This window comes from Lemur catta, chromosome 26, assembly GCF_020740605.2.
Source record: "Lemur catta isolate mLemCat1 chromosome 26, mLemCat1.pri, whole genome shotgun sequence".
Lineage (NCBI taxonomy): Eukaryota > Metazoa > Chordata > Mammalia > Primates > Lemuridae > Lemur > Lemur catta.
The window spans coordinates 8,045,477-8,097,037 of NC_059153.1; the positions used below are offsets into that span (position 1 = coordinate 8,045,477).

The 51,561-nt window shown below is 39.7% G+C and overlaps 2 long non-coding RNA genes and 2 other non-coding genes across 6 annotated transcripts; all 4 read left to right on the forward strand.

Moving 5' to 3' along the window:
- The first annotated feature begins 3,714 nt into the window (after positions 1–3,714).
- On the forward strand, positions 3,715–17,207 carry LOC123627660. 3 transcript variants are annotated; one of them, XR_006731401.1, is made up of 4 exons: positions 3,715–3,810; positions 7,015–7,114; positions 7,216–7,274; positions 17,047–17,207. It is a non-coding gene; the product is annotated as an uncharacterized LOC123627660 (long non-coding RNA). The 3 variants fall into 3 exon arrangements; XR_006731403.1 differs by lacking the exon at positions 17,047–17,207 and adding an exon at positions 14,831–14,855; XR_006731402.1 differs by lacking the exon at positions 17,047–17,207 and adding an exon at positions 10,097–10,112.
- A 16,530-nt stretch (positions 17,208–33,737) lies between these two features.
- On the forward strand, positions 33,738–41,903 carry LOC123627654. Its single transcript, XR_006731397.1, has 3 exons — positions 33,738–33,776; positions 36,595–36,671; positions 41,890–41,903. It is a non-coding gene; the product is annotated as an uncharacterized LOC123627654 (long non-coding RNA).
- On the forward strand, positions 35,373–35,479 carry LOC123627784. The gene has a single exon (XR_006731493.1). It is a non-coding gene; the product is annotated as a U6 spliceosomal RNA (small nuclear RNA).
- A 3,281-nt stretch (positions 41,904–45,184) lies between the features above and the next one.
- LOC123627785 lies at positions 45,185–45,291 on the forward strand. The gene has a single exon (XR_006731494.1). It is a non-coding gene; the product is annotated as a U6 spliceosomal RNA (small nuclear RNA).
- The last annotated feature ends 6,270 nt before the right edge of the window (positions 45,292–51,561 follow it).

The following is a 51,561-nucleotide window of genomic DNA, read 5'->3' on the forward strand; positions in this document are numbered from 1 at the left end:
AATAAGGTAACTGTTTCTTAGAAGTTTGGTAGAAATCACCTGTCAAATTACCTGGGAATTTTGGGGATAGGAAGTCTTTATTATAATCATCATCATCATCACCATGATTATTATTATTTGAAACAGGGTCTCACTCTGTCACCTGGGCTAGAGTGAATGGCATCATCATAGCTCACAGCAACCTCAAACTCCTAGGCTCAAGTGATCCTCCTGCCTCAGCCTCCTGGGTAGCTGGGACTGCAGGCATATGTGCCACCATGCCCAGCTAATTTTTCTATTTTTTGTAGAGACATGGGTCTAATTCTTGCTCAGGCTAGTCTCAAATGTCTGACCTCAGCCCCCCAAAGTCCTAGGATTACAGGTGTGAGCCACTGTACCCAGCCTTACTTGTGTTTTAATGTTTACCCTAGAACTTTTGATGTGCTGTGCTTCCAGAACTGAAAGCAAGCAGGGCAATTTTATTTATGGTATAGCATTTTGCCCTCATCTGCCTTCTTAGAGAGGCCCCCAGAATCAGAAAGGAGTTAGGTGCTTAGCTCCTTCATTCCATTCAGTGCTATGAATGCCTAGTTCAGTGCCTCCCATGTAGAGGCATTCTGTATTTGCCAAGGTAACCGAGTAAGAAACTTATAAAAAACCCAACATTTAATGATGTACTTCTGCATGATTCCATATTTGAATAAGCAATTATACATGGTCACAAATATTTGTCAATTGGTTTATAGATTTTTAAAATGCATTAATGCATATAAAAGATATTTTAGCAGTTCCCATCAGACTGAGTAATTCAATGGTAAAGAGGGTCCTTAATTTTTCATATTCTCGGCACTTGATAAACGTTGGTAGAATAAACAAAGGACTTGGCAGTGAGGAAGTGCTGTAAATATCACATAGGAGAACTTTTGGTGAAGACGCTATTCTGTTGGCCTTTATCATTCTGTGCCACACGGTGTCGCTTCAGAGCAATGTTTAAAAAAAATGCCTTAACTTAGGCGACCTGGCTGTTAACCATAGGATTGGTTCTTGTCGAGCGTTAACAATTGTTTTTGCCAGAAATATGAGTTTAAAAATGCAGTGTGAACACCAGACTGTGTTCTCTAAAACTTGTGTCTTGGAGGCCACCCCAAACAAGTTCAGAAGCTCCGCAGATTGCCAAAGTCTTCAGTTATCATGGAAATAAAGAAAGCTATGTTCTTGTGAGAGCAAGGACACACCCCCTCTGCCAGCCACCAACAAACACACGGATTTCGCATTCTTTGGAGATGACCGTTACTATGTTTGTGTTCATTTTTGCGATGTTCTCCGTGTGTAGCTTTAACTCTTCTCTGAGAATGCTGAAAAGTGCTGGTTAAAAGAGGTATGCAGTTACCATGGAAACAGGACCTAGCTAAGGACATCACTTAGGACTTGTAGCCTTTCATGACATAGCACGGGTTCCTCTGGAGAGCCATACCTTGGGTACTGGTAAAGCACTGTACCAGCATCGCCACTTCAGAGGAGGGTTCTGTGTGTCAGACTACTTCCACGTCCATGAAGTCATCCGTCTGGATGATCCTAGTTAGTAGGGTCACAAATTCCATATAATTAATTCAAGGGCTCACCAGGTTGTTTATGCTGTGTTCCTGGATTTCTCTTTCTGGTGCATATAACTAGTATCTGTGCTGGCAGATGCCCTGCTTTACCCTCGGTAGTGTATGGATATGGTATGTCCAAATTCAAGCCTGTGCTTTGGGCTTTTGCTACAAATTTGCTATAAAGGAGGAAGAAGAAGAAAATAAAATGTCCCAGAAAGGGCAGAACAGTCAGCAAAGAAGGAAATGCAATGGTCACTTATCGGTGCCTAATTGAGGCTATCTGGAATCCCTTCTAAGTGGTTCCTTTGGGCCCTGACTTGGGGTATAGACACCACAGAAGATTCAGGCATGAGTGCTGTTTGCCTTGAGTCTGGAAGAGGAGGATGGAGCTGTACCTGGGTTCCTTCACTGATTTTTAAAAATCTTTTGCTCTTGAAACAATGTGACCCTATAGAAAATATCCATCCAAACCTTTCAAATAAATGAACACACCTAAATATAAGTACAGTGAGAAGAACAGGATACTAACTTGTATAAAGTACCTCTCACAGTTGAGAGTATTTCTTATGTTTTTAATTTTATTAATTTATATTTTTATTTCAAAGACGCTGGATATTGGCTCTTCCAGGTTCTGCAGAGTAGGAATGTGATCTCTAGTGAGATTTCTAGTTAATGATAATTCTATTATAGAATACAAATTAAGGTGTCTCATGAAGTTGATCATTCATATATGATCATTTATTTGCATATCTCTTATTACTAGTTTAGACCTTTTGGCTTTTGGATCTTCCTTCTCTCAATTAGTATTTATTACCTCTCTTGTTTTTCTTTTTCCTTTTAATAAAAATAATCTAACTTGATATTTAAACCTAGGTTATTAATTTTTCTTAAAAAAACACCTTTATTATATATATACCACAGAGCATGAACTATTTTAAGATTGACTGTTCTTTGATATAATTTTAACACAATTTTCCTATTCGTTTTGTCACCTTGAAGTTGGTAACTGGTATTTCCTGCTGTGGTGCAAGTTCTAAAAATTAGTATGTTTAGAGCTTTCCCCCAAAAGTAGTTCTAGTAGATCTTAAAATACCAAATTTATTAATTTCTGTTTATCTGTTTATATAGTTGGTATTTAGGTCTCTAAAGTTTGTGTTGCTTCTCTACCTCTATCCTCACCAGTAAGAGAATCAGAATAAGAGAACTGAAATCAATTCTTGTCTATTTTATCGAGATCTCCTTTGGGCATGTCCAGTATCTTATTTGTAGGAGCTGGGTATTCCTTCATTTATTCAGCAAATGTTTATTGAGTGTCTACTCCATGCCAGACACTTTTCTAGGTGGCAAGGATATTGTAGGGAAGAAAACAGGCAAGATGCCTGCCCTCATTGGAGTTGACCTCCCAGTGGGGAGACAGATAATGCACAAGAAAAGTAAAACATGTAGTATGTTCTATATGAGGAAAGCTAAGAAAAAATTAAGCAGGGAAAGGGGTTTAAAAAGTTGGGAGGCTGTGTTGAAATTTTAGATTGCGTGGCCAGAGAAGTCCTTAGTGCAGATGTATGGGGAAGTGCTATAGTCAGAAGGAACCTCAGGTGCAAAAAGGCCTTGAGGCGAGAATATGCCTGGCGTGTCCGGGGATCCACAGGGAGACCAGGGTAGCAGGAGCAGGGGGAAGAAAGGACACTTGCCTCTTTGCTGCCCACTGCCTGTTGGCCCCATTACACAACTCCTTGTGCTTAGTAACATCCAAATATTCATTGAGTGATTTAGTGAAATTGGATTCCAGAATTTTCAAAGGGAAAATCAGTAGTGAATAGGGTGGGTATGGGAAGAAAGAAGAAGTGAGATGATGTCATAGCTGAGGGTATAGAAAGGAAGAGAGCGGTTTAGATGGGGAAGAAAAGAATTGGGTGGGTTTTGAGACGGGGATGCTCGACAGTCCATTGGGAACTTGTTTGCCACTAGCGAGAGCTCAGGCGAGAGGGAGGGTGAGAAGCTGATAGTCGAAGGCGTGGAACTGAGGAGATCCTCCAGAGAGGTGGCCTTGGGCAGGGTCACAGTGTGGGCATTGGGGGGACCTCAGGCCTTGAGGATGGAGAAGCGGTTAGTTTTATGTAATGTGTTATGTTTGTTGTTCACTCCATCCTGAGAAGTTGTGCCAGAGAGCTTGAATGAGTCTGCCCTTCTCACAACCTTTGAAAACTTCACTAGAGAACTGAGAAGAAAATACAAGGTAATAGTCCTAATAGCACTAAAAGTGGAAAGCGAACTTGCCATGAATCTGAAGGACGTTCTGCTAAGTGACACAAGCCAGACAAACACTGCACAAGCTCACTTACCTGTGGAATCTAAAAAAGTTGATTTCATAGAAACAGAGTGGAAGGGCTGTTGCCAGGGGTTGGGGTAGAAGAAATGGGAGATGCTGGCCAAGGGGTACAGACTTTCAGTTACAAGATGAGTAAATTCTGGAGACCTAATGTACAGTGTGGTAACTGTGGTTAATGGTGATGTTACTGTATACTTGAGATTTGAGCTCTTCATTATTCTTACACACACACAGTTTGGTTAGGTGATGGATATGTTAATTAGCTTGCTTGTAGTAATCACTTCACAGAGTGCACATATATCATATGTATGCCTTGAACATATATAATTTTTATTTGTCAATTATACCTCCAGAAAGCTGAAAAAAAGAAAAAATTAGTTCATTAAAAGCTTAAAGTCACAAGTTCATGTCATTCATCAATGGTGTTATCCGAAGATGCTCCTGCATCTTTGGGGAGAAGTATTTGTCATAGATGTGACCACTGATTTTAATGTCTTTGTGAATTGTAGTTTGTATTTATATCTGTTCCATGTCCATTTGCTCCAATAGGACCAAAGGGACCTATGTGGAAATCAGAAGCATGGTTTGGTTTCAATGGTAGTGTTTTCACACAGCTGAACTACCGGAAAACAATGATTTGGTCATGCTAATAGATAAGGAAGAGAAAAGAGGGGACCAAGCGAGGGACTGGAGAGGAGTTGGGGACAAAGAAGGAGGTAGACTGTGGCTGGTTGGTCAGCTGAGTTGTGGCAGGTCTTGAGACACATGCATGTACAGGTTGTCGTAAAATCTTGTCTACGGGATGAACATTAGAGCCATTTTAGTCCCCTCCTTTTTCTGTCCTGTTATTTATAAATCTCTAATGACTTATTAGCACTTTCGAGAAAAGTATCTTATCCTAAACAAATTCATTTAACTAACTTGGAAGATCTTCAAAGTCCTGTCTTACTTTCTGTGATACCAAAGTAAGCCGATTTATTATGGGTATTTGTTCACAGTATTCAATATGCGTATTGGTAGCATGAATATAAATTTTCCCATTTTAGCTTGTTCTGTATTGCTAATGCCTGAAAGGTGTGTAGGGGGATGCCTTATCATAGTTCTTGAACACTGATGCTAGCTATGAATATTTACCATGTGCTGGCAGCGTCTTTTTAACACAAACCATGCACTCAACTTACATATTTATATTTAACCAAAATGTGATCATTTTGCTGTTGTGGTGGTGGTTTAGGTTAGGTACAGAAGGAGTCCACTTTATTCAAAAGATGCAAAGAAAGCACCGAATTGCATAATGAAACTTTTAAACCAGATGTACCTGTGCAGGTAAGTATTAGATTTCAAAACAAGGTGACAGATGTGTGATCACCCACCAACAGCATTTATCTCATGTACGTCACTTAGCCCTTCTAGGTTTGTGGTTCTTCATCTATATGAAGAGGGGGTGACTTAAATGCCCTCCTTAAGTCTCTTCGTGGTCTACCATTGTATGATCCTAAAACGCTATTCTTAAAGAATTTTTAATCCAATTGTAAAGACAGGGCAAGCACGGATATATATTTAAAAAATGCTGGATAAATGATGGTGTTAATATATCCATACAATGGACTGTTATTAAAAGAAATTAAATTCTAATGCATGGATGAACCCCAAAAACATTATGCTACAGGAAAGAAGCCAGACACAAAGGGACAAATATTGTATGATGCCACTTATGTGAGGTACCTAAGTAGTCAAATTCATAGAGACAGAAAGTACAATAGAGGCTGCCAGAGGTTGGGGGATGGGGGAGTTATTGTTTAATGGGGACAGAGTTTCTCTTTCGGATGATGGAAAAGTTCTGGAAATGGATATTGATGATGGTTGGAAAACACTGTGAATATAGGTAATGCCATTGAATTGTGCACTTAAAAGTGGTTAAAAGGGTAAATTTTATGTTATGTATATTTTACCCCAGTTCGGAAATGCTATACACGCAAACACACACACACACACACACACACACACACACACACACACACACACACACACCCTTATGACAATATAGCAAGAAGTACAAAGGTGCTGTGAAAGGGGATAGAGGGAACACCACACACACACACACACACACACACACACACACACACCCTTATGACCATGTACCAAGGTGCTGTGAAGGGGTAGAGGGACGGTTCCTATAGTGATCAGTTAATCCAGAGCCATTATAATGGAAGCGCTTCTTGAGTCAGGTTCTAGAAACGAAAATTTGAATGGTACAGGGAAGGTGAGTATAGAAATTGCTCCTTGTTGGGGAGAATGGTCTCTAAATAAAGAAGGGAAGAAAGGAATGAAGAGTCAGTTTATTCAACTGAAGGAGAAAGTTTCTTGGGGTAGAATAATACCATTATGGTTTTAATAGAAATTTGTAAGACTTTTCAAATTCTTATATACATGTAATGTCATTTGATAGTCGAAACAAGCCCCAGAAGGGCTTTGGATTTGTGGAATTCTCATTATCTTTGGTGGGGATACACTCCGTCATGTATTGGTTCAACAAAGGCACGCCGAGCAACGCTGGGTGCCAGGCCCTGTGCTCCACGTGAGAGCGCAGTAGGGACAAGCACCAGGAGCTCCTGTCTTCAGGGAACATGTAGTCTAATGGGGAACACAAACAATAAGCAAATAAGCAACGTACATGGAGCTCAGACACAGAATAGCAACTGTTAAGAGTTTTAGAGTGAAAACCTAGAGGTGGGAAAAGAATGTATTAGCCCTTACCTGACGACAGCTGTCAGGCCAGCGTAAGGCAAGAGGAAGGGGAGTGAGTGGAAGGTAGGAAGGGATGGTCGGCCTCCACTCCTCTTCCATGGAGTCGTCTGTCCTGTGCTCTGCTAAGAGTTGAAACACCAGCTGTCTTTGCGCTGCTGCTGAAAGACTGTGGTTAGGTTTCTGAGGCTGGGAATGAGTGAACAGGGAAGGGCAGGAAGAGACAGGAAATGCTCACATGTTTTCAAGACAGTTAATGTCTGGAGAGGAATCTGAATTAATCTTATAATTAGAGGATTAATTAAGAGTATCTTTTGTCACATCCAAGTAGTCCTAATGAAGTTTGTTGGTTTTTACATTTGTCAGACTCAATAAGCTAGAAAAGTTTCAGAATTTTGTTCTTCAAGGGTTGAGCAATCTTGAGAAGGATATTCAGCCCCTGGAACACCTTGAAAAGGACGCTCTGGTAAGTTCTCTTTGTTCGGAATGTTCTCTGTACTTTGAGAAGATCTTTTCCAGAGAAAAATAACTGCTAACTACTTAAACAAATCTTTTGTTCAATTTTAGGAGTTCGAGGGGAAACAGTCTGCTGATCTGAAATTGTTCTGTGATCTGCAAGTGCTGAGGTACTTTTGAAAGTGTTCTTTCTAGAAGCATTTTAGTTGAAGCATGAGGTAGTGCTTTAGCTAGAGTATGGGCTGTCGGTATTGGTACAACTCATGTAAGCAGCTGAGTAGCTACTTCTTTTCAAACTTGGCCACTTCTGAGGCCCCTCCCTGAGGACAGAGTGTGGCCAATGATACCAGTGGAGAATGGGAAATTTTGAAAAGCCCACCAGGATCATCCAAATTTCTGTGTTTTTGATTTCAATAGTTTATTTTTAAGCAGTATTTTAAAAAATTAAAATGATTAGATTTTGAGCAGAATGTTTCAGTTTCTGAGTAAACAGTTGATTTTTGTTATACATCAAATTGTGCTTTTGACAGGCTATATTCTGTATGTTTTGTTTATATTTGTATATATTTTCAACATATATATGCACAGATTTTTTTAAACAACAAATGGTTTTACCCACCACAGTTCCCTTCATTGTAATTAGTGTACGTCCTGAGGCTGCTGTGTCTGTCCCTCTGGAATATTGCCCTCTCTTCTGGGGAAACAGAGAGTGGAGACTGTTACGTCTCTATCTCTGCCCTCAGGGAAGATTCTAGTGTTCTCGCCCCACTTGAAGAATCAGAAGGAATCCGTCTATAAATTTTTCATGGCTCAATCTTTATCTTCCAGTTAAGAATAAGCTGCTTTTACAGAAATTCAGATGGTTTTAGGAAGGATATAATTCTGGTCATGCCATATATTTTAAAGCCAAAAAAAAAAACTCTTCAAATTTGACTTATCCATCCTACCATTTATTTCAGTTAACACAATTAATAATAATGACTGTATGGACCATTTTCAAAATCCTTTCTCTCTCTCCTTGTCTCTCTCTCTCTGGCATTATACATGATTAAAGGTGATGATACCCCCTTTTTTTTTGAGACAGAGTCTCACTCTGTTGCCCAGGCTAGAGTGCCGTGGTATCAGCCTAGCTCACAGCAACCTCAAACTCCTGGGCTCAAACAATCCTTCTGTCTCAGCCTCCCAAGTAGCTGGAACGACAGACATGCGCCGGCATGCCTGGCTAATTTTTTCTGTATATTTTTAGTAGTCAGGTTAATTTTTTTCTATTTTTAGTAGAGATGGGGTCTCGCTCTTCCTCAGGCTGGTCTCGAACTCCTGACCTCGAGCGATCCTCCCACCTTGGCCTCCCAGAGTGCTAGGATTATAGGCATGAGCCACTACACCTGGCCTGATGATACCCTTTTAAAACATCTTCATTGAAGGCCCATGGTTGGTTGTGCATGGTTCTCAAATTTGGAGTCAGGAACTCTTTACATATTTAACATTTATTGCAGGATCCCCAAGGAGCTTCTGCTTCTGTGGGCTATACCTGTGAATATTCTCCATATTAAAAATTGAGACTGAGATTTCAAAAATATATTTACATATTGATAGAAATAACATTTTTATGAAAAATAACGACTTTGTGTAATAAACATGTGAGAAGAGAAGCATTGCTTTTTGTTTTTCTGAATCTCTTTGATGTCTGGCTTATAGAAGATAGCTGGATTGTCGTATCTGCTTCTCAGCTTAATCTGTTGTGAGTCTTCTGGCGTCTCGGACGTTCCACTGTACATTTGTGAGACAGTAAAAATGAAAAAAGCAAATAATGTCTTAATGCCATTATCATTGTTACCAAAATAGCTTTTTTTTTTTTTTTTTTTTGAGACAGAGTCTCACTCTGTTGCCGGGACTAGAGTGCCACGGCATCAGCCTAGCTCACAGCAACCTCAAACTCCTGGGCTCAAGTGATCCACCTGCCCCAGCCTCCCATGTAGCTGGGACAGGCATGCACCACCATGCCCGGCTAATTTTTCTATATGTATTTTAGCTGTCCATATAATTTCTTTCTATTTTTAGTAGAGACGGGGGTCTTGCTCTTGCTCAGGCTGGTCTCGAACTCCTGAGCTCAAAGGATCTGCCCACCTTGGCCTCCCAGAGTGCTAGGATTACAGGCATGAGCCACCGCGCCTGGCCCCCAAAATAGTCTTGACTTCACAGAACCTTTGGTTCCTTAGGGGGTTCCCAGACTACACTTTGACAATGGCTGATAAAAAGCCATTAAACAATGGAGAAGATTATATCCCCTAGTCTTCTGTAACCTGTAGAATTCATTTATTTTGGCTGAACCTCAAATTTTAGGCAATTGTCTTTTCTAACGTTGTAAGATATTAATCATTATTTGTATTTATCTCCCTTTGATAAGAGGCCCCTGTGTGAATTTAGAATACCTCAGAGAAAACATCTCTTCTAAATATGCCTCCTTCAGGGTTTTGCCTTTGCTCTCTTCCCTGGCAAACACCGAAAAAAATTGCCCTTTGCTTTGCCAGTGAGGGATGGTGGTGGTTCTCTTAGCTCACCCTGAATACCTGTGAATGCCTGGCCCTGGGCTGCATGCTTGTGCGAGGGCCTTATGAGAGGTTAATTTGCTCAATCAAGGTCGAAGAGGTATTCAGTGTCTGTCCTTCTACCATGTTTTCATGTCAGTGATGATGGCCTTAACTGTTTTGAAAGAGAAATGAGAAGAACATCCCTCCACTAGATTATTTCGGCCCCTAGCACAGAGCTACAAGGAATTAGGAATTCAGTGCTCTGAATGGTGGCCATGAAATACCTCTACAAATGTTGTGGGTCAGTGATGTTGATATCCTGAATTGTTCCTCTTCCATTATCAAGTAATAAATGATCTGTGAAATAACTCTGTGATAAATGTATGTACATAGATGTATGTTCTTGTTTTAAAATGGCCTAATGTGAATATAATAAGAAGAGATGGACCACTTTCTTCCAGGCTTAATCCAATGCAGTTTTCATAAGGAAAACCGAAGACTGGTTTGATTATTGCATCCCTCAGGTAGGTATAAAGATTTGCATTGTTCAGTCAAGGTGAATTGGGGTGGAGGAAAACAAGTTCTGAAAGATACCATACTGCTTTTTCCATATTACATTTCTGCAGCTGAACTTGTTCCTCTCTCACAATCTCCCCCATCCTAGAAACTATCCTTTTGGGTCTGGGCATTTATAAATGAGTGCTTGCCCTGCATCAAGCACTGTGCTAAACAGGAGAAGCAGGTTGAGTATCCCTTATCTGAAGTGCTTGAGACTAGAATTGTTTTAGATTTTGGAATAGTTGCAGAATAAGTACCAATGGAGCATCACTAATTTGAAAATCTGAAATCCAAAATGCTTCAGTGAACGTTTCCTTTGAGTCAGCCTGCAGAACATTTCAGATTTGGGAGCATTTTTTTTGTTTGTTTGTTTGTTTTTTTTTGTTTTTTTTTTTTTTTTTATATATATATATTTTTTATTTCAGCTCATCATGGGGGTACATAAGTTTAGGTTATATACATTTTCCATGTCCCACCCATCCCCCCGAGTCAGAGTCCCAAGCGCGTCCGTTCTCATTCTCCCGACAGTGCACCTGGCACTCATCATGTAGTCATACCTCCATCCCCTCCCCCCCCCACCTCCCCGGGTCTGCACCTTCAAGCATGACCATTCCCCAGAGGGTGTGCAACGCACTCATCATGTAGGCATACACCCATCCCCTCCCCCCACCCCCCATCCCAGTCTGATATCCAATTGGTATCCTTCCCTGATGTACATTTAGGTGATGATCAGGGAAACCAGTTTTCTGGTGAGTACATGTGATGCTTGTTTTTCCATTCTTTGGATACTTCACTTAGTATAATGGGTTCCAGCTCTCTCCAGGAGAACCAAAGAGATGTCGTATCATTGTTATTTCTTATAGCTGAGTAGTACTCCATGGTATACATATACCACAGTTTACTAATCCATTCGTGGATTGATGGGCACTTGGGTTGTTTCCACATCCTTGCGATTGTAAATTGTGCTGCTATAAACATTCGGGTACAGGTGTTTTTGTTAAAGAATGACTTTTGTTCTTCTGGGTATATGCCCAATAATGGATTTCAGATTTTTGGATTAGCGATGCTCAACCTGTATAATGGTTGACACACAGAGACATGTTCTTGCCCCCATTAAAAAATAAATGTTTTGAAGGAAGACAGAAAAAAGATAAAATAATTGCAGGTTAGTAAGTGCCTTGAGGGATCCTAACGAGGTGCTTTGGCAGAGAGCGATGGTGTGAAGTGTCACCTTAAGAATAGGGTGGTTATCAAAGGTCTCTCTGAGGAAGTGACACTTAAGAGGAAGTCTCAAGGATAAGAAGGAACGAGACTTGGGGACAGTTTAAAGCAGTGGGATTGGTTGGGGGAGAAGTTGACGTCTTTGAGAAACAGAGAATGTGGGGGGGACAGTTACTTGAAGTTGGGAGCATAGTAGTCTCTCAATGAGGTATGGCCTCATTGACCATGTTGAGGCGTTTGAATTTTACACTAAGGATGAGGGAAAATGTACATGAGTTTTAAGCAAAGGCATTTTGGGTGAGGGCAATACAATCTGATTAATGTTTTACGAAAATTATTCTAGCTTCTGTGTTGAAAATTGGTTTGAGGAGTGAAGAATAGAAGAGGTGAACCCAGCTGGAAGGCTTTTGGAGTCCAAGATGGTGGCTCTAAGCAGGAGAGTAGCAGTAGAGAAGGTGAGAGATGGAGAGATTCCAGATATATTTTAGAGCTAGAATTAATAAATCACTGATAGATAGAAGTAATAAGTAAAGGAAGGAGACTTAAGGATGTCTCCTAGGTTTCTGTCTGTGGCAGTGAGATGGATGGTGTTGCCAGTTAGAGAGGGAAGACTCAGGGTGGGAGGAATGTGTGGATCAAGCAGAAACTGTAGCACATTTAACAGGTTAACTGTCAGGTGTCTGTGCACATCCACGTTTTGATGAGAACCTGGAGTAACTGGAAGATTTTCCAGGAAAATACAATTTAACAAAACGGACTCCCGAATAGATGAGAAACCTTAACAGACAAATGTTCGTAAAAGAGATAGAGAAAGTTGCCAAAGTTGTGCTTTCCTGAACCACCCAGCAGCTCAGAGGAGCTCTGCTCATCCTTAAAAGAAGGATAATTTGGGTGCTGTTGAAACCATTCCAGCACACAGAAGAATCCAACAAAAATTACACAAAGAAGTACAGAAAAATCTCACTTAAAATAAGCCAAAATTCTAAAAAAAAAAAAAAAAAAATTGGCAAACAGAATTTAGGAGCTTATGAAAGGAATAGGATGTCATAACCAAGTGAGATTTATTCCAGGAATGCAAAGATAGTTTGATATTAGGGAATCTGTTAATATGTTAATTAGTCATAGATCTAGGGAGAAAAATCATTATGATTATCTTTATAAATTTCAAAAAGCATTTGAGAAATATTTTACATCTGCTTTTGAATTTTTATAAAACCTAGTAAGATAGTAACTAGTTATTCTGTAATATGAGAAATCTCAGCCCCAAAGCTAGTGTTCTGCTTGATAGAGAAACTGTAAATGCATTATCAGTAAAATCAGGACCAGTGGATAAGGAGACTCAATAACATAAAGGTGTCAATTATCCCTAAATTAATAAAGGAATTCAATCCACCACTCTCAAAGGCCTGGCAGGGTTTGATTTTTTTTTGAAACTTGATAAGCTGATTATTCTAATGTATAAGGGCAAGCATGGGGCAAAAATTAAGACATGATTGACAAATTAGAAAAAAAAGCAATGGTGCAAGTCCACAACAACTGAAAAGGCAGTAATAATCTTTAAATCTGAAATAAACAAAATAGAAAGCAAGGAAAAATAATAATGATTATATCAAAGGCACGACTGGAATTTGTAATGAAATGTACAAATAACACATTCATAGAGATATTAAAAGTCATAAGCATAGATGAAGGACAGCAAGATGTCAATAAATTTGAAAACTTAGATGAAATGCATAACTTTCTAGATGAATATGCATTACCAGAAGTTACTTAAGAAGAGTAATCAATAAAGAAATAAAATTGGTAGTGTAAAAAAGCCCATCCTTGGCCGGGTGTGGTGGCTTATGCCTGTAATCCTAGTACTCTGGGAGGCTGAGGCAGGAGGATGGCTTGAGGTCAGGAGTTCAAGACCAGCCTGAGCAAGAGCGAGACCCCATCTCTACTTAAAATACAAAAATTAGCCTGGTGTCATGGCACAGGCCTGTAGTCCCAGCTACTCGGGGGGCTGAGGCAAGGGGATCACTTGAGTCCAGAAGTTTGGGTTTCAGTGAACCATGATGCCACTGCACTCTACCCAGGGCAGCAGACCAAGAGTCTGTCTCAAAAAAAAACAAAAAACAAAACAGAAAATCCTGTAGTGAATACCATTGCACGCATATCTTGAGTTATTTACATTATTGGAAAAAGATACTATTTTCTTTTGAGGAAGCAAGAATAATAAATCTCCAAATCAAAATAAGACTAAAAGAGGTTATGAAGAAAAGACTAATCTGGACTAAAAATATTGGAATAAATCCCAGTTCTAATGGAGAATTGGATCAACTGCGAATTAAGGTACATGTTACGTTTGGTCACACGTAACAGAAGTTGGACTCCAGCAGCTAAACCAGATAGGGGTTTTGTTTTTCCCCTGTGAGAAGCATCTCAGAGTGAGGTGTCCAGGCTGGTGGTGCGGCAGCAGGGACTGCAGTTCTCTGAGCTTTCTGTTTTGCCATCCTTTGTGGGACGGGATTGTGTAGTCACAGAATGGCTGCTCTACCTCTAGTTCTCTCTGCCACACCAGGCAGGAGGAAGGGATTGAGTAAAAGTAAAAGGAAAAATACATGTGCCAGCACCTCCCTCTTTTTAAATTGGAAGCACTTCTCTTGGAAGCCCAAACCCATAGATTTTTGTCTGTATTTTATTGGCCGGAACTGGGTCACATGGCTCGCCCTAGTTGCAAAGGAATGTAGGGAGGTGAGAATTTGACTGAGTGTGTCACCACACCCCCTAAAAGTGGGGTTCTCTTAATACCGAAGCAGGGGAGAATAGGTCTTGGGTAGGTAACTAGTAATGTCTGCCATGCCTGAATTAAGTTATATGTGCTGCACACAGAAAACATGGAGAAATAACTGAAATCACATGGAGATTCTGTGTGCTATTCTCCGTGGGCATGTGCCCTGGGGTTTGGATAGGATGGGAGCATCTGTTCCCTCAGTTGATATCAGCTCCTACCTACCTCTTGTTTATGAGCATCTAATTAGGCTGAATGCCAATCTGGTTATTAACAACAACAGTGTGGCACCTGAAGCCAGGCCAGCCACTTTATCTGATGCCCTAACCAAGAACTGTCTTTTCTCCAACACCCGAGGAAAAACCACTTGCTGTGTTAGACTGTCAAGAGAAGGCATATATATCTCCAACGTGGCACGTCTTTAAGAGTTTTGGGGGGGATAATGTTGATGCCAGGCAGTTTCCACCTGGGGCACTGACTTGAGCTCTCAGCGGCCTTAATGTAAGATGCGACTTCATGGAATTTCTGAGTTAGTGCCATAGCCAACAAAAAGAAATGACATTCCTATTGGCTCACTGGGTTCTGAGGGACCAAGAGATGAGCAGGTCAGCCTTGACTAATTCCCATTCTCCTTTTCCACCAGTCTGAACGCCCAAAGAGGAAGATAAAAAGCAAGTTTGCTGTTGGCTCAGCCACACAAGCCATCCTTTGGGGCTCTGTGCTCATTCAATTTGCTCCACTCCAAACAGAATCCCTGGGAACTGCAGAGTTGGAATAGAATATAGCATGTTGGTAGTTATAATTGTGTTATTATCCATTTGTTCATAAAAGTTAACCTTTAGTATTAAAATTTGGTCTGATAGTAAAAAGTTCAGGATATTTAGCAACTTGTAGTGGTCTCTCTTTCTTACGATTTTAAAAGTAAAATTGATTTTTTGAAAAATGTCTTCCTCTCTTGGAAGGAGAAATTTAATTTGAAAATGATGAAAATAGTTGAGGTGGAAATGGTGTTGATGTTTTGAAAATAAAGTTACTGGGAGGTCTCATTTGATCTGGAAACATTCTAGTTTCTCCAGCACTTTAACAAAATTGTCATCTTTAGCAGAGGAGAAATATTTGTCATGTGATAATTACTAAATAAATGCTCTAGTGAAGCTTGAGTGCAAGAAACTGCATATACAGTTGAGTGTTTAAATTTATTTTAGAAAAATGAAACCTACATAATTTAAGATCATCTACAAAGTCATCATGATCTTATCCCTTCGTGATCGGATAAGTGAAATTAAAGACTGTCGACTTCACAGTTTATTCATTATATGATCTTAGTTACATCATGTAGTTTAATTTATAGTTTAATTTGCCTGAAACAAATGTTTATAACTCCACTTTTGTCATCTGTTTTCTTTAGAATTTTTTTAATGAGCTGTGTTTTAGTACCTTATTGTAGGCTTTATTAAAGTGTAAGAGCACTTATTGTTTAAGGTAAAAAAATGAATGAGGTTAACTAACTTCATTCCACTTAGGTATATCCAGTTCAGGGCTCACAGTTTCTGGTGAGTGGGCGTTTTCAGGATCTCAGTGCCATTGCATTGACTGTCCTCACTGAAGTAAATCTGAAGAATGAATATATATGACTTCCAGTGACTAGTGAGCATACATTTGAGCACTTTCCTCTACAGACCTTTGAGTTGGCTTGTGTGGAGGATGCCAGGATGGGTAAGACATGATCTTAGCTGTTAGGAACTTGGTCTAGAGAGGACAAGACATCCAGGTAACTGTAAATCAAAGCTTTACGTGGCAAGTGCTGTAAACGAGCTGTAAACTCAGCATGGGTAAAGGAGTTGTGAGAAGGAAAGAGACATATTTTTGGGGAGATCAGAGATGGCTTCTTGGAAGAGAGGTGCCATTTGAAATAGAGCGTGAAGGATGAGGGGTTTTCTAGGATTATGGAAAAGGGACTAACATGAATATAGGAACAGGGGCAGAAAAATGCAGAATTTGTGTGAGGCCATAATATTATGGAGTATTTAGCAGGAATTAAATTTGGCTAGGCCCAAACTAAGATGCGTTCGCTAGCTTGATTAGAAGGATTTTACTCTGTAGGTGAGAACAAGCCACTGAAGACCTTTAGCTGGGAATAATAAAATGAACACAGTGGTTTGGGGAGATTAATCTGGTGGCAGCATGAAGGCAGAATTCAGTATTCTAGGGGAGATTATTGCCACAATAAAGGCTTCCATGAGAGTAGTGATACCAGGAATGAAAAAGAGGACAGCTCTGAGAGAGTGTGGCAGGTGTAAGATTCAAAGAGCTGATACAGAGGATAGGTTGATGTAAGTTTCAAAAACCATGAGTTTGAGATATTGGGAAACATCTCTTTGAAAATACCAGTGAGTCTCCATTGAACACTGTCGTACTCAGCGTATCCTTCCCAAGCACCTACTGTGTGCCGGGTGCTGTGCTTGGTGCTGAGGATTCAAGGTGATGTTGCCCCTGCCCCCAAGGGGTGGCAGTCTGAAGCAGGGGAGACTGATGTGAGTCCGGCGGTTACACAGACCAGTGTGAAAGCGGGCTGAGCAGTGCCATGCCCAGTGGCGTGTGAGCTGCCCTGGCCTGGGCAGTGGCAGGAAGCAGGAATTTTTGGGCAATGTGGAGAGAAGGAGGGGCTGACAGTCAGCCCTTGGGGGAGGAAGAGATGATCTGCTCCCTCGTTCCGCCTTGCTCCGACCCTGGAGACTGCCACACTTCTGGGCCTGTCCCCAGCTCTGGCCCAAGGCTCCCTTCCTTTTTGACTGGTGGGGAGCCCCGTACCCACCCCCGCAGACTCTTTTGCCCTGTGTGCCTCATTGGTCTTCGCAGGTGTTCCTCTGCACCCTGATCGTCTGTCCTCTGAGGACCCGTTTCGTCTTCAGGCGGTAGGTGAACTCTGGCTTCTGCACCTGCACAGCCGCGCAGACCGTGTGAGCCACCCTCCCTCTGTGCATCCCTCCAGCCCCTGGCTGCTTCCCATGACAAGGAGAGAGCAAGGCCACTTCTCTCCAAGGTTCAGGCTCCCACAGGCTGCTTTCAGGGGCATTTGTTGGAGACCATAGATAACTACAGGGTGACTCAGAAGGAAAGTATATTCTGAGTGTTTTACCCGTGGTGACAAAGGGACCAGAGGCACCCTTTGTCTCTGCCCCATAAACGTAGTGAGTGGCTGGCTGTTGCGTCTTCCTCCCCTGCGGGTCCTTAACTTCAGCTCACTTGGGTGCTCCTGCAGCTGTTCAACACAGCCCTTAGCGGCTCCTCCCATTCAGCAGCTGCTGTTTCTGTTCCCTGTATCCCCAGGTCTTAGCAGGGATTTCCACGTGGCTTGCTTGACCTTTTGTTTTTTTTGTTTGACTTCCCATTCACTCTAAAGCCCCTGCAATTTGCTAGCTGCCTCCCAAGGTCTGAACCCAGGGCCTTTTTGGTTTTTTCTTCAGTTGTTGCCCAGGCTCACCTCCTTTTAGCATTTGACTTTGTTTAAATGATCTCTTTTTCCTTGGCTTCTCCTCTTTCTCTGGCTGCTTGCCCAGCCCCCATTTCTGGTTAGTCATCTGGGAGGTGTCTGGCTTTCTCTTTACTTTCTTGTGTTCCTGTCTCTTCTTGGCACAGATGGCTTCCTGAGGCCAGCAGGTGCTAACACACACCTCAGGTGAGTGTGTCCACAACTGACTCCTGTCCTCTGCTTCCCCGCCCTGTCCCATTTCAGACCCTCCGCTGCAGAGCTGTGGCATCGCCGCCTGGTCCTGCAACTCAGAATTTTACATTTGACTCTCTTCCTGCCGATGTTTTGTGGCGTCTCCCAGTGAAATCTCCTTTAGGATCTAGCCTGCATCTTCCCTAATTCTGTGGGGGGAAATGCCACAACTGTGCCTCTTCCCCTGCCGTCTCCTAGCTCTTCTCCTTTTCCCAGTAACAATAATTTGGCTGCTTGTGGTTCTTGGTCCACACCAACATCTAGCCCACTCACCCTGCTGGATACCATGACAGCTCCCGCTTAGCGAAGCACTCCAGGCTGTACTCTTTCAGCCTCATCTTCTGCCCCGACCTTACTTACCCTGTACTTACTTACCCTGTACCGAAGCCTCCTCTTTACTATTAGAGTTTTCTAGAATGTGCCATGACACACTGTCACTTCTCCTCTCCCTGATATTCTTGCTTTTGTAGGAAACACTTTTCACCCAGTTCTCCCCCAAGTGAGCCCCTAAATGTGCCTCCACGCCCAGCTCCAGCTCCTCGTGCAAGGTCTTCCTCCCACCTCTGCCCACCCTGGGCCATGCTTAGGCAGCCGCCTCTCGAGGCTGGCATGGTGCCACGCTCATCTCTGAGGGTGTGCGTTTCCTGGTGTGGCGATGGCTGATTTACCAGTCTGCAGCCAGAGCCTGTTGCCCACATACTTCTCTAGCCTCGCTCACCTGTGTGCCTTGGCAGAAATGGTAGAGGAATGAATTCAAAGTCTTGGGAGGAGACAGAAGCAGGGGAACCTCTGGGTTTGTACAAGGTCTCAGAAACCAAAGGACAAGGGGAGTTTGAGAATGGCGCTGTTAACACTGTCAAGTGGCAACAGAGTCACAAAAGGTATGCACAGGTCCCAGGGGCTTGGTTGTTTTACAAAGGGGGAATGGGATGGTCAGTTTTATGTGTCAGTGTGGCCAGGCTATGATGCCCTGTTGTTTGGTCAAATGTCAGTCTAGATGCTTTGTTTTATGGATGTGATCAATGTTTCGGTCAGTAGACTTTGTTTTAAATTTCAGAATATTATGGGGATACAAGCATTTTGGTTACATGAATTACTTTTGTACAGTTTGAGTCAAAGTTATAAGTCTGTCCATCACCCAGATAATGTGCACTGAACACATTAGGTGTGACTTAGCCCATCTGTTCTTCCCCGCTCTCACCTGCTTGATTTCCATTGAATTTTACTGCATATATCACATGAGTGTTGATCATTTAGTTCCTGTTTAATAGTGGGTACTTGTGGTGTTTGTTTTTCCATTCTTTCAATACTTGCCTTAGGAGGATGGTCTCCAGTTCCATCCAGGTTGTTACAAAAGATATTAGTTCACCTAAGGCGCGAAACTATAAGAATTCTAGAAGAAGAGGTTGGAAAAACTCGTATAGATATCACCCTAGGTGAAGAATTTATAAAGAAGACCCCAAAGGCAATCACAGCAACAACAAAGATAAATAAATGGGATGTGATTAAATTAAAAAGCTTCTGCACAGCCAGGGAAACAATCAACAGCCAATAGACAACCTACAGAATGGGAGAAAATATTTGCATGCTATACATCTGATAAAGGACCAATAATTAGAATCTACAAAGAACTCAATGCTCACCAGCATTTATTTCTTGTATTTTTGATAATAGCCATCATAACTGGGGTGAGATGAAAGCTCCTTATGATTTTGATTTGCATTTCCCTGATTAGTAATGTTGAGCATTTTTTTATATACGTATTGGTCATTTCTGTGGTGTCTTTTGAGAGATGTCTATTTGGTTCATGTGCCCATTTTTAATTGGATTATTTGCTTTTTTGCTGTTGAGTTCCATGTATATTTTAAATATTAGATATTAATCCCTTATTGAATGGTTTGCCGTATTTTCTCCCATTCTGCTGGTTGTCTCTCTCTCTCTCCCCTTCTTTCTCTCTCTCTCTCTGTTTTTTTTATTTTTAAGACAGGGTCTCACTCTGTCACCCAGGCTGGAGTACAGTGGTGTTATCATAGCTCACTGCAGCTTCGAACTCCTGGGCCCAAGTGATCCTCCTTCCTCAGCGTCCGAAAGTGCTGGGACTACAGGCATGAGCCACTGGGCCAATCCAGTTGTCTCTTTACTCTGTTCACTGTTTCCTTTGCTGCGGCAAAGCTTTCTAGTGTGATATAATTCCATTTGTATATTTTTGCTTTTATTGCCTGTGCTTATGAGGTGTTCTCCATAAAACCTCTGCCCAGAAGCCTGCTCCATACCAACATCTTGAAGCATTTCCTCTGTGTTTTTTTTTTTTTTAAAAGTGGTTTCTTAGTTCAGGGTCTTACATTTAAATCTTTAGCCTAATTTGAGTTGATTTTTGTATATAGTGAGAGATAAGCTAGGGTGCTGGTTTCATTCTTATGCACATGGATATCCAGTTTTCCCAGCACCATTTGTTGAAGAGACCATCGTTTCCCCACTGAATATTAGAGGTACCTTTGTTGAAAATCAGTTGGCTGTAAACATGTGGATTTATTTCTGGGGTCTCTGTTGTGTTCCATTGGTCTGTGTGTCTTTCTATGCCAGTACCACGCTATTTTGGTTACTATAGCTTTGTAGTATATTTTAAAGTCAGGTAGTGTTTTGCCTCCAAAACTCTTTCTGTTTAAGTTTATTTTATAAGCTCTCATTCTGAAATGGCTTATTCAAAGTTTTTCTTTCTTTCTGTTTTATAGACATCATTACAGAGTTTACATTTGTTTATTTTGTATGATCATTTATTCAAATGATGTTTGCTGCTTGTGCTAGTTTGCATTGTATTTGTCATAGACCATGTTAAGGAACCTTGGATAGAGTTTTTTTTCAAAAGGTATTATCTTACTGATGTAAAGTTACCACTACAATGCCTGGCACATAATACTTAAAAAAATGTAGGCTGTGTCCAGAAAAAAACTTATGATCTGGGTTATAGACTTCCAGATGGAGGTTTGAAATCTACCTATAGTAGATCTCCATTTGCAGGTTTGAAACCCCCTCCATACCCTGTACAAGGAGCCTTAATGGCATACCCTAGTTGCAGAACATCTGTGGTAACCCTGAGGCAGCCCATGGCGAGCCTCCCCAGCTTGCACAGGTGTCTGAGCTGCAGCATCCAGACCCACACCGCGAAGGCCGTGGAGCTGGGCAACCGGATCCCGCTTCGCGCGGGTAAAACGGTTTTGTCCGTTAGCATTGGCGGGCATGCGCAGGGCCGGTGTTCCGAGGTGCGCATGCGCAGGGACGGTGTTCCGAGGTGCGCATGCGCACTTGTGTCTAACGGCTCAGGTTGACTCGGCTTGGCTTGGCTCGGCTCGGCTCGGCTCGGCTTGGCTCAGCTCTCTTCTGCCTGTCACTTCACTTTGTGTCGGAAACAAGCTTTCTTGGAGCTTGTGTCCGGACCGTGTTCTCTGAGTTGGATTGGGCTGGGGGGTGGGGGGGGAGAGGAGTAGGTGAGGTGTCTGGAAGCCCACAACCGGCACCATGAAGAAGTTCTTTACCTCCTCGAGGAAGGAGGGCGAGGGCAAGTCGCCCTCCAAGGGCAGCCTGTGGAAGGCTGTGGTGGCCCACAGGGGCGAGATTCCTGAGAAGGCCTACACGGAGACCTGCTATAACATCAATACCAAAGAGCTAAGCAACCTCCACCACGCTGTTTGCTTTGAGGAGGCATGTAAAGTTGAGACCGTCCTGAGGAAAGATCCAACATGGTTGAACAGCAGAGATGAGAAGCGCAGGTAATGGGAATCACCAGCTGGGACAGGGGGTTGTGGGATGGGTGCCGGGGCCGGGGCCAGGGCCGGGAGGGTGTGGGGGAAACGCTCTTTCCTGGACTTGGCCTCCCCGGCCCTCCTGTCCCCCACGGGGCTGGGCTCTCCTCCCTCCACAGGCCCCACACCGCCTGGGAGGTGGACTCCTTGGAGGGGTCCCTCCCACCAGGTCATCTTTATGAGTAGCAACAGAAAAACAGAAATTTAGCTGCTTTCTAATATACTCATCATTCCCCTTCTAGAGGTCTTTATTAACAATTTTAAAGTGATTTAACAAATGAAATTAAGTATATATAGCATTTTATTTTTAATGTACACGTTTTAGAACATGTTATATGCATTATTGAAAGGTGCTTAAGGAGAGAAATAATTCCCATACTATATTGACTTCTGGGCAAAAAATTTTCACAGAAAATCCAATATCCATGTCATATGGAGGTACAGCTGTGTATATGTGTTCTTTACCAAGGGAACTTGGAGGGAAACTTTGATGTGAGGAGATGATTCTGTGTTCTTGAAGAGGAAAACTCATTTTTTCTGAAAGTGTGAACTCTTTTTATATCAATTCTACATAAAGCAAATAAATATATGAAGGTTTTAAAATTTTTGAGTGACACATGGTGTCTGTCTTTTACTATTGTGATAATGTGAAGGACATTTTGGAATGGAGTGAGCAACCCTGGCCCTCTGGATGTGAAAAGATACCATGGATTCCATAGGTTAATGATTTACTAACAGCTGAAGAGATAGATAAATGAAGGGAACAGACTAGAAAATCCAGAAACACCCAAAAATATATACAAGTATTTAGAACTTGATGATGGTGACATTTTGTATTAGAAGACAAAGATGAATCATTGATAAATGAAATGTCTGTTACCTGTTTGGAGAACCCTAGATAGATTTTTATGTCACAAAAATAAGTTCTTGATGGGATAAAGATCACGAATTTTGAAAAGAGGAAATGAGAAATATATTAGAAGAGAACACTAATGCCTATTCATTCTGATACATTTCCATGTTGATGGAGACTTTCCTGAAAAGGAACTCATGAGCAAGTATTCTCAAGGTTGATTTAGTGGAAAAAAAATTTAAACCCCCTGTATATCAGAAAAAAAGTTAACAACTTAAAAGACAACATACTTGCACCATATTTGCCACACACATACACACACATATGTGTATATCAGATGAAAAAAATGTATGTTTATTTTACAGTGAATTCTTTCAAATCAGCAAGAGAAAACCTGAACTCTAATTTAAAATTGGGCACAGTACTTTATTACAGACCTACAAATGACTTGTCCACATAGGAGAAAATATTTAGTGTCCCTTCTAAGAGAAGGCTTTGGATTTAAGAGAGGAACAAGATACTGTTTCCTACCCACAAAGTGTGTCATTCCGTTGTACAAAAATATTCTTAGGAAATAATTAGGTATACATGCAATTTGTTTTTCTCCACACTGTTAAAAATAGCAGTGTATTACGAAGAACCCATATAATGGATTTTTTTTTTTACTTTTTCACTTAGAATTTACCATACATTTTCATATAAAAATGAATTCATTTAATTTTTATATAAAAGAGCTCTTTTATACTTCCAGGATGTTTTTATATATCACTTATGGGTATATATAAAAAGGAAAATGAAAGCAGAATAAAATACTTAAGGAATTGCTAAGCAATTTCTTCATATTTAGAGTCCTACTCTTTTCTGAATCATTCTCTGTGCCTCACAAGAACACTGGTAATAGAGCATTTCTTAAAACCAAACATCACCTCATATTTTGGCTTTGCAATTCTGTAGCGCTATCTTACTTTTGACTCTGACTTTAGAGAGATTGCTTAACTCATCTGATTGAACACCCAGGCCTCCTCACGACCATTCAGTTCTTAGCAGTTACAAGAGTGGTCCACTTATGTCGCCAAGATTTTCTTCCAAGTTACCAACACCTACACAATTTGCAAATTTTGATTCTGGTTTTGGTGTTTACTCATGTACAGACAATGAAGACCAAATTAGGATGTTATCTGTCCAGGTAACAGCATCAAGATGCTATCACTTTAAAAATGAAACAGTATCTTAGAGTTAATGAACTACAGTAAGTAAGTTCCCATTTACAATTTAAATAATTCCACACATACACCATCTCATTTTCACAAAAACTCTGTGAAGCTAGGATTACCCACATTTTAAGAGAAAAAAGTGAAGCTCATACCAGTTAAGTGGTAAGTAGTGAAGCCAGGAAAAGAATCCTAGTTTGCTGATTTTCAAATCTATCTTCTTTCTTCTACAAGACCGTAGAAGTACAGAACTAATACTAAGTTGGCAAACTATGGTCTGTGGGCAAATCCAGCCCATCATCTATTTTTTTTTTTTATGGCCCATGAGCTGATAATGATTTTTACATTTTTAGAAAGGGGGGAGACTATTTAATGACATGAAAATTATATGAAATTCAAATTTCAGTGTCTACAAATAAGGTGTTGTTGGAATGCAGTCACATTCATTTACATATTGTCTGTGGCTGCTTTCACCCTACAACAGCAGAGTTAAGTAGCTGCAACAGAGATTACAGTGGAACACAAAGCCTGAAATACTATGTGGCCCTTTATAGAAAAAGTTCGCTGATCCCTGGTATAAATGATGGGTGCCACAAAAGGACAGAAATAGAAGATCAGTGCAGGCTGGACTTAACTGGAAAAACTTCAAGATCTCATTTTGAGTGAATGTTGTATGCCACATATCCATTAAATTAAATCTCATAAAAACATCTATTTAACTGTGCTACTATAGAAGGCACAAAGAAATATAAACAAAGGCCCTTGCACTCCAGGAGCTGTAATGTTTTATTGGGGAAACACAAAAATATTTTCATAAAACTACCAGAGATAACTGTGACATAACTATGAAAAAATGCAATGCCAAGTAGTAATGTACAAAAATTGATGAGTGGAAATGACAAAAGTATTACAGGTGCTTAGGAAATATAATTTATGCCAATACTGGTGGTCTGAAGTATTTTTCCTTCAAAAGGGATTCATACAAATTAAAAGGTACCACATTTCTTCAAGGAACACTCAGCATCATAAAAAAATATTTATTTCTAAATTAATTTATATACTTAATGTAATCTCAAAAATACTATCAGGGTTTTTTTCACAGTACTAGTCAATTAGAAAGTTTATTTGTGAGAATAAACAAATAAGGAGCCAGGAAAATCCTAAAAAATAGTGATGGAGAAGCTACCTTTACCAAGTGTAGAGTAGCACATGAATAAAAAGGCCAATGGAAAAAGAAATTCCATAAATAGACCAAAATCTATTTGGAAATTCAGTATATGACAAAGATGTCATTTTAATCAGGGAGAAAAAGGACTATTCTTTTATTGAAGTGAAATTCACATAATGGGAAAAGGACTTTTAGTAAATGGTGTTACAACACTGGATAGCCTGTGGATAAAGATAAAATTTGATGTGTTCCTCACTTTGCATATCAAGATAAACTTCAAACAGATGTAAAAAAAAATCAAAAATACAGGTACTAGAAAAACAAACATGAATTCCTTTATGATCTCAAAAAAGGTGGGTGTCTCAAAACCCAGAAGTAATGTATGCTAGGTATAAGGGATAGTGATTGCGAATGGGTAAGGAATTTCTTTATGGCATGATCAAAAATCTTCTGTAATTAGTGGTGATAACTGTACAACCTGGTCAATATACTAAATACCACTGACTTTTACATTTTAAAAGGATGATTTCTCTGGTGTATGAATTATAACTTAATTTTTAAAAAATTAAACAAAAACCCAGATACTGAAATACTGGGATTTGATTCTTTTACTAACTAAATCTGTGACCTTGAGCAAATCACTTCACTTTGCCCTTTATTTCTCCACCTGTGTGACTAGTTCAATAAAGCCTTCCTAAGAGGCATGATATCCATAATAAATTTAAGATGGATGAAAGACTATCCAATCAGATATGAATAAACATGCAGCTTGAGAGGAAAAAAGCTGACATAAGAAATTGAAAGAAAAACTTCTACTTTTAAAGTATGAACCATTCTCACAGTTCTCAATATATGATAATCTACTATCTATTATACCTTAAAAAGCTTATGTGTCAGAAACCCTAAGTGCTTTTCATGTATTGTATTATTTTCACAGCCCTCTAAGGTAAGCAGAGGTATCCTCATTTTAGAGATAACGGAAATAGACGACGAGAGGTTAAATGACCTAACCAATGTAAATACTCAAGCTAGGCTGGAAACTCTGATCTATGTCCCTTCAAGCAACAAACTCTTTGATCCAAAGTATAATAAGAATGAGAACGGACTAAAAATATAAAGTTCTAGGTCTGAATGATGTTTCTGTCACTTAATCATTCTGTGATCTTAGGCAAGTCAATGAACATTTGAGTTTTCTCAGTTATTAACAGAAAATATTAACTCTGGCCCTAGTTTACCTCATGGAATACAAAAAGGCATGAAAAAGCACAGAAATATGAATCTTGTGCAGATAGAAATAATTTCTTACTTTCTATTTATTTTTTATTTTTTGTGGATTGGAATCTTCTGCCAACTTCTAGCCTCTTCAGATGTAAAGGGAATCTTTTCATCTCTGCTTGTAAATTTTCATTGTGTATCCATGTGATCATATACAGATGTTTTTATTATATATATGCAAGCAGTTATAGATGAATCCTTTTATTTTAGTTGTACCCTTAAGAACATGAACAAAGTAGCATATAAAAATGGTCATTCTTGTTGCAAAAGTAGTGCTTTACTTTCTAAGAGTTTAATTTCAAACTGTTGAACTCTTCAACTTAATTTATCCATTCTTTCAACCACCTATCATCAAACATAACCTGAATACCTGTTATGTAGCAAGCATATTCTACTGTCTCTAAGGGCCCAGCCAACCCTTAAAAACTACCCGTTCATCTGCCCATCCTGAGCAAGTTGAGAGATTTAAAATTGGAGGATTAGGACTTAATCTCAATCAAAGCTTTTCCTCCCTCCCTTCAAACAAAAGAATTTTGAAGGTAGAAAATTATAAAAGATCACATTTAATTGCCCTTTTAAAATTTGTAACAGTATTAAATGCTAATGTTAACACTGGACATATTTAATTTGCATATATTCTGTAAATCTAAATAGTGAAAAAAATGAGCCATGCCCATTCGTTTGAATCCTGACTTTCCTTTATGTTAAGAGTTTTTGAAAATCAAAGTAAGAACTACTTCTCCAGGGATTAGGGGGTTGGGGGGCTAAACTCACAACTAATGGAGTGGTGAGCATTGTAGAGGAGAAGGGCGTGCCTCTAGTCCTCGCTTGGGTGAGGCAAAGTCATAAAATGTAACCAAAATGTTTGTACCCTCATAATATCCTGAAGTAAAAAGGATGATAAGTGATCACACCTAAGCTACAACTGTCAGCAGCAAATAGAAGCCCAAAGGAAGAACAGTCCTGCACATATGAATTTCCAAGGTCAAACACTTCCATATGCTCTTAAGTATTCAGCAGTTGAAATAAGTGACCTTATCAAAGACAAAAAAAAAAAAGAACTACTTTGTTTTAAAAAAGTTTTGTTGTTCTTTCAGCCTTCTTTTTCCATAGTATTAAGAAGTAAAATTTATTTAAATGCCTACCATATGATTAGAACTGCCGTAGACCTGTTGTATATACCATATTTCCCTTAAAGTGAGACACCATGGATCGTGTGATGCCGCATTATTTTTTTATCAATAAGAGAAGGTTCAAAATGCTGCCCAATGTGTTTTAAATAAATCATGAATGACAAGTAGCATTCCAACATCAGAAATGTTGAAATGTGAGAAAATGACCATCTTAGAATCTTTGAACTACAGTGTTATCTCTGATTCTTAAAATAAACCACAAAGTTGGTACAGTTGTATCATTTTACTTAATTCAAGTGTTGTCTTTGTTAAATAGCAGTAATAGTAATAGTGATAATATCTAACAATCATTGGGTTGCCATTTGCACTAGGAACAGTTCTAAATAACTTTGTATAGTTTCTTATTTTAGCATCACGCTGGTGTCTTGTGAGATAGCTGCTATTTTGGTCCCCATTTTATTGATAGGCTTTCTGTGCTTCAATTTCCCTAAGTGACAGCTAGTAAGTGACAACCTTTAAAGTAGGATTCAAACCCAAGTTGAACTGAATCCAAAGGCCAAGCCGGTTCTATTCCAGTAGGCTGCTCTTTCATTAATGTAGTGAGTAGTAAGAGCTAAAAAGTATTATACTTTCTTCACAGGAACATCAGATATTTGTTTTGAAGCCCAAGGAATCACATGCTATTTATTGTTCACAATTATGTGAATCATTGTATGTTTTGAGATAATGCACTACAATTTTCTAAAATGTCCTCTCACTTTCATAGGACTGCTCTACATTTTGCCTGTGCCATGGGCCGGGAAGAAGTGGTGAGACTCCTCATCAAGAGAAAGTGCAAACTTAACTTGTCTGACAACAAAAACAGGACAGCTCTGATGAAGGTATAGAGCAGCCGGGTATTTTAGCACGTAATGGATTTGACTTAAATACATAGAATAAAACTGAATGTATCTCCCTTAAGTATGAATCAGTGATCTGTTGAGAGTTTATGTTGAATTCCTAGAATTTTCTCTCTATTTCTTGTTCTAATACTGACAGGCCGTCCAGTGCCAGGAGGAGGAGTGTGTAACCGTACTGCTGGAGGCTCTGGCTAAGGTAGATCTTCAGGATACCTATGGCAACACTGCTCTTCACTATGCTGTTTCTCACCAGAATGTATCAATAGCAAAACAACTGCTCGCACGTGGTGCATCTATTGATCGCCGAAACAAGGTATAGATCAACCAACTTTATTTTCAAAATATTTGAAATGCATTTGTTTTAACATTGACACTTGTAACTGTCAGTTTTCCATATTTGAGATCTCAAGCATTCCCTGAATGAATATATTTTAAAATAACTTAATTGTCTAAGGTTTTGTTTGAAATATTGATTCTTTTAAAGAAGCATTAGCCGGTACGGCTTTCCTTTATGCACTTATGGTCAGTGTGTGTGACAACGCTGAATTTGTTAAAGGTAAAACTTGTTTATTCAAGAGTTTTTTTGAACCCAAGGGTTTTTTTCTGGGTAGTGTAAAGCAAGGCAGGAAGGTGAAATTTGCCCTGGCAGTAGGCTTTATCTTAAAACTCAAACAAAACTAACTCATTTTACAATAAACGGAAGTCTTGCTGCTACTGACAAGTTCCTTAAAAAAGCGATTTGTGTAAAAGTGATTTATCTCTCAGTGGCAAGATTTAAGAGGGACAAATGGAAAGGGAAAAGGAGACCAGTCATATACAGCCTAGTCTGGAAATTAGGTGATTGAGGGGAAATACCAAGAAGAGGGGTGTGTGTGTGTATGTGTGTGTGTGCGCGTGCACGCACATGCGTGCGTGTGCATGTGCGTGTTTGTTTCCAGTTTCTATGTTTAGAGCAAGTGATGTTCAGTTTTGAGACTAAGAATTCTCTTTTTGGGAAAGAGAATTAGTGAGTTGTAAACTTGCCTAGAGATGAGTTTCAGGAGGTCACTGGGGAAGCCAGATTGGCAGTAAATCGGTGTTGATGCACGGGGGAAGCCTTCAGATGGGGGAAGAATGAATAATTAACTGAGTCATTATCCTATTCTTGGAGAAACAGCCACTTAGACAAGAGTCTACTGGAATGCCTTGATGGGGAGGTGGGAGATAAGGAGCTTATAACTAGCACAGTCCAGTTGCATTTTGAGTATTTTAGTCCCTACTCTACCCGTATGCAGGAAAATTAAATGCAGTCTCCTGCTCTTTCCTGTTTTTGGCCAAGTCCCCAGTGATAACTGGAATTGGCCATTTGACTGAGAAATAACACCAAAGTGATTACCTGCTGCACTAGTTCTCAGCTAGAACTGTACACCACAGTGACGTTTGGAAATTTTTAAAAAATCTATAGGGTCTCCCCTGAAGATTTTGCTTTAGTAAATCTAATAAGGCCTGGACATGTATTTTTAAAAATATTTCCTCACAGCTGGGCAGAGTGGCACGTGTCTGTTCTCCCAGCCACATGGGAGGCTGAGGTGGGAGGATCACATGAGTGCAGGAGTTCGAGTTCAGCACAGGCAACATAGTGAGACCCTCTCTCTAAGAAAAATATTTTTTTTTACCTGAAGATTCTGAAACACTTTTGGTTTGAAACACTGGATAGATAAATATAAAGTATAAATTTCCATATTTCAAAACTTAAGAATTATCTCTGGAATATTTGGAGTTTGGTAAGTGCTGTGTCCTTCCAATCTCTCCTTTCCAATAATATTAGCCTGACATTTGTCTGTCTGTCTATACCTCTGTGGTTGTAAAATTAAAAGGAATATTATTGGTAATATCTATCAACATCCAGAATAACAGCCTTTTCCTTCTAACTGCCAATCATTCACTGCCATTCAGAGGGTCTTTAGAAATTTGCTTATGGGGAGCCTTTCAGTAAGTAGAGGTGGACTCTTTCTGGTGTTCGTGTCTCTTTGCTAGTGTTCAGATGGTTAGGTTGTATTATGGATTATGTCAGTATGTCTGTTGTGTTCATAGAGCTTGAGTATAATCAGGATGGCAGTTTAAAAGACTGAAAACTATGAAGTTCATAAGAATACAGATAGGAATTCATTTAACAATTTGGTTTCAGCAGTCCTAAGAACTGAGTAACCATTTGGTTAACAATCTGGGAAAATCAAGTATCAATAGATTGTAAATGAATAGGTGTTTGAAAAATTCTTGAAGTGAGTATTATGAGCGATAGTAGCAATTTTTATTACATGTTGGGCCTGATGTTTTGGCAAAACCTATGATGGTAAAGAAAGGAAAGCCTTTACCTATAAGTACTTGCTTTATGTACAACCATTTGGAAATGTCCATAGCAAATGTTCAAAACACAAAGGCTGTAGTCTAAATGCAGCCTGTAGGTAGGTTGAGTTTGCCTCCATAAATTGAGTCAACATGTGAAAGTTAGGAGACTTGCAGAAACCTGGATTTCAGGCTATTCTTAATGAAGCAAATCTGGTGCCTCTGGAGCCCATATTCCCATTTGGTAACTGTACAGAGGTTGCCCCTTTACAGGAGGTGTATGTTCTCCAGTTTGCTCCTGTGCCCCCCAGGGACTTGCCTCTGTAAGTATTTGAGGGTAGAACTCCTGTTTTATAGTACATTTTGATAAAGATTTGAAGGTTTTCATGAGAGTTTATACTTGTTCACACTACATAGTGCATATTATATATTAGTCCTTTAGTAATGGGGTTGAATGTTAGAATTTAGAAGTTTTCTTAAAAATCTCTTTTCTTTATGTATATGATAAATATTCAGCCTCCCATTAGAATGCCTCTAAGCCTTTTGAGGTTAATTGTAGTCATAGCTGGATAGGTTATCATGTTGCAGACCCAGTTATATCTTTCTCCTGAGCATTGTCCCTTGACAATGCAAGTGATTTAGGGGCTTGCATTATGATAGAAAAAATAATCCATATAGATCAGTATTAGAACTTTTATTGATAAGCCATTGTATTTTTATTTGTGACTTACATTTTTCCTAAGATAAAACATCATTGTATGTAGCAATTAAAATGGAAACCACAATAAAAATAGATTAAAATAAAGTAGATATGCATTACGGTCCCAGATTGTCATCATAGTTGAGAAGAAAATTTCAGACCGAACTAAGATATTATTAAACAGGAATCATCTTGTCATAGGAGAAGCCACATGCACCATTTAATAGTAAGGAATCCAAGCTGCTTTGAAGCCTATCTCTTTTAATTCAGAGCCTATTTCTTTAGTGATCCATTTGGAGCAGGAGTGCCTGCTGTTGGCACCTGGGTTCCTCACACCATTGAGGGAGGAGAATCAAGCGAGTTTGTGTCACCTGGAGGAAACCTCCACCTTTATTGGAAAGCTGTCAAAAGTGTATCCCTGAAGGTCTAATTCCTCACATGTTAATGTTCCACAGAAAATTATTGCCAAATAGGGATTAGGCAAAGTTCAAGAGATTTCTTTGGTACTGGTCATATAATGCACAGTTTTGTTAATATTTCTCTAAAGTAGATGGATGGCCATGGAATCTTTCTGTTGGGGTATAGTCCTTAACTTCTGGTAAAGTAGATATTCTTTGGAATGTTGTTTAAGAAACACTGTTGTGGAGATAACAATTTAGATCCTTAATTCAATAAAAATACTTAAAGCACTTACTACTGTGTCTTAGGGTTTGGGGATGTGGAGGTAAAAGATACAGCCCCTGCCCTCAAGAAGCTCTTGGTGTAGATGGGAAACAATAAAATAATGCCAGTGTACTGTGATAAATGCTGTGACAGAAGCAAAGATCCTTGCAGCCCATGAATGTTTGCAGTGACTGTGCAGATGGTGGGAGTTAATGTGGAGAGGCAGAGGAGGGGTGTTTCCAAGGGAGGGAGCAGCACATTCGGAAGGCACACAGGGGTGAGCAGGAAAGGAATACCTTGGGTTTCCTTTCTCTACTATATGTTTAGGTTCACAGGATCTTATATAAGATTTGTAATTCAGTTGAGAAATACGTAATTTTGTGAATGATGAAGTGTTCTTGGTATGTTACAGAGTCACCTCACACCACTTTTACTTGCTGTAAGTCGAAAAGAAGAGGAAATGGTGAAGTTTTTACTAGCGTTTGGAGCAAACATAAATGCAGTTGATAAGTGGAAAAGGTACAGTGGTCAGTTCTTTTTTTTTTTTTCCCAATAAACATGAGTATTATTCTAGAGCGTTTAACAGTCACTGATGTCAGAAGTATTACCTTAAGGAAAAGATTAACTTATAATTATTGGGATATAGTGAGAAGCATCAATACAAATGATCTGTTAGGTAGAAAAGGAATTATTTGGACCAGGCAACATAAAGAACAGTATATAGTAGGATTCCTTTGCTTTTATAATAGTGAGTGATGTTTATTATTTATAATCTGATGTTTTTAGTGATGTGACATTATATTAGCCAAAGGGGGTTCCTGTTACTTTTTACAGTCTTCTGAAGAGTGGAGTTTAACTTTTAGTTCATTTTCTGCTTTAATACTGAATTTCTTAATGCTTTTATAGCATTTTTTAAACACTGCTTCTTATATACCTCTTTTAAAATGCTCTATAGGAAACATAAATTGGAGTTGAAAGTCATTTTTGTCGTTTGGATGACTCTGCTTTAAGTTGCTTTCTTTGAAGAATATTGATGTTAGGTTAATCCCTAAAAGACGTGATTGCTGTTACCAGATAGTATGGGTTCATCAAGTGTTTTTCTTTTTCATTTCTGGTGGTACTTTGATGCTTTTCTTTTTAATTGTTATGGGCAAGGGAAGAAAGCTTAAATTGGACAAACTTTTCTTTTAATGAAGGCAAACCATATGTGGGTGACAAAGAGAAAAGAGAGAGGCTTTAGAGTCATACAGACGGTTTAATTCCTGGCTTCCTCACTCGCTAGGCTTATGATCTTGGGAACATGATTTATCACCATATATGGTTTCTGATATGAAAATAATAATAATAATATATCCTTTCAGGGTGGTTGTGCATAATACAATATATTATATCAGACTGAGGAAGACATAGAGAATTCCTCATTTAATTTTATGCCTACTTTAGAGAAGTGATCTCAGCAAAGAATTAGCAACTTCTACTGTCATATCCCTGTGCATCAGACAAGAGGCTTCCTTTTTGTCACTTCGTTTTAGCCTTGGTGCTAATTTACAAAGATGAATGCTTGAGTATCCAAGACGCTTAAGTTTGTTAGTACATGTAAATGGTTAATTCTGTACTAACAGTCAAGGTATTAAATGGGTAAAGCCTAACAACCTAGCCTTTGATGTAACTTTACTAAAGCTCTGAAGGTTGAAGTTATCTCTCTGTTATTTTAGAAATGCTTTCATGCTGGCAGAAGAATCTCAGTCATCACGTATACTCAGTCTTCTTCAGGACCATGTTGATAGGATGGCTTTAGGATGGAATCCAGACGACACTTTTGCTAGTGGTTTTAATAGGTAAGTGTTTCCATGAAAAGACTAGTTAACACTAAATGGAGGTTTAACATAATTAGAAGTATTATATCTTATACATAAGGTGAGTGAGATTTCATAATCTGGTTCAGGTAGTTTTGCAATGGCAGAGAGTTAGTCCACTTCATCAGCCAGAATTCAAAAAAAAGACTAACTAGTTAGAAGGACCAAAGGGTACAGCATTCTTTTTCCCATGACTTTTAAGAGCTTTATCCTAAGGCATGCCAATGTCGTACTTTCCACTCCATGTGTAACCTGTATTCCTGGGGAGAAAAATCATTGCACCTGTTTGATATTGCTAATTTGTTATTTGGGTCTTGAAATGGCCAATTTAGAAGAAAATCTTCCACTATCCTTTGGGCATTATGTCCTCTACCCTCCTGCTTGAATTTTTCAAGAAACGAAGGGTTTCCCTAAGTACAAGGAAGACAGTTCTAATTACAGGTTAGAAGGAGGGGAAAACTAGGTGTGAAGGCTCACGCCTATAATCCCAGCACTTTGGGAGGCTTAGGCAGGATGATTACTTGAGGCTAGGTGTTCAAGAACAGCCTGGGTGGCATAGGTAGACCCCATCTCTTAAAAAAAAAAAAATAGGCATTGGGTGGTGGTGCCTGCCTGTATTCCTAGGTAGTCAAGGGGCTGAGGCAGGAGGATCACTTAATCCCAGGAGTTTGAAGCACCAGTAAGCTATGATTGTGCCACTGCATCCCACCTTGGGTGACAGAGTGAGAACATGTCTCTAAACAATTTGGTAAAATCTAAAAAAAGGAAGGGAATTAAAGGACCTTTCAATCATTCTGTCGGTTCTGGTGCTGCCTTATGCTATTGAGACTGGTCCTGCAGTCTGGGAAGGATTGACCTTTGCTACCAGGGTGCCCGCACTGACCCAGATCCCGCAGTCTTCATGGTGATACGTACTTAGATTTCAAAGTTATTTTTTTTAGATCACATTCAAATGCTTAATTGCTCAGCCATCATTCCCAAAACACCAGTACTCTGCTCTGGCAGTCGGGCCTCATAGCTTTAGCCACACACATAGTGAGCAAGTTGACCTTTCCTTCACACTCAGAACTGTCTGTGGAGTACTCATGTTAGGCTAGACTTAGCCTAGACCTTTGAGCAAGGTCTCAAAGGTAATGGTCAGTTACCCTTTGAGGCCTTTGTCTGTCTTTTCTACAGCAAGTAGTAGTTGGGATTGTTCTAAAGTTCAGAGAGGTTCAAATAATGTTACAGGAAGAGATGAGAATTTCCCTACTTCTTTGCTACCACATCTGTATCCTGAGGGCCCTTTCTATCCCATGTAGCACCTTTTCTTAGGTAGTAGAAGTTCCCATATTGTCCTTCCCCAGAGTAGTGGTCACCAACTCACAGTTGGCCTGGCAAGTGACCTGTTTACTGTTAGCAATGAAAACCTCCCAAGCCACTTGCGTGTGTGTGTCATGTTCTAAAATTATTTTCAGATTCTTCCTAGCAAGAAAGCCATTCAACAGAATTCTCTGAATCTAAAGTAGAATAGTTGAATTTAGCAGAGCCAAGCTTCATCCATGAGTCTTCAGTATCCACAAAGAAAAGTAGGGCTTTGTGTTTGCTCCGGCAGCATATACACTAAAATTGGAACCCTGCAGAGAAGATTAGCATGGTCCCTGCCCAAGGTAGACATGAACATCGGTGAAGCATTCCGTGTTTTATCCAGTCCCTGAAACATCATTGGCCCATTTGCTGACTAGCTCCAAGGTAACAGTGTGTGTCAAGGCAAAAACAGGTGACACCCAATATTAAAATTGTGTTGGGACTTTCAGTACAGAGATAGGCCCATAATATGATCTATGAAATGCAAATGGAGCTCAGTAGTGTGGAATGTTGTGTGCAAATATGTTGTTAGTAGTCAGAAATGAGAAAATGTCAACTTGCATTGCCTTTGTTCAACTTAAATAAAAATAGGGTTTTGCCTTCCACATCAGTTGGAGACGGGCATGGAGATTAAGCATCATTCCAGCAAAGATCTGCTGATTCAGAGTTTGAGCAGGTAGGGGAGGAACAGTAGTAGTCCAAGTTAGGTTATGACATCCATTAATTTTCTGCCCTTGCTGTGATTAAGTAGCTCAGTAACAGTGGACAATTATGTTATCCCATTTACTGAAGTAATATTTATAATAAATTTTGTTAAAATTATGAAACCGATGAGATTCCCTGAATTGCAAGCCACAAACAGTAGAACAAGTAATAAACAAGGGTGGGGCTTAGTAACATTTTTGAAAACTGTATCATTTGAGTATTAGTACCTATGGAAAAATACAATTGTGTTTTGTTTGGGATTCCAAAATCATTTCAGCCATAAAGTTCAAGGACAAATTATTCCATTGATTCCCTATCTTTCTGAGCCTTGTAAAACTGTTCTCTCATTAAATGTTGTTTTAGAACCCAGTGAACTAAGGCAGTAAAATCCTTAGTTTTAGAAGGCAATGAGCCTGAGAGAAGCAACTTGTCCAAGAACAAATAGCCATTGCTTACAGAGAGCTAGGACTTCTTCTGAGTTCAGGACACGGTGCATCATGTCAAGGGACCTCTGGTTAATTCACTGCTCTATACTCCCTTCATGAGTACTTCGCCTTACTTTTCTTCTTTAACTAGAAGCTTAATAAGAAGTTTGTTGAGCTTACAAACTTGAGGTATATGGGATAATTAAAGATCTGTTATTATAATAGCTCTGATATTGTCTGAAATACTCTTCAGAATTTAATTTATTCGGTAAATGATTTTCATGTCAGTATTAAAATAGTAATTTTATTCATTACATTTTTAGAAATAGAATTCCCCAAGAAATTTCACAAGATAAAGAAGAAAAGATTCTGGAAAATCCTTCTCAAATTAGCAATCCAGGTAAGCCTTCTGACAGTGACTGCCTCTTTGGTGGGCGTACAATAGATACATAAGTAGGAATAGTGAAGTTTTGAGTATAAAGGAGGAGTTTAAAAGGTCAATGTGTAAACTGCATGCATATTTCTTCTTGAATGTTTTTTAGTAGTCTAGAATGCGGAGTTACTTTAAGTTAGGCGTACGTCATTTATTATCTCAAACAATATTGTCTGGAAAGAAATCATTTATTTAATTTTGGTCCCTAAAATGCTGTTTGATATTTTTGGCTAAATAAGAAAGAAGATTTTTAAGTTAGTATATTCCGTTTCCAGTCACATTATAATGAATTGCACTTGGTATAAAAATGCATCTTCTATTTAATTTTTATAATAAATGGTTTGCATTTAGTGAACAGTAGTTACAGTTGACCTTGAACCATGGGAGGGTTAGGGACGTCAATCCCCTTTCATCCGAAAATCTGTGTATAACATTTTACTTTGCTAAAGTTTACTTACAGCCTACTGTGGACTGGAAGCCTTGTGATAACATAAATAGCCAATTAACACATGGGTTGTATGTCATATGTGTTCTATATTGTATTCTCACAATTAGGTAAGCTAGTGAAAAGCCACTGTTATGAAGAAAATCATAAGGAAGAAAAAATACATTTCCTATTCATGAACTGGAAGTGGATCATCATAAAGGTCTTTATCCTCTTTATCTTCACATTGACTAGGCTGATAAAGAGGAGGGGGAATAGGAGAGGTTGGTCCAGCTGTGTCTGGGTGACAGAGCAGAAGAAAATCTGCATCTAAGTGGACCCCTGCAGTTCAAACACCTGTTGTCAAAGGGAGACTATGTATTTGTATTACATAGTGATTTGTGTCACAGAAAAGTAACTATTTTTAAAACCGAGAACTCAAAAATACCTTTGTGATAGCATGAACAAATGACAATATTAACTGCAAATTGTGGCCAGTGTGCAGCAATACTAATAGGAGAATATTATTTTATGTATTTATTTTTGGAGACAAGGTCTCACTCACTCTGTTGCCCAGGCTAGAGTGCAGGGCCTAGAGTGCAGTCAGTGCAGTAGGATCATCATAGCTCACTGTAACCTCAGACTCCAGGGCTCAAATGATCCTCCTGCCTCAGCCTCCCGAGTAGCTGGAACTACAGGTGCATGGGACCAAGCCCAGCTTATTTTTAAATTTTTTTTGCAGAGATGGTTTCTTTCTTTTTTTGAGAGAGAGAGAGACTCACTTTGTTTCCCAGGCTAGAGTGCCATGGCATCAGCCTATCTCACAGCAATCTCAAACTGCTGGCCTCAAGCAATCTTCCTGCCTCAGCCTCCTGAGTAGCTGGGACTACAGGTGCTTGCCACTGCACCCAACTACTTTTTTCATTCTATTTTTAGTTTGCTGGCTAATTTTTTCTATTTTTAGTAGAGATGGGGTCTGACTCTTGCTCAGACTGGTCTGGAACTCTTGCCCTCAAGGATCCTCCTGCCTCAGCCTCCTATAGTGCTAGGATTACAAGCATCATGGGCCACCATACCAAGCCAGTGGATTATTTTATAAAGATACCTGTTGAATGAAGATGTCAGAAAAGCAATTCTTTGTTGAGAAGTACAGATTATGTTAGAAATCCGTATACCAACAAGGTCTCACTATTATTGAATTCATTCCCCATAGGTTAAAACCAAATGATATATATTTACTTCACTAGAACGAGATGTGTTCTCCTATCTGCTGGATAATTGTCATGATAACAGTGACTTTGTGTCCCTTAGCCAAATGATTTTCCTAAGAAATATTCCAGTAGCCCAACCGTGGGCTAAACCAATAATAATAAAAGTAGAGAAGTATTTCACAATAACAAAAATGCTACTGTGCTACCTAGGTGGGACACCTACATCCTTGTACAATCTGAGGTATATGAGGGCACCTTTAATGTAGTATATATTCATCAAAGAAATTCCATAATTTAGGTATTGTAAGTAGTAGGAGACAAAGGTCGAGTAGGCATAGTTTTTGTCTTTGAGGTGCTTGTGATAAGCTAGACCTGTTCCTGTTTAACTTCTGTGTTTCTTCAACGGGACTGTCAAACCATTTTTATTCATCGTATTCACTTGCCCACCTCACAAATAGCTATGAAATGTCTTTTGGGTGATAAGTATTGTTCCGATGTAACTAAACATGTACATTTTACAAATACAGTCAGGAACTTATTTTTATTGTTACTTATATTATTTACTACTTTATTCAGTGGTTACTGGGTGCCAGATGCCCTCTGGGAGCTTATTAATATAATCATCATTTACCTTGTGCTTATCGTGTTAAATGTGTGCCAGACACTTTAAGTCTATCATGCAGAATTAATTCTTTAGACATTGACTAGGATTGAAGGTAAGCAAGGCAGAGTGAGTAGAAGTTTACCAGGTAAAGAGGCAGAAAGATGGTGCTTGGCAGAAGGAACACCTAGCAGGATTGCACATGAGGTCCAAGAACAGCAAGTGCAAAAGCTGAGACTCATGGGTCAGATTTGCAAGGTTTTCCAGCAGTTCCATTTTCCTGGGAGTCACAGGATTAGAATTGAGTATGAGGGCATTGTGGTTATGGTGTAAAGCAGGGATGGTCAAGCTTTCTCTGTAAAGGGTTGAGGTAGTACACCTTTTAGGCCAGGTGGTCTCAGTCATATCTATTCAACCCTGCCATTGTAGTATGAAAGCAGTCATAGATAAGAGGTAAGCAAATAGACATGACTGTGCTCCGACGAAGCTTGGTTTAAATAACCGTGTGGCAGGGTAGATGTGGCCTGTGGCCTGTAGTTTGCTGACCCCCCATGTAGAAGGTAGATGGAAGGTTACCATCTAATGAGACTGGAGGACAAGAGAAGGAAGCTTTTACAATAGTCAAAGTTGTAGTTTCCTTGTCACACAAAGCTTGGATTAGTAGCAATCTAGTGGTTACCCATCCACAGCGAAGGAAATAGTTAGGAAGGTCAGTTTATTCATTTTAAGACGTTGTTCTTTTTCTTGCCTTTTCCTTTTTTTACTTATTATTTTTTTAAATTTAAGAAGTAATGATAATAGTTGGTGGGTTTTTCCCCCTGTGAGAGCCAGAAGTTAAGAGTCCATGCTGAATCTTGAAATAAAACCTTGGTGGTAGACATGTAAAGAGGAGTTAGAAGAGAAAGACAGTTCATATGATTTAGTGGTTACTGAATGTTCAAATTTAAGGGCAGAGAGAAATCTCAGCTGTCTGACTCACAGGTTTCCAGGTTATGCAGTCACGTTTAAATTGGACACGAGGAAAGAGTAGCAAACTGTCAGGTGTATAGAGAAGAGCAGCAGGTCAACAGGGAAGATTAACTGTTTTCTATCCATGTTGAGTTTAACGGGATATTCCTGTGGGATATTTTCAGTTGGTAATTGGATGATAGGCATTTCTACCAGGAGATGGGACCCTGAGGTTGGAGTCACAGACTTGGAATACTGTTACTGTAATTACCAAAGTCATAGATCTGAATGAGCTTCTCCTTGATAGGGAAGATGTAGAATGAGAAGGCGGCCAGTGCCAAAACCCTTGGCGCATCCACGTTTCCCAAAAGAAAAGGAGTCAGCAAAGAAGACTGAGCAGTGGGTAGAGAAATGTCGGAGAGGAATCAGAGCAAGTTATGTTGTAAAGATTTTTTAAAACATGAGAATTTCAAGTAGGAGACTATAAATTCTGACAAGTAAGATTACTAAAGCGAGTTGGAGTGAACTTTCTCATGTGTGGTGGTTCCCTTTTCAAAACAACAATTTTAAAATTGTAAGGTCTACTTTGTATGTGACTCGTACTTGTGGTGTCCAGATGTGGAAGGACACATCTTTAAGATGCTACCTAAAAGTTTTGTAACTGCAGCAGGTATCCACATAGGGTCAGGAAAATTGTCTAGACTGGTGAGTCCAATGTGCCAATATTACTCCAAAATTGTTAAAACCTGAAGATCACCTGTAAGGGGAAGTGGTGTCTCTCTTATCTGCTTGTTGTGGAAATGCTTGCTTTATACTCACGGCTTTGATGAGCTCTTGTGCACGCATTCTGAAACAAAACCTGGCAGCAACACTGGAAGCCACTGTGGAACACACATACCCTCCCTCTGACGTGGAATCATAACACAGCCATTTTGGGACTGGGTTTCAAATTTTGGTCAGCAATGGATTACAGACCTGCAAGTTGGAGAAACTGACATCGTTTAAATACTATACTGCAGAAAACTGAAAGAATATATGGAGGAAACTGTAAGGGGATATGCTGAATATACTGGTTCTCAGTACTTGGGGAATTCTGGGGACTTCAGTAGAAAAGTCAGTACCTGAAAGTCTTCACTAGTGCAGTTCTCCTTCCATTTGCCTTCTTCTGATATCTCTGCTTTTCCTGCTTTCTTTTTAATTTCATCTCCAACGAGAAAATAGTGTGAGAACATATTACTAACATGTGTATGTCTTACAAGTGTTTATTATTTCCTTTGAAGACAGTTGGCTACTTGTCCTAAAGTGTACCTGGTATTCTCTTAGATTCTAACGGCAAATGTCTGTACCACAATGACAGTGTCACTGATGGTGGGCTGCCAAGATTTTAGGTGTCTTCTGGGTTGTCAAATACTATGTGTTCTATCTGGCATAGTTTTCATGTGAAATGCTTTCCTGGTATTATATTTGTTCAGAAGTTGCTAATCTGTGATTTAACTAGAATACTTGGTGGCTTGGATCACAACACTTTTAACCTTCTATCTATATCTATATCTATATCTGTCTATCTATCTGTCTGTATGATAAACCCCCATTACCCTCGAAATAACTTGGAGGTCCTAGTGGTCCTTAATGGTCACAACCATCTGTCTTGGAGCAGTGCATAACTCTTCCTATGCTTCGGAGGCAACTGTATGCACTTTTTGACTTGTTCTTTCAAGAGCCTCCTTTAGTAGGTGAACAGTGTTTTTAGTTTCAGAAGAAATGAACAGAAATCTTAGAAACGAATAAGAGGAGCTTGTGATCAGCAATACAGTATCTTAGCATATCCAATGATTTTATGTGATCATAGCGCACTGCAGGGTTAAAGTGTCAGCCTCAAGCAATACGCTCACTTCAGCCTCCTAATTACCTTGGGATTATAGGCCAGCATGCTATCGTAGGCTTTTAATGTTCCATAATTTTATATGGTTGATTTAAAATATATTTTACTTTTTTCTTTAGTAGTGGATGAGATTGCTGGAGACCCCGTGTTCAGGTAGGATCTTACATATTTTTTAAAAATTATGTGTTCACTAAGGGAATACAAAGCAAAGAAACTAATATTTGATGAGTGTTCTACTATGAGCTAGATGCCATATCATGTACTTAACATTGATCATCTCATATAATCTCCACAAATACTTGCAAAGTACTTGTGCTATTCCTGTTTAGGAATTAGGCTACTGTGGTTCTGAAGTTGACTAATTGTCCCATGATCCCATAGCGAACAAGTAGCTGACCCATGATTTGACAATAAACCTGCCTGGCTCCCAAATCCCTACTTCTTCCCCTGAGCATATGATAAAGAACTGTGCAGCACTGGGATCCAGGTACAGGTCCAACTGAGATCGATGCAGAAAGTCAGATTTAGTTATTCGTTAACTCTCCTCAAAAGTGTTCCTTAGAAGCCTGGTTAGTCAACAGCTTGTCCTGATATGTTCAACAATTGCAGTGGTCATTGTTTTCACCATCAAAAGTTTGAGGGCAGATCTCACTTTGCCGTGGCCACAGGACCATAGGTTTAACATAAGCAAGACCAAGCAAGTCCTAGAAGGAGTTAATTTCCTGTAAGTGAAGGATGTCTACAGGTATGCCATGTTTTGTTAATTACAGTTAGCGTCTATTTAGAGGATTTTTCTGATTGATCTTTCTACTTACTGACTTCCCAGTAAGTAGACAGTAAGACTATCCTCAGCTACTGCACATGCCTAGTTCATGAAGATTTTTCTTTTTTCCTAGCATCTTTTTTCTTCTTCTGTGACTTTTCCCTAATCTTGTCTTGATTTTGTTTTCTTTCTTCTCTGCCTTTTTTGGTATTTCTTTTGTTGTGTTTTTTTTCCTTTCCATTCTGCCAGCTAAGTCTTGCACATTTTCCTATAGAGGAAATCCAAAGCACACAGAATTTCAGGATTTTAAGCAATCTTAAGAGACCAAGCAAAGTATTCTCTAGGAATTCCACCTGTGCTTAACATCCTGCCCTAGTAATTGCTCAGGTGGAGAACCTGAAAGTCAAAGAGATTAAAGTGACTCATTTGGAGATAGTGAGTGTTAGAACTCAGGTTTCTTAATCGAAAGCCCAGTACTCTTCCTTGTTTATCATCCTGTAGGTGAGTGTTTTAATAATAGACACTAGGTGTGGGTCTAGTGAAGCCAACGGAAAAGGATAAGAATGGAATTAGCTGATGAACTCAGTGTTAGTGGATATGAATGGAATTAGCAGGCGAACGCCAAGTTTGAAGAGAAACAACACTGGGTTGTATAGGAATAAGCGTTTTAGAAAAGAAATCAGAATATTGGAGTATCTGAGAAGTTTGATAAAGATGAATCATAGGAATGAAGGACACAGGGTGTCGGGAGTTACCTGGAAGAGTGTCTTAAAATAGAGGACTCAAAGGGAGTCCTGAAGAGCTTGCTGTTTTTTTGTTTAATTGGAGGAACTGACAGATTTGGAGGTTGCTATTGAAAGATGTTTGAAGAATTTTGGAAGAATCTGTAGAGCAGATCAGAATGTGGTATGATCTGCCACCACCTCAAGTTACAGAGGACTGGCTGAGAGCCCCTCGATTCCTAGGGTCTGGAAGTTCCTGAAAGACAGATGTGTGTCCCAGGTCCGGTGTCTCCGCCACCTCTTTTCCCAATTCACTGATGTCCTTCCCATGTACATGTAGGGAAGGCAGGAGTGGGAATGGCTGGGAGATCCCTCATGGAGCTTCAGTTGGGTAGTTTGTAACATGTCTCTGCTAGGAGAGTGTGACTGAGCGTCCCTTTCACTTGTTTTCTAGGAGCAGGGAAATAGAGATCTCCTGCTCTTGGTCACTTGGGCCCATCCTTTCAGGAATCTGTGCTTTCTTAGGCTGAATATTTAGAGGTTGGAGACTGCCATGGAGCCCTGCAGAAGAGGGAGGGATCTGGAAGTGGGAGCCCATAGGAAGGAAGACGTTTAGATAATACTATGGGAAATAGAAGTACAATTTCCAGGATTCTGTTTTTCCAGGAGTCTCTCTGCTTGGGTATCTGAGTGCCTGTGAATCCTTTGGGCATTATGTCCTCTACCCTCCTGCTTGAATTTTTCAAGAAAGGAAGGGTTTCCCTAAGTACAAGGAAGAGAGTTCTAATTACAGGTTAGAAGGAGGGGAAAACTAGGTGTGAAGGCTCACGCCTATAATCCCAGCACTTTGGGAGGCTTAGGCAGGATGATTACTTGAGGCTAGGTGTTCAAGAACAGCCTGGGTGGCACAGGTAGACCCCATCTCTTAAAAAAAAAAATAGGCATTGGGTGGTGGTGCCTGCCTGCATTCCTAGGTAGTCAAGGGGCTGAGGCAGGAGGATCACTTAATCCCAGGAGTTTGAAGCACCAGTAAGCTATGGTTGTGCCACTGCATCCCAGCTTGGGTGACAGAGTGAGACCATGTCTCTAAACAATTTGGTAAAATCTAAAAAACGGAAGGGAATTAAAGGACCTTTCAATCATTCTGTCGGTTCTGGTGCTGCCTTGTTGCTATTGAGACTGGTCCTGCAGTCTGGGAAGGATTGACCTTTGCTACCAGGGTGCCCTAACTGACCCAGATCCCGCAGTCCTCATGGTGATACGTACTTAGATTTCAAAGTTATTTTTTTTAGATCACATTCAAATGCTTAATTGCTCAGCCATCATTCCCAAAACACCAGTACTCTGCTCTGGCAGTCGGGCCTCATAGCTTTAGCCACACACATAGAGAGCAAGTTGACCTTTCCTTCACACTCAGAACTGTCTGTGGAGTACTCATGTTAGCCTAGACTTAGCCTAGACCTTTGAGCAAGGTCTCAAAGGTAATGGTCAGTTACCCTTTGAGGCCTTTGTCTGTCTTTTCTACAGCAAGTAGTAGTTGGGATTGTTCTAAAGTTCAGAGAGGTTCAAATAATGTTACAGGAAGAGATGAGAATTTCCCTACTTCTTTGCTACCACATCTGTATCCTGAGGGCCCTTTCTATCCCGTGTAGCACCTTTTCTTAGGTAGCAGACGTTCCCATATTGTCCTTCCCCAGAGTAGTGGTCACCAACTCACAGTTGGCCTGGCAAGTGACCTGTTTACTGTTAGCAATGAAAACCTCCCAAGCCACTTGCGTGTGTGTGTCATGTTCTAAAATTATTTTCAGATTCTTCCTAGCAAGAAAGCCATTCAACAGAATTCTCTGAATCTAAAGTAGAATAGTTGAATTTAACAGAGCCAAGCTTCATCCATGAGTCTTCAGTATCCACAAAGAAAAGTAGGGCTTTGTGTTTGCTCCGGCAGCATATACACTAAAATTGGAACCCTGCAGAGAAGATTAGCATGGTCCCTGCCCAAGGTAGACATGAACATCGGTGAAGCATTCCGTGTTTTATCCAGTCCCTGAAACATCATTGGCCCATTTGCTGACTAGCTCCAAGGTAACAGTGTGTGTCAAGGCAAAAACAGGTGACACCCAATATTAAAATTGTGTTGGGACTTTCAGTACAGAGATAGGCCCATAATATGATCTATGAAATGTCAATGGAGCTCAGTAGTGTGGAATGTTGTGTGCAAATATGTTGTTAGTAGTCAGAAATGAGAAAATGTCAACTTGCATTGCCTTTGTTCAACTTAAATAAAAATAGGGTTTTGCCTTCCACGTCAGTTGGAGACGGGCATGGAGATTAAGCATCATTCCAGCAAAGATCTGCTGATTCAGAGTTTGAGCAGGTAGGGGAGGAACAGTAGAAGTCCAAGTTAGGTTATGACATCCATTAATTTTCTGCCCTTGCTGTGATTAAGTAGCTCAGTAACAGTGGACAATTATGTTATCCCATTTACTGAAGTAATATTTATAATAAATTTTGTTAAAATTATGAAACCGATGAGATTCCCTGAATTGCAAGCCACAAACAGTAGAACAAGTAATAAACAAGGGTGGGGCTTAGTAACATTTTTGAAAACTGTATCATTTGAGTATTAGTACCTATGGAAAAATACAATTGTGTTTTGTTTGGGATTCCAAAATCATTTCAGCCATAAAGTTCAAGGACAAATTATTCCATTGATTCCCTATCTTTCTGAGCCTTGTAAAACTGTTCTCTCATTAAATGTTGTTTTAGAACCCAGTGAACTAAGGCAGTAAAATCCTTAGTTTTAGAAGGCAATGAGCCTGAGAGAAGCAACTTGTCCAAGAACAAATAGCCATTGCTTACAGAGAGCTAGGACTTCTTCTGAGTTCAGGACACGGTGCATCATGTCAAGGGACCTCTGGTTAATTCACTGCTCTATACTCCCTTCATGAGTACTTCGCCTTACTTTTCTTCTTTAACTAGAAGCTTAATAAGAAGTTTGTTGAGCTTACAAACTTGAGGTATATGGGATAATTAAAGATCTGTTATTATAATAGCTCTGATATTGTCTGAAATACTCTTCAGAATTTAATTTATTCGGTAAATGATTTTCATGTCAGTATTAAAATAGTAATTTTATTCATTACATTTTTAGAAATAGAATTCCCCAAGAAATTTCACAAGATAAAGAAGAAAAGATTCTGGAAAATCCTTCTCAAATTAGCAATCCAGGTAAGCCTTCTGACAGTGACTGCCTCTTTGGTGGGCGTACAATAGATACATAAGTAGGAATAGTGAAGTTTTGAGTATAAAGGAGGAGTTTAAAAGGTCAATGTGTAAACTGCATGCATATTTCTTCTTGAATGTTTTTTAGTAGTCTAGAATGCGGAGTTACTTTAAGTTAGGCGTACGTCATTTATTATCTCAAACAATATTGTCTGGAAAGAAATCATTTATTTAATTTTGGTCCCTAAAATGCTGTTTGATATTTTTGGCTAAATAAGAAAGAAGATTTTTAAGTTAGTATATTCCGTTTCCAGTCACATTATAATGAATTGCACTTGGTATAAAAATGCATCTTCTATTTAATTTTTATAATAAATGGTTTGCATTTAGTGAACAGTAGTTACAGTTGACCTTGAACCATGGGAGGGTTAGGGACGTCAATCCCCTTTCATCCGAAAATCTGTGTATAACATTTTACTTTGCTAAAGTTTACTTACAGCCTACTGTGGACTGGAAGCCTTGTGATAACATAAATAGCCAATTAACACATGGGTTGTATGTCATATGTGTTTTATATTGTATTCTCACAATTAGGTAAGCTAGTGAAAAGCCACTGTTATGAAGAAAATCATAAGGAAGAAAAAATACATTTCCTATTCATGAACTGGAAGTGGATCATCATAAAGGTCTTTATCCTCTTTATCTTCACATTGACTAGGCTGATAAAGAGGAGGGGGAATAGGAGAGGTTGGTCCAGCTGTGTCTGGGTGACAGAGCAGAAGAAAATCTGCATCTAAGTGGACCCCTGCAGTTCAAACACCTGTTGTCAAAGGGAGACTATGTATTTGTATTACATAGTGATTTGTGTCACAGAAAAGTAACTATTTTTAAAACCGAGAACTCAAAAATACCTTTGTGATAGCATGAACAAATGACAATATTAACTGCAAATTGTGGCCAGTGTGCAGCAATACTAATAGGAGAATATTATTTTATGTATTTATTTTTGGAGACAAGGTCTCACTAACTCTGTTGACCAGGCTAGAGTGCAGGGCCTAGAGTGCAGTCAGTGCAGTAGGATCATCATAGCTCACTGTAACCTCAGACTCCAGGGCTCAAATGATCCTCCTGCCTCAGCCTCCCGAGTAGCTGGAACTACAGGTGCATGGCACCAAGCCCAGCTTATTTTTAAATTTTTTTTGCAGAGATGGTTTCTTTCATTTTTTGAGAGAGAGAGAGAGAGACTCACCTTGTTTCCCAGGCTAGAGTGCCATGGCATCAGCCTAGCTCACAGCAATCTCAAACTGCTGGCCTCAAGCAATCTTCCTGCCTCAGCCTCCTGAGTAGCTGGGACTACAGGTGCTTGCCACCGCACCCAACTACTTTTTTCATTCTATTTTTAGTTTGCTGGCTAATTTTTTCTATTTTTAGTAGAGATGGGGTCTGACTCTTGCTCAGACTGGTCTGGAACTCTTGCCCTCAAGGATCCTCCTGCCTCAGCCTCCTATAGTGCTAGGATTACAAGCATCATGGGCCACCATACCAAGCCAGTGGATTATTTTATAAAGATACCTGTTGAATGAAGATGTCAGAAAAGCAATTCTTTGTTGAGAAGTACAGATTATGTTAGAAATCCGTATACCAACAAGGTCTCACTATTATTGAATTCATTCCCCATAGGTTAAAACCAAATGATATGTATTTACTTCACTAGAACGAGATGTGTTCTCCTATCTGCTGGATAATTATCATGATAACAGTGACTTTGTGTCCCTTAGCCAAACGATTTTCCTAAGAAATATTCCAGTAGCCCAACCGTGGGCTAAACCAATAATAATAAAAGTAGAGAAGTATTTCACAATAACAAAAATGCTACTGTGCTACCTAGGTGGGACACCTACATCCTTGTACAATCTGAGGTATATGAGGGCACCTTTAATGTAGTATATATTCATCAAAGAAATTCCATAATTTAGGTATTGTAAGTAGTAGGAGACAAAGGTCGAGTAGGCATAGTTTTTGTCTTTGAGGTGCTTGTGATAAGCTAGACCTGTTCCTGTTTAACTTCTGTGTTTCTTCAACGGGACTGTCAAACCATTTTTATTCATCGTATTCACTTGCCCACCTCACAAATAGCTATGAAATGTCTTTTGGGTGATAAGTATTGTTCCGATATAACTAAACACGTACATTTTACAAATACAGTCAGGAACTTATTTTTATTGTTACTTATATTATTTACTACTTTATTCAGTGGTTACTGGGTGCCAGATGCCCTCTGGGAGCTTATTAATATAATCATCATTTACCTTGTGCTTATCGTGTTAAATGTGTGCCAGACACTTTAAGTCTATCATGCAGAATTAATTCTTTAGACATTGACTAGGATTTAAGGTAAGCAAGGCACAGTGAGTAGAAGTTTGCCAGGTAAAGAAGCAGAAAGATGGTGCTTGGCAGAAGGAACACCTAGCAGGATTGCACATGAGGTCCAAGAACAGCAAGTGCAAAAGCTGAGACTCATGGGTCAGATTTGCAAGGTTTTCCAGCAGTTCCATTTTCCTGGGAGTCACAGGATTAGAATTGAGTATGAGGGCATTGTGGTTATGGTGTAAAGCAGGGATGGTCAAGCTTTCTCTGTAAAGGGTTGAGGTAGTACACCTTTTAGGCCAGGTGGTCTCAGTCATATCTATTCAAACCTGCCATTGTAGTATGAAAGCAGTCATAGATAAGAGGTAAGCAAATAGACATGACTGTGCTCCGACGAAGCTTGGTTTAAATAACCGTGTGGCAGGGTAGATGTGGCCTGTGGCCTGTAGTTTGCTGACCCCCCATGTAGAAGGTAGATGGAAGGTTACCATCTAATGAGACTGGAGGACAAGAGAAGGAAGCTTTTACAATAGTCAAAGTTGTAGTTTCCTTGTCACACAAAGCTTGGATTAGTAGCAATCTAGTGGTTACCCATCCACAGCGAAGGAAATAGTTAGGAAGGTCAGTTTATTCATTTTAAGACGTTGTTCTTTTTCTTGCCTTTTCCTTTTTTTACTTATTATTTTTTTAGATTTAAGAAGTAATGATAATAGTTGGTGGGTTTTTCCCCCTGTGAGAGCCAGAAGTTAAGAGTCCATGCTGAATCTTGAAATAAAACCTTGGTGGTAGACATGTAAAGAGGAGTTAGAAGAGAAAGACAGTTCATATGATTTAGTGGTTACTGAATGTTCAAATTTAAGGGCAGAGAGAAATCTCAGCTGTCTGACTCACAGGTTTCCAGGTTATGCAGTCACGTTTAAATTGGACACGAGGAAAGAGTAGCAAACTGTCAGGTGTATAGAGAAGAGCAGCAGGTCAACAGGGAAGATTAACTGTTTTCTATCCATGTTGAGTTTAACGGGATATTCCTGTGGGATATTTTCAGTTGGTAATTGGATGATAGGCATTTCTACCAGGAGATGGGACCCTGAGGTTGGAGTCACAGACTTGGAATACTGTTACTGTAATTACCAAAGTCATAGATCTGAATGAGCTTCTCCTTGATAGGGAAGATGTAGAATGAGAAGGCGGCCAGTGCCAAAACCCTTGGCGCATCCACGTTTCCCAAAAGAAAAGGAGTCAGCAAAGAAGACTGAGCAGTGGGTAGAGAAATGTCGGAGAGGAATCAGAGCAAGTTATGTTGTAAAGATTTTTTAAAACATGAGAATTTCAAGTAGGAGACTATAAATTCTGACAAGTAAGATTACTAAAGCGAGTTGGAGTGAACTTTCTCATGTGTGGTGGTTCCCTTTTCAAAACAACAATTTTAAAATTGTAAGGTCTACTTTGTATGTGACTCGTACTTGTGGTGTCCAGATGTGGAAGGACACATCTTTAAGATGCTACCTAAAAGTTTTGTAACTGCAGCAGGTATCCACATAGGGTCAGGAAAATTGTCTAGACTGGTGAGTCCAATGTGCCAATATTACTCCAAAATTGTTAAAACCTGAAGATCACCTGTAAGGGGAAGTGGTGTCTCTCTTATCTGCTTGTTGTGGAAATGCTTGCTTTATACTCACGGCTTTGATGAGCTCTTGTGCACGCATTCTGAAACAAAACCTGGCAGCAACACTGGAAGCCACTGTGGAACACACATACCCTCCCTCTGACGTGGAATCATAACACAGCCATTTTGGGACTGGGTTTCAAATTTTGGTCAGCAATGGATTACAGACCTGCAAGTTGGAGAAACTGACATCGTTTAAATACTATACTGCAGAAAACTGAAAGAATATATGGAGGAAACTGTAAGGGGATATGCTGAATATACTGGTTCTCAGTACTTGGGGAATTCTGGGGACTTCAGTAGAAAAGTCAGTACCTGAATGTCTTCATTAGTGCAGTTCTCCTTCCATTTGCCTTCTTCTGATATCTCTGCTTTTCCTGCTTTCTTTTTAATTTCATCTCCAACGAGAAAATAGTGTGAGAACATATTACTAACATGTGTATGTCTTACAAGTGTTTATTATTTCCTTTGAAGACAGTTGGCTACTTGTCCTAAAGTGTACCTGGTATTCTCTTAGATTCTAACGGCAAATGTCTGTACCACAATGACAGCGTCACTGATGGTGGGCTGCCAAGATTTTAGGTGTCTTCTGGGTTGTCAAATACTATGTGTTCTATCTGGCATAGTTTTCATGTGAAATGCTTTCCTGGTATTATATTTGTTCAGAAGTTGCTAATCTGTGATTTAACTAGAATACTTGGTGGCTTGGATCACAACACTTTTAACCTTCTATCTATATCTATATCTATATCTGTCTATCTATCTGTCTGTATGATAAACCCCCATTACCCTCGAAATAACTTGGAGGTCCTAGTGGTCCTTAATGGTCACAACCATCTGTCTTGGAGCAGTGCATAACTCTTCCTATGCTTCGGAGGCAACTGTATGCACTTTTTGACTTGTTCTTTCAAGAGCCTCCTTTAGTAGGTGAACAGTGTTTTTAGTTTCAGAAGAAATGAACAGAAATCTTAGAAACGAATAAGAGGAGCTTGTGATCAGCAATACAGTATCTTAGCATATCCAATGATTTTATGTGATCATAGCGCACTGC